The following is a 72,089-nucleotide window of genomic DNA, read 5'->3' as shown; positions in this document are numbered from 1 at the left end:
CAAAAAAATGTTCTGCAAAATGGAAGCACTCATATGAAATTCTCAGTTAAACTGCAGACCTTCTTGGGTATGCACTGCTTCTTCCTTTCCTTCCTTCTTCCCATTTTTGTTTTGCCATTTGATTTTAGATTCGTCTTGTCGATTTTTTCATTCGATGAGTTTCGACTTTATTTTATTTATCAATTTTGGTGTTTAGGTTTTGGTAATGTTGCATGCACTGAATCTAAACTTGATTGGATGTTGTTATTGCAGTTTACTCCTCTTCTTCTCCGTTGTCCCTATTTGTAGCTTTGTATTTCAATTTTAGGAATTTACAGGTACTTGCAGAACAAAGGAAAGGAAAGAAATTGAAAAGATGCGATGCAGGGAACATTGAGCCTAATTCTAAAAATCTAACCATTATCAGGTACATCGAACTTAATTTTGATTTTTTTTTCTCGAAAACACTTTTAAGTGGAAGGATTAGCTATTAGAGTTGCCCTATTTTCACAACCCTTCCTCCTATGTGGAAAGTCCAGTATATCTCCCTCTTTAGTTGATTTAATTTTCCAGTTGTATATGCAGTTGGATTATAATGTTGAATACTAACATATGTATATGTAGATAAACATAAACTATAATGTGCTTATATGACAAGGGAGACTTTCTTTTAACATGAAGAATTCTGTGTAAGATAAGTTATTTATTTTTCATAGAGTGCAAGTTTAGGTATATAATTAGCAAACAATCTCCATTTTTAACATATATCTTATTCATTTATCTGAAAGCTCTGCCTTCATTGTACTACGACTTTGCTTCTTAAAGCACCTAATTGAGAGAACAAAACAGACAAGCCTCAAGAGTTGTACATGTTCATGAATAAAAGTAATAAACTTAAGTTTATTTCTTTTACATGTGATTCACTCACTGTATTACTTCAAAAATAATGAATAGTTGGTGGATTTATATAATGTCTCTTTACTTACTGTTTGTCTACTATAGATTGGAAGACCATAGGGTGAGATTATATTCATTTTGTCCCTATATAAGATGACATAGTTATGTCGATTATTGTCTCTAACTCCTTGGAGAAGAGATTTTCCATTTTGTATAGGATAGTCAAGGGATGGGATGGGGGCATTGTAATCCAGCAAATTAAAACACAATGGGATGGATAGGTGAGGATTTAGAGGTAGCTGGTGTAGGATAGTCCAGGGATGGGATGGGGGATTGGATGCAATGGCGAATTTGAAATTTTCACTAAGGTTGTTCAGTAATTTCTTTTAAAAAAAAATAGTGCTAGGCATTTGCACTTAAACATCTAGGTGAATTTTGAATTCATTAATGATATGAGTTGTTCTGCTTGTGCTGGATCTGTAGAAAAGGCAATTATGGGATTAAAGAAATTGTTGTTGATGTTTTGAATAACAAAGCTCAAGTTATTTTTTACCCCACTTTTGTCAATGTGAATGATCTGGTTCTTCATTTTTGGGATTTTTAGTTGCAGAATGAACGTAAAAAATTGATCTTTATGGAAGTTTTAGTGGATTCTGGTAATGATTTAGGCTTATTATGTAGAAATTCTACAAGGGGTTATCCAGGTTTAAGATTTTTTTTGTTTGTTTTGATAATTGTGGTGTTTGAGCTAGCCTGCATGGACCTCGACTAATTTTATGGGTACTTGCTACCTCTCACGAGCATAGGCATCAGATAACTATATCCCCCCGAGGCTGTGAATCGAGGTTTAAGATTCTTGAAAAATAGAGTTTGAGTTATCTTCTGCCTTAGCTTTGTTAGTGTGAGTTCATTCTTTTGTGCTTATTTCAACAACATAACATCAACATACCCAGTGTAATCCCATAAGTGGGGTTTGAGGAGGTAGAGTGTACGTAGACCCTTACCCCCACATCGTGGAGGTAGAGAGATTGTTTCCAAAAGACAAAACTTATTTCTGCAAAAGAGTACAAATTTGTTTCTTTTTTCAAGTTTTTCTGGATTTTGCTGATCATATGAACTAATTACGTACAGTTCGAAGCTTTCCTTTATATTTTATTTATGATTTTTATAGAAGTAAGCCACATTGAATATGTTATGTATGTTCTAAGCATCTTGGTTATTTATATAGAAGTGAGTTATATAAATTAAAATTTTTATCGAGATATACTAAAAAATCAATTGATTCCCTATTAACGGTCAACTCAACAGGGAGTGGAGAAGCAAAGGTGCATCATATATGTGTCGAAGTTGCTCATGAAGAAGTTATAAGTTTTACATGCACCAAATTGATCTGAATATCCTTAATGCAATATGTAACTTTTGACTGCAGGGTGTTGAACTATCAGCACACAAGTAGGAACACAAAATAGCTATCCACCATCTTCTTGAAGTTGAACACTTGCTCAGGTATACGTTACTGTTTTTTCCCTGTTGGTTCAAGCAAAATTAAGAAATTATTTCAAAAGGTTAACTAGTTAATGAAACTAATTAATCTATAGTTATTTATCTTCTAGGAGTTTTCTATTGATGATCTGCAATATCACAATAATCAACATTAATTGACTTGTATAGTCCATCGTTCAGAATATTGTGTAGATATGACTAGGTTAATGTTTTAGAAAGTTAATTCTATAAAATATTGTGAATGTGTGTGGTTGCTACTTGCTTGAAAATTTGACGGATTCCTATTTGTTGGTTGTCTTTGACATTCTTTTTTTCTACCTCCCAAAATATTTACTAACTTGACTAAGCATTAGTATTATTGCAAGAGCTTATTAGCTTTTAACATGAGTGCGGATAGAGCGCGCAAAAAAGTGAGGACAGAATATTGTGAATGTGTGTGGTTGCTACTTGCTTGAAAATTTGACGGATTCCTATTTGTTGGTTGTCTTTGACATTCTTTTTTTCTACCTCCCAAAACACTTACTAACTTGACTAAGCATTAGTATTGTTGCAAGAGCTTATTAGCTTTTAACATGAGTGCGGATAGAGCAAAAAAGTGAGGACAAACTTAGTAGTTTGATTATTTTAGAGCATTTGAGCTATATGAGGTATTATGGACCTACTAAAAAAATATCATATTTGTGACAATGTGATGCTTTCTTCTCAGTTTCTATGCAGTAGTTGAGAAAATGTTACTCAAACCTCATTTTGCAGACCACAAGAGCCTTGATAATCTGTTCATATACAAGATCCAGGCAAAACCAGAGAGTTGAGAGAAAAAAACACACACAGAGAGATGAAGACGAAGAAGAATGAGGTGAGAATATTACAAGATGTGGAATCAAACAATTCTAATAGAGATTCCATCACTAACGCTCCTCATAAGGTACTATTCCTAATTATTGCATTAGGATTAGCTGTCGATACAGAATCATGTTACTCATAGAGGCTATGTTGCTCAGGCTCTCCAAAAATATTGTGGCACCTGTATCAGGACCTTTAAGAGTCCAAGCAACATAACATAGAGGTACCTTTGCACCCAACACTCAGTAGTTAGGAAAGTCGGGCCTGCCATTAATATTGGGCTTTCAACTTCTCAGGTGAATTATGCAGTCTCACTCGATAGTGGGGATCGATTGTTAGGAACCAGGAAGAATGAATTAGGAAAGATGATATGCTGAGCTAGACTATATCAACCTCCTTTTGGATTATTCTCTTCCAAAAAACTTGTTCTCCTAATTTAAAATTGGAAAAAAATCCAAAAAATAGAATTGTATGTGCCAAATTGATATGAATTGTTGCCTTACATGTACTTCAACAACGGGATAATATTGAAATGGTTTGTTTCTTACTGTGCTTAATTACCTTTTTGAACGATTCTGGAAATATCATGGTGCTTACAAGTTAGAATTGTTACTTTTGCACTCATTGATGAATTTAATATCGTGCGCGCTATGCAGTAGTGAAGTTGTTTCTCCTTTCTATTGGCAGGTCTTTAAAGGACTCTTGCATAAGTATGGTCCTGACAGAGTCATTGATATACCAATTCTTGAGGTTGTTTTCATTCATCATCAATGTGCTATAATCTTACTTAATTCCCTTCCATTTTTAGTCACCGGCATATAATCAATTTGCATCCTTTATTTTAATTCTCTTTTAGCCATCATGACACTTAGATTTTTTATTCTAGCAATATCTTGAAATCTTTTCAGGTGCTCTGCCATACATTACATTATAACTGGTGATGTAATCTCAGGCACACGAAAAGAGAGCAATTTGATTGTTGCACCCTTTAATGATACGTTTGATACTTTAGTTGTTCTCCTCAGCCGTACATCTAGCTGACTAAATTTGCTCACAGAGTGTTGATTGGAAAATTTTAAAGTAAAGTATGATATTTTTTCCCTCTACATATCAAGAGATTCTTTATTCAGCTATTTCACGGAACATAGTAGGCATGAACATAATAGGAGACCTACTGGCTTTGAATTTGTTATTGTATGCATAACTTAACTACTAAGGAGAAAAAGAGGATTATGGAAATTTCTTACTTCTCTGTTGAGGGTTTCAGCGTGCAGCTGGCCAAATAAATTTCGTACTGCTTAGCTTAAATGACTATGCTTGAGATTAAAGTTTTAATAAAACTATTATTTTTGCGAGACATGAACACTAAATATATAATGTAATGTAATTTAGATTTTCTTTCCTTATAGTTAAGATTGTTATTATGTTGTCTAATTGCAGGAAGTAACTTTCTTATTTTTGTGACTTTTGGTTACGGAAAAATATAAGTTTTTTTTTTTTGACGGAGATCATCCATCTTTGAAAGTCCAAAGGCCAAATGCGTAAACGTGTTGAACATGAGCAACATGTATAGTTGTCTATTTCATTGTCCCTTTTTTATTAGAAATAAAAATTGTATGTTGGATATTCAGAATATTTTATGTCAGTTTCAATTTTCTTGGTGTATGATTTAGATTAAAAAATGTCTTAACTTTTTGTCATCTCCTTGAAGGTAAATTTGATTTTGATTTATTGAAAATTCTACGTCAGGTGTAGTAACCTATATTGAAGGAGAGAAAAAGATTGAGTTTTGTCTTCTAAATATATTGCTTTCGTGTGTACATGTGACTTGTGTTTCTGGTTGTGTAGAACTCAATGCGCGACAACTACAAAAATAAGAAATTTTGAAGGTGGAAAACAATACACATCTTAAAGCTCTACCTATAGGCTACAACTTTCAAACTGGAGGAGGCACCAAAAAAAACTTGTGGTTGAGTTGGCAGGTATAACAGACGGTCAAAACAGTTCAATTTACGGATAACCTGAGTTGAAGATCGAGTATTAGATAAATAGCTTATTAATGATGTTATTTTGTTTTGGATCGGTATACTGTCTATGTGAAGGTGTTTCTTTGGTGTAAACTTAAGTTTTTGTTAATTCGACATACTTTTGTATCAATATAGGTACAAACATTTATAATTGTGTATCTTTATGCGTTTATTGTAAAAATATTGAGTCCGTGCTTGAGCACAGGCCATTGCCCCTCTAGTTTTTATTAATACTGCACTCTACCAAACGAGCGGTTAAAGTTTACAAATATTGGCACTACACGGCCAATTAAGTAAAGAGGTGAAATCAATATCCTATTTCTTAGAAACACAACCTCTTTTCTCCTGAAAATCAAGCATATTTGGCATTAAATATAATTACTCGTCATTATCAATTTAATATTAGAAAATATGTGCTTATTTTCAGAAAAAAATTTTATTCAAATTAGAATAATACGAATATCTCTTTCCTCCCTAATACGAATATCACATACGAATGCTTCAATTTATGTGATATACACAATGTTTTTCTACCATTTGAGTATGATATTATACATCATGTGTATAAAAATGGTGTATTGAAATATGTTCAGCTTATACAGATTATACGCACAAAATCAATTAAACAACGTCAAAATAATAATAAAAAAACTTCATACAACAAACCTATGTGTATAAATTTAGATTGCAGCATAACTTAACATATCAGTTTGTGTATATATTAGTGCAATAATTTACTTTTTTTGTCTCCAACCCAATTTCTATTATCCATTTTGAAGCTTGATTAATATAGATTTATGCCAGGTAAATTCATTTTAGGAGGTAAAACACTTTCTATAAAAAAATAACTTTATTATGTACGAAAACTCAAATTCAAAACTTTTGAATAAAGATGGAAGGTCACTTACGATATTTCTACAGCCTTCGATGATAAAGTATTTTAGATATTCATTAAGAATGCCAAAATTTATCAATTTAGTGTGAGTGCTTCCATGAAATGAATTGAAAGGCAACTATTAGTAATGTCTAAACGCAAAGCAGCCAAGTTCTTAGAATTAAAGACGACCTATATGCTTGATGGATATGTTTCACCTCAGCTTGTTTGTATATCTATAATATGCTTAGTGGATTTCAGACTCGTTTCACTTAGATTGTTTATATATTATAATATTTTCGAACATGTTTATTTAGAATTAGAAATTCATATGCTTGATAAATTCCCGTATGCTTGAAGGATCCATACTCATTCCACTAATCTTGATCAATACCCAAAACTCTTACAAACTCATTTTTGGTTTCATATAAACATGATATTTGCCAATCATATAAACTATGACATGGAAATGAAAAAAATAAAATGTCAGAAGTGGGATTTGAACCCACGCCCTCTTACGAAGACCAGAACTTGAGTCTGGCGCCTTAGACCACTCGGCCATCCTGACTTGATGATAACAATTTTCTACATTTTGAACAGGTTATATAAAAAAAAAAGGACCTTGCTTACGGCAATTTTCCCAAACTCTTGAGGAAATGTAAACAATTGGAATGAACAACTATGGAGAAGGTCCAAATCCAAATTAAATATATCAAAGTAGTTGCAAAATTGATTCATTACAATTTATAAGTTTGTGGAACTTTAAAGAAAGGGATCTTAAAAGCAAATTGAAATAGCACACACATCATCGTTAACATCACTTTTCTTATCATTGAGATATTCGTTAGCTATTTTTAATATTGAATCATCAAAATTGAACTTTAAAAATCAAATCGAATATCAAATGTCCACCCTTTTTAATGAATTGTTTACCATATATATGATGAGTAACATTAACGAGTGATTTGGATGTATTGATTGACTTACACCAAAAAGCTCATGATGTTAGAGTTTGAGAATGAGTATCTAACCTCTATATGTAATTTCTCTAAAAGTTAACACGTAAAATATAAGAAAAACTACGTTCTTAAAATATCTTACTCTTCAATACATAATTATTGAATTACATACAACTTATCTACTTTTAATTATCGATTATCGAATTAGTAATATCAAACTTTAATCAGATTTAGTATCTACTTTTCATAGTCACATGTATATTTATACATTACTCACTAATAAAAGGGAATAGCAGTATAGCACACACGTCATCGTCAACATCGTTTTTTCTATCATTGAGATATTCGTTTGCTATTTTTAATATTGAACTTTAAAAATCGGATCGAATATCAAATGTCCACCCCTTTTAATGAATTGTTTACTATATGTATGATGAGTAACATTAACAAGTGATTTGGATGTCTTGATTGACCTACGCCCAAAAACTCATTATTTTAAAGTTTGAGAATGAGTAGATGATATGTAATTTCTCTAAAAGTTAACGTGTTAAATATTTTTTTAAAAAAAACTATTTTCTCAAAATATCTTACTCTTCAATACATAATTATCAAATTACATGCAGCGTATCTATTTTTAATTATCGATTATCGAATTACTGCTATCAAACTTAGAAAATCTTGAAGCAAATATCCCCAACGTCCACACACCTAGTTGGGAATACCGAACATCGCCTAATTACCATTCTTGTAATTACCATGTAAAAGCAGGGTAATTTAGTAAAAGGGGGAGAAATATGACCGTTGGGAAGATCGTCCCTCTATATTTACTTCCGCCTGTTCTTCAACTCCAAACCTCTGACGAAAAACACCAAAATAATTTTGAGAAATCATCAACATACTGAGAAGAAAGCTTGATAATCTTGTGTGCAAATTCTCTGAAGAGACTGTAAATTTCTCTATTTTGTGAGTTTTTTCTGTTCTTCTGTTATCTATCATCTTTTCGCTGAGATTTAATCGCTGAGAAAAATTAGTAGTAATTATTTTCGTCTAACTGCTATGGAACTATGTTCAATTCTCGAATCTTGTACATTTGTCAATTGGGGTTTCTTCAATTTTAGGGTTTAAGTTGAAAATAGTTTTTAATCTCAATTTTTTGTTCTTCATATGGAGTTATTCTAGGGTTTTTCTTTGATAGATTAAAGGGAATTGTTGCGATCTGATCTTGATAGAAACCCTAGGTACTTAAGTAAGATCATAACCATAACCCAGCAACTCTAGCAGTGATATTTTCCCCTTTACAAACAAGAATGTTAAAAAAAAGGCATCTTTTGTACTGCAATGTTAGCAAAAATTGAATAACAGACAATGTCTCGGAATCATTTAGTTAAGTAGGATTAAGTCTGCGTAAACTTGCCCTCCCCAAATACTGCTTCTGTATTTGGGTTGTTGTTGGAGTTATGTTTGGTTATAGTTTTTGCCAATAATATTTGGTTGTTTGGAAGTGTAAAAAGAGACAACAGGATTTTGGTTGTTTGAAGTTGTATTTGGAATTTTAGATGGCAAATGGAAAAAAGTGGATAAAATGTTATGGCCAAACGACTCCCTGTTTGGCGTTATATTTGGGCATCTTTTTTTACCTCTTTCCGGGATTGATAGTTATGTTTCTTGCTATTACTGCAAAGCAAATGGTTCTTACATGGTTGCAGTGAATATAGAGTTTATTCACATTGCTTCTTATAAAGTCATGTTGTTTAAGCTTTGGTTTTTGTATATAATGTTCATTTCTTTGTTGCTAAACTAGATGACCTGGTATGTTAGGCAAAAGACTATGTCTTCAGTAATGTAGTAACTGTCTATATTTAGTTGCCGTCTTTGAAGATGGCAGCATTGATAGGTGGTATCACATTACAGAGAATCTTTCTTTTTCCATATGCCCTTTATTGGGCAGAATTTGATCTGATTATCTTGAAAAGCTATTACTAGCTTTTTTGATCTTTGCTAAATCTGTTTCGTGCTACCACTGCAGATGTTATTCTAAGTGATTGAATAGAGAATATAAATCTATACGCACTGAATTGAAATGTAACATAAAATTCTTTGATGCTTACATCACTCAATTGTTTGTTGTTGTTGCTTGTACTTTCTGTATGTGATCAATCATGTCTTGCTCTCATTTCATATTATAACCTCATTTACATGGTGCAGGATCTTCTTCAAATTCTGTTGGGACACAAAGACATGGCTATGCTTCAGGATCAGAATATCAATATACATTTTGATGGTACAAACCTCATTACATCAACCTTAGAGTATAATGCTATGATATACTTCAGTTGGTTCACTAAAATTTATTTTTCACAGGTGCTTCTTTGTTTGGAAAGAATGATACTTCCAAAGCCCTGAAGAAAGGAGGAGGACTTGGTGGAAGAAAAGCACTTAATGACATCTCTAACTCAGCAAAGCCTTCTTCTCTGCAGGCATCAAAGAAAAACTCTGCGAGTGTTATTTCCATCGGGAAAGAACTTAATGCCACCAAAAACAAATTTATTGCTGGGACAAAAGATAACCTTGCTAAAGTACCTGACAAGGGTGGTAGGAAAGCTCTCACTGATCTTACAAACTCGAGCAAGCCATCAGCAAAGCAGGGGTCCAAGAAGGGACTTGATAAGAAATTGAGTGCTGCTGCAGCAGCAAATATTCCAACTTCTATAGCTGAAGAACAATTTCTGCATGATCATAAGAAGTGCATCAAAGCACAGAGGAAGGTGATCGACATGGACTTTTTTCTGAAGGAAGTTGGACTAGAGAATGGTAATAAAAAAGTTGCAATTGAGCAAACTATGTCTTTTTGTTGTTTTATGAAGCAGTTGATAATCTGATTTCATATGACAGATATCCCTGTGCAGCAACTAGCATCTCCACGCGTGTCTAAACTCTCAATGAAGTCAATGGTGAGTACGATTTCGGCTACTTCTTTAATAATTTGTTTGATCCCCATAGCTTTTATCAGTTATTTTTTCATGGTCCTAGTTATCTTAAATCATGTAGTCTTATGATTCTGTGAAATTAGAGTTCCTTCTGAACCTTTTTTCTGTTGGTTTATTTGTGAATCAGTCTTTGACGTACCAGCTAGAGACCCCTGTGAAGAAGCACTTTGAGGTAGAGGAGATGCCAGAACTGCTGATGTGTGATCAGGTTCCTAAATGTGAAAAAAAGGGAACTTCTGGAGACTCTTCACCTTCTCTGGGATCTCCAATATCACCAAAGCTATCATATATGAGCTGGAAAGATGTCAGCGATCCATGTTTCACCTTGACTGGAACACCCGATCGACAAAAGTATTGATGATGTATTCTTTGAGATGCATGATCCCCAAGCACCCTAATTCATTTCTGGTGGTCATCAATTAGTTGGCTAAATGACTGTTGAACTTGCTTAGTTCTTTCTGGCTTTGCGGCAAAAAGGCAGACTAGCTCCTTCCGTCTCACATGATTTTACATTTTCGTCATATTAACTGATGTTTTGGATTCTGTTCCTCCTATTGTAAAACTTAATTTCCTGTTTCAGATGTTTATGAATTGCTGGAGTAGTCATTTACACCTTCTCTTGTTTTGACTTTTTTGCCTTTGTTTCTTTATTACTACTATGCTCGTTGTCTACAAGGTTGTATAAAATATTGCACCAAGAGGAGTAACTTTGATCTAAATTTTGTAATGTTGACATTTTTTTTATCTTCAATTGATTTGTTAAGCATGTTGTCAAGCTGAAGCATGTTTAATTCTCATGTTTTAAGGAAGCTTCAAATCAATGTTCTGATCCTGGTATTGGTTATTTTAGTTGTGGGAAATATTGGTAAAAAGTCTGCAGGGAGCATTGTACTATATGTATATGAATTTGTTTGGAAACAGAGCTCTTTTATCGCGAAATTAGATCTGCTATTAATGTTGACTTATTTGTCAATCGTGCCTGGAAAACAGATACTATGTTTACATATGGATCGTTACATTCCATTTAGGATTAAGGATACATGTAATCAGACCTATTTTTACATATCTATCTCAAGCATTGACAGAACCGGAAGCACCTTTCAACGAGAGGGTATTCTTTCGACTCTTTTTCTGAATTCGGCAATCACTACCCCAACATCTTTCAATGACACAATGATTGTATGTGCTAAAAATTCAGTGTAGTTTGTTTTTTCTCATTCATAGTGCTCGATTAATCTACTAATAAGCTATCACTTTATTGTCTAAATGAGAGTAAGAAAGAAAGTTTCGAGCTCATATTGTTTATAAATTGAAAATGAATAAGTTGTTTGTAATTTTATCGGACTGACTCGTTATAAAACTTTTCTTTCTTCACTTTCCTCCTTGTCACAATTCTATCAGTCTCTCCCAAATCTACATGATTTATTCTATTTTGTAATATTGCCGTGCAAATTAATTATGATCTAACCGAATGGAGTTATGAATAACGTTACGTCCTTCATATCGCTTAAATTAAAACTAGCCATTGGAAGTATAATATATGTATGACCATATATAATTCATGTTTACAGATTAAGAAAATTAAATAATGAATTTGACCGACTATTTGAGTAAATATTCCAATAAAAAGAATCAGTCTAATAACATATGGGATTATATTAGTTACACTACTTGCAGTGAACCCTGGTCTAGTTGTTACCAGGCTAATGTGCAGGGAGATTTAATTTCGACCAACCTTTGAGTTTATGCCTAAATTCCATATTATTATTAATAATATATGTCTACGTGGTGTGTTTGAGAGAATTAATTCTAGGGTTGCAATATGATTACGAATATTCTTAAATTTTATGAAATGAACAAGATAGTTTTAGTCCAAAAACTCTTATTATTACGTAATAAATTTAAACTAAATAAATAAATAAATATTTTTCTTTTTAAACATATTCTTTATTTTAAATAAGGAAATAGGAAATTGTCCTTTTTTTCTTTCTTTAAACACTGTTGGCATCTTTTGACTTTTGATGCCAAACAGGTGGGACCCATGATTGATGTCATTCTCACCGTGTAACTAAAACAATAGAAAAAGATGTCAGATGCTATGTGATCTGTCCGATGCCAAAAAAAAAAAACTACTTTTATAATCAGAGGCGAATCCAGAAGAAGCAGATACTAGTAGATGTTCATTCAAATTTCTGCAAAAAAAATAAGTACATTTTATGTATAAAGTATTTCTTTTTTAATGTATATATAAAAATTTGGGGTTGTTTGATAGAGTATATTAGCAAAATTAATGTATTTATTATTTTATACTTTTTTTGATATTGTGTATGTATTAGTTATACAATCTATTGTGTATTGAGGATGTATTATCAATATCATGGTTTTCTAGGTATTAGTAATGCAAAAAGATTTAATGCATGCATTGTCATTTTACAGACACAATTACCCCTCAAAATCACTTTTATATCTTTTTCACCATAATTGTGTAGGATATAAATAACTTTTTTGTACAATGCATGTTATTTTTAATACACCAAATCAAATAATGCATAAAAAATAATTTATATATAACTCATACAAGCATGACTAATACACTCTATAAATCATTAATTTTGTACTACCAAACGACTAAGTGATTTCAAAATTCATTATATATACAAGTAAGATTTAGGGGTCGTTTGGTAGGAGGTATTAGGAGAAATAATTCATGTATTATGTATGGTATTATTTAGTACTACTATGTTTGGTAGAATTTTTGGGCCTAAGTATAACTAATCCATGGATTAGTTATACACCCTACATGGTATTATATGAGGTATTACTAATACCTTCCATTTGGTGGTATTAGTAATACATTGAATTTAATATCATGAGATTATTTATGTAAAGACAAAAATATCCCTCAAATCATTTTAATCATTTTATTTATTTTCTTGATTTTATGTTTTATATTTGTACTAGAAATTTATTTAAATAAATTAGCTAACAAATTTTATTATTTAGAGAGAGTTGTTTGTTAATAAATAAATGCAATACATATCAATACAATATTTAAAATATGAGTTCTTTAACATTTACTAATTGAAAAGGCAAATATATCACCACATGACGTTTGTGATCTTGATTCAATATATTATTTGTTGATTTATATGTGATTTCTAATTATTTGTATTTTGAACCATTTATAAATTGCATACATAATAAAACTATAGCTCGTAATTTTTATTGTAAATGTAGATGATTTATTCGATTTTACTATTATTTACCGTCTTTTCGATTTTAAAGTAGATGGTCTATCTATTCTAAATGGAAAATTAACTTTTTTTAAGTGATTAATTTATTAAGATAATAATTGTTTACCCTCAAATAATTTAAGCGAGAAAATAGCAAACATGACAACAAAATTGTTTCTCCTAGCTAGAAGGTTATAAAAAATAATATTGTCCCGACAATTATCTACCTTGATCGATTACCTAAAATAGAAAATCTCATAATAATGCAAGAGTATAATTGGAAATAAGCTTTTTGTAGAGTTTTAATCTAAACACAGAATGATGTCAAAAGTAATGAACCAAACACTTGATAAAAAATATATCCTATATTACTAATTCCTCCATTACTAATCCCTCCATTTTTTTCCCCTAATAAACGACCCCTTACAAACATATAATACAATCCTTTTTTTTGGACCGTGCGCGCAAAGAACATGTGGAGTGGCGGGAAGTGGGAAAAAATGTTTGAAATTTGAATCAAACAAAATTTTCACCTTTATCATGGCGGGTTGTAGGTATACTGATTTTTATATTTTTCTATTTTGAAGAAATTCTACTGATTGGTATTCAATTGAAAAACTAAATAACTAGATGTAATATTTGTAGAAATCTCACGTAAAGTATTGAGAAATTAAGGATTGTATTGATGAATAAAATTGTTAAGTACATACTATGGGAGAGAATTATAGAGTCCTAAGTTAACTATACTTAGAGTCCTACTACAATATTTATTACTACTATAATAATAAAATAATTATAAATAATATAATCCTAGTTGGAATATAATTTTAGTCGTAATCTAATCTTAGTCGACTCAACTAGTACAATAAGTAGCAGCTTAGTCGACATAAGTAGTTTAATCCTAGTGTGACTCTAATTCTAAAGCAGTGTTGTAAACTCGTGTGTTGTAAACACGTCAATCAACTTCTTTGGAACTGTTCCTTTGACATGTCCAATCATCAGTTTTTTTCATCTTCAGCGATAGTCACAAAATATGTAGAATCGGTTTTGGTGGGAGGAACACTTTTCCTTTTTTAAAAATAAAATAAAATTTAAAGGTCTCAAATTTAAATTTTAAATAAAAAAACTTTTTGTTAGAGAACAAAGAACATTTTCCTCTTAAATTGGGCTTACACTGTAAATTTAAATTAACCAGAAATTTGAGGATAAAAGGTATAAATTTTAGGAATCACATAGTTTTAATATGAAATTACAATCTATCCCTATTTATTTTGTAATTATATTAATCCCTGAAAAAGTAAAATAAATCAGATACACAATATGTAGCTCGGATACATTATAAAATAAATCGAATATAATATGTAGCTTGGATACATTAAAGACTAGCTCGGATATATTATAAAATAATTTAGAACTAGGAGAGAAATAAGAGATTTTAGAGGTTTTTAGAACTAAAATGGAAAATTATAAATAAGGAAAACATAAGACGTGTATTTCAGTAATTTTTCCTAAAAGGTAGTATGCCAAAAATTATACCCTTCAAACAACTTTATTATGTTTTAAAAAGATTTCTTTTGTTTTCAATTGATTAATAATTCCTACATAACAATATTTACGTTGCAATTTTTGTATTGTAATATTTGAATTATAGTTTCAACATTACTAATCTTGCATTACTTGTTATTAATTTGTAGTATAATGCAATTTTGACATTATTGATTTCTACATAACTTGCTTTCAAACCAATTGACCCCAATAGTAAATTTTCAGTTCCTACATCCACTTGTCAACTCAGAAAATGCAGTATTGTCCGTTTAGATCAACTTACTATTAGATGTTTTTGACTTTTAAATATATATTTTTTTAGTCTTTGAGCCTTGAGGTGTATGGAAAGATTAAAAAATGTTTTTAAACCCTCACATTTAGGTTAATAATTTTTTAAAAAATAAATCAAAAGTTAAAAGTATGTATCTTCTAGCTTTTGACTTATAAGTCAATCCAAACATAATCAATCATACTCATATAAGTGATATATACATGATTCCAAACTCAAGAACTGATGGCATATACCGGGTAAAAAAGATACCATTTTCTACTCTAGTTTATGCTACAAACTTTTTCTCTTAAAATAAAATAAAATAAAAAAGATTGATGTTTTAAATTTCAATATGATAAGTTTCACATATTTCATTTTATCTTTAATGCTAATTTTTTTTATAATTATATAAACATTAAGATGTATTTAATCACAAATTTTAAATTTTTTACATAATTTTCAATTTAAATATAAAACCAATTCAAACATATCGTTATACACTGAAATCAACATCGACAAAACGAGGATAGAAATGGTCTTGGCCAAGTTCATGAGAAGTTAACAACATCATCCATTCACAGCCACACATGTCCAATCTCTATTTTCTACCTCAACTATTTAATGCGCAAAACAAAGTTCTCATAACAACAAAGACTAGGTCAAAAATTCAAGAATCACATAGATATTATCTTCAATAAGAAGAAAGATTTTCACCTCTAAAAATATAATATATAAAAAGGAAAATATAATCCAATCAAAGTTGGAGTATTTTTCAGACCCTTATCTCTTATTTTTATATATAAGTGATTTTAAGGGCCAAAAGCTCGTTTCATGGGTTATTTGTCATTGAAGATCATCTTACCATTCGTAATGTACTATATTAATGACAGTTCTAAGTGAAAAATAAATAAATTAAACAACATCGCAAAATTAAACCTAGAAATTCTTGAAATATTTTCATCCTTATATTATATTTGAAAAGGAAAAATGTAAGTTGAAATGTTACATTCAGGGGCGGCTCTAAGGCTTGGCCAGTGAGGTCATTGCCTTATGCCCCAAAATCTGAAGGCCCCAAATTTATTTAAATTATTATTATTAATTTTATTATATATTATATATTTTATATAAATAAATTNATTACTATTTATAATTTTGCATTATTTTTTATGTCCACGTGGGCAAATATATATATGTTTAAAATACGGTATTAAATAGTCTAAGGAGGTAATAGGTCCTCATGAAAGTTTAGTATCGCAACAGCAAATCCGATCAAAGTTGGAGTATTTTTCAGACCCTTATCTAATATTTTTATATATAAGTGATTTTAAGGGCCAAAAGCTCATTTCATGGGTTATTTGTCATTGAAGATCATCTTACCATTCGTAATGTACTATATTAATGACAGTTCTAATTGAAAAATAAATAAATTAAACAACATCGCAAAACTAAACCTAGAAATTCTTGAAATATTTTCATCCTTATATTATATTTGAAAAGGAAATATGTAAGTTGAAATGTTACATTCAGGGGCGGCTCTAAGGCTTGGCCAGTGAGGGCATTGCCTTATGCCCCAAAATTTGAAGGCCCCAAATTTATTTAAATTATTGTTATTAATTTTATTATATATTATATATTTTATATAAATAAATTTGTTATTGTATATTTTTTATTATTACTTGCTTGAGAGTATTTTATACTAATAAGTTTATGAATTCTCATAATCTTTTCACTCATTATTTGATATATTTATTTTAACTTTCAATTTTAAATTTTAATCTTTTTATATAGGAACTAATTTATATATATCGATAGCATAATGAATTTGTTTTCAATCTTTTCTTAAACTGTGTGAAGACAAAAGCATTCATGCACAAGTTTCCTTTTCGTTTTAATTTAATACTCCTACCGTCCAATAATACTTGTCCACTATACTATTTTGGGATGTCTAACAATATTTGTCCACTTTATAAAATCAATGGACAATTTTACACTTAGTTCTTAATTTACCCTTATCATTAATTATAGTTATTTCCCTATTATATTTTTCAAGACATTGTATTTATTATATTCAAAGGGTAATATAGAAAAATTACCCTTTTATTTATAGTTTTTAAGGGGGGTGCCAAGTCAATAGTTGGTTAGAGGGAGTATATTATATGAAAATTTTATAATTTATTTTCAATATTCACTGATGAATGCTACTTAATGGAATGAATTATGCCATTTAAATTGATCAGACATTTGATAAGAAGGTGTATATATTTTTGATACTATCCATGCTCAAAACTTCAACTATTAAGTTATGCATGTTCTTTTCTTTTTCTTCTTTGTGATGATAGCCAAATTAAAATTTCAATTTGAGTTTTGAATCTTAACATCGATAATTCACCACTTTATTTTTTGTACTCTTCTTCCTAATATATAGATTTTTTTGTGTGTGAAACTTGTTATTTTTTTTTCTTAATGATTAATCTGTTGCGTATGTTAGTGTATAAATTTTGATAAAATAAATTTAAGGGCCTCTTAATTTGATTTTGCCTTAGGTCACGAGATTTGTTGAACTGCCCATGGTTACATTATATATAATGTAATTATCAACAACTCTCATCTCACTTGAGAATTAAGTATAATTGATTTCGATCATTTACACAAAACTATTATGATCAAGTAATATAATATGGTTAACGCGTGTTAGTTTGAATAAATATATAATGATGATAATTATGAGTGTTGAATTTAAATCTTGGTCACGCAATTGATACCTTAGACTTGCACCAGCGGTATAAGACACTCCTATGCTCCTTATAAGTGCACTATTAATTATATCATAGTTTTTATCAGTTTTCCAAAATAGATATACATATATATACATGATTTTTCTGAAGTTAATGAGTGCATGTGGACCTAACTTTGAATGTAGGTCCGCCTCTATAAATGATAGCTTGTACTAATAAAATGTGATATTTTCATAAATCGTTGAGTATATTGTTGACAATAAAATTCACGTCGAGAAAATATAATCAAGAACGGAAAAGTATCGCAACAGTCGTATTTGTTGATTTAAAGTACGAGTGTTACAATCTCTACGATTCCTCTGATTCGTCTTTTCAGATATAATTCAAGGGCTCTTAAGCTTGATCTTGGATTCAAGGGCTTTAAAACTTGTTCTTGAATCTTCGATGAACTTGAACTTGAACGAACTTGAATGCTTGAGCTCTTAAACTTGTAGCTTATAGAGAAATTTATGGCATTTGTACCACGAGTTTTTCTCTAGCTTCTTATTTAAAATTTTCTTCTATCCCTTTTCTAAATTATGAGGACCCTATTTATAGTTTTTAGAATAGATGAGTTGTGATTGGTACAAGATTCCCTTCGGCCAATCAGATTTAAGTGATATGACATATGAGCTTTATGGAGAATGCTTGTCGTTTATGATATATGTCATGATTCTATTGACTTCTTGTTTGACTTGACATGCAACGTCATTTGCTACTTTGGCATCAAAATAGGCATCTAGGATGAAATGAAATTGAGCTTAGTAAAATAGGCTTATCTATTGTAACTCAAATCAATTAATTTGGACTTTAATTAAATCCATATTTATTGGACTTAAATAATTAATCCAATTATATTAATTCATAATATTTATTTGAATTAATATATTCATGACTTTAATATATATAATCCGAATCATTTTATAAATTTTAAATAAATATATATATATTGTATATTAATTTATTCATTTATGTTTCGATCATCAATAAATGAAATTGTTGAACAATTTTTTTGAACTTAATTACGAGTGAGTATGATAATTAAAATTTATTTTTAGAATAGTGGACAAATACAAGTAAAAAAAGAAGAAGTAAGGGGCCGTTTGGTGTGAGGGATAATACCAAATAGTCCCGGGATTAAATTATAGTACCGCTTAGTTTGTTGTTTGGTTGGCAAATTCGGGATAACTTATCCCGGAATTAATAATTAGTACCGGGATAAGTTATCCCTCTCTTTGGGTGGTATAGTAATCCCGGGATAATTTATCCCGGGATAAAATAGGTAAATGACAAAACTGTCTCTTTCAACCCTTTTGTTATATCACTTTTTACATTAATGAAGGGCATTTTTGTAAACAAACAAATTGTTCTTAAAATTTATTATTTTGAATACAACAAACCAAACACTCAATAAAAAATAATCCCAACACAACTTATCCCATCATAACTAATCCCAACATAACTTATCCCAACATAACTTATCCCATCATAACTCATTTTCAAACCAAACGACCCCTTAGTATACTTAAGATAAATGAACTGTCTTTAACTTTTAGAATNAATTATCTAGCTATACTCAATTGCAAATGACTACAAACAAAATTGTTAATTTGCGCAGATCAAGGTTTAACTGTAATTTATCTGGGTTTGAAGGGCAAAAACGTCAGAGAATGCCGCTCCAGCACTGCTGAGTGCTGACGGTAATTTTCAAAAAACAAAATAATAAAATAGGGTTTGGGCTTTTAGGTTTTGAAGCCAGATAGGGTATCAAAGGTAAATTAAGCACGCAGACAAGGGCAATTTGGTCACAAAGACAACCTTAAATACGTGGCGTTTCACTCCTTTCAACTTGTGTCATATCCTTCCCCAGGCTTGTGAGGAAGAGAAGAAGAATTACAACAAAACGTCGACTATCGCAAGGCTAGTTTCCGGCGAGTGATTTTCGTCGCCGATCGAGTTTTCCGGCTGAGATTTGTTTTGTTTTCTTCATTCACATAATTAAACCAATATATCAAGAAGAAGAAGGATCTGCCATTGTTTCTGTTAGCGAGACCTGAAGATTAGTTGTTTCTGCGAAAATCGCATTCTTTCTGAAGAGGATCGTCAAGTTTTGAGTAGAAGAAGTTGTCGCGGAATCTTTACTTGTCGGCGGGTTTAATTTTTGTTGGTTAGGAAGAAAATTAACAGGTATTGAAAACTCTAGCTAATGCTTTTCTGCGATTTTTTGTTCATTGTTTTTCACTAATCATCGGAGGAGAATATACAATGTTTGGGACTACCAGATATGTGGTTTTAGAAGACAAATCTAGGGTTATTTCCTTCCTTTTCAAGCTGTCAATGGCTTCAAGATTCATGATCACCCCGGATTTGCCTTTGTTTTGTCTACTCTATAATGATTCTCCAGTGCCGCGACAATTGAAGTTGCGATTTGATCAAAATTCCTTTCAATTTGGATTTAAAAATCCATAGTTTTATCTTTGATGATTCTTTTCTGGCCTCGTGTATATCAATCAATAGCTGAAGCAATTGAAGTTGCGATTCAGGATCAGGCCGAAAGTGCCTTTGTTTTGTCTACTGTATAATGATTCTCTGGTGCCGAGGCAATTAAAGTTGCGATTTGATCAAAATCCCATCCAATTTGGATTTTAATATCCATAGCCTTATCTTTGATAATTGTTTTCTGGCCTCATGTATATCAATCAATAGCTGAAGACTTAAGTGCTTTCTGGTGGCATATGATCTGTGGTTGGAGGTCAGAAATAGCTCATAAAACAAGAGGTTGAGGAGTCAACTAAACATCTCAGTGGAGGGATTGAATACCCAGATACCTAAGCCAATCATCAGATTGTTCCCGGGACCCCATTCCTGGAAAGACTCGACTTCAAAACCTTAGGTGATGCTTCTGCCTATCTTTTAGATTCATTTGTAATGTCTTGTGTTTTCAATGTCGTGATCTCTTTTAGATTTATATGTTCAAATTATGATTCTTGATTAGATTCATATGCTAGAGATCATATTCTGCCCACTGAGCCACCTCGGAGGAAGGGTGGTCCCCGGGAAATTATTTGGTGAATAAAGATTAATTGGCTATTATGAGTATCTATATATCATTTTGCATTTCCTTAACACCGCTGAGAAAAAAACTGCACATCCTTCACCAAATTCCTGGCTCTGCCATGTGGCAATTCTGGGTCTACTTCATTGCTATATATTTAACTCTTTGTGTGCTCTACTTATGCTAGCTGTTTCATCCAAGGTAATTTGTTAAATATATAGGATCTCTACTTAATCTCTCTTTTTTCTCTGCTTTCACCTTTTTTCCCATCTTACATGCACAAATGGCGCAAAATTGGAGTCTGTACCTTCACCGTGACATTGCCCCCCTTCCCCCCTCTGCGACATTGCCCCTCTTCCCCCCTTTTCCCCCCTATTATTTGCTTCATGTTTTAAAGTCCTTGTTTGTTTTGTTTGACGTGCTAATAGTTTAATACAGAATGACTATTAGACTTTTTCTAAAAGTCTAATGGCCTCCCTAATAGTTCGTCCATGCCTCTAGCTCATTAAAGTTTAGGGCTGGGATGAGTAAGCATTATTATTAGGGCTCGTTGCTAGAAAATACTAGAATGCTATTACAATCGAAAGATAGTATTTGAGTAGATACACGGATATTTATGCAATATGACAGCTGATTCTGAAACTGTTTTTGGTTAATAAGCATTTAACTATGTTAATAATCTTTCTCTGGCTCCTTCCCAAATATTGATATTTATGTTCTCTTTTGCGGCCTTGTCCAATTAATATGTGTAATGAGATACACTTCTGATTTTGAGTTTGTATGAAGCAATGTGGCTATGGTAAAACCTAGTTAAAAAGTATTCCTGTAAACCTAGTTAAAAAGTATTCCTATAATTTGTGTCTAGTTTACTCATGAAAATACTGCAATTGCGGAGTCTCAAATAACTTAACGATGCTAAGTGGAATATTTTAATTGTGCAGACTTGCTTGTGTACATGTCCTGATAATTTAAAATCGACATTTGAGTTGTTCAATTAATAGAAACAAGCCTATTGAGACGTTACACAAGACTTTTGGAGGGAGTTTGTAAGTTGATTGGATCCATATCTGGCAACATGCTTAGTACTGTAAGTCCGAAAGTTGCAAAGTCTATAAATCCTGAGCTGAGTTGGAAGTCTGTGACAAAGGGAAGACGGTCTAGGAGGACAGTTGCTAGACGCCTCAATGAGGGTGTGAAGGTGATGAACAAGAGTCCCAAGAGAGTTGGAGATTTTTCAGGCTCAGATTCTGACAAGGTACCTTGTGATTCTTTTGTAATGATTTTATCAATACAATTTTTAGTGTGTCTAATTGTTGCATCTATTAAATATTTAGCAGATTCATGGAGCTGGCTGTTGGTCTTCTGATAAAGCTGAACATGTTCCAATTAAGAAAAGAAGGAATTTGCTTCAAACTTCATTGGCGCAATCTCGAAATCCATCTATTGACTGTGAAGATTCACTATCACCACAATCTCTTCTAGCAACTCCTATGCCATCAGAAGACTCCGAGCAAATTTCGATCTATAGCCATTCATCTGATAATTGGAGTTCAGACCCACGTTCTAGTGGACGTGCGTTGAGATTTGACAGAAAGGCAGCCCGTAAGGTTGGTCTTAGTGATAGATTGGTAGATGCTAAAAGTTCTAAGGTTGCTACTGGGAAACTTTATAATTCAGAAGACTTCTTGGGAATTGCGCTTTTAGCTGATGCTGCTTGCACTAATGACAAGGATGGTGACCTTGATAATGCAAAGGAAGCACATGCTATGGTTGCATGTGCAACACCAGGGGGATTTGCTGGGTCTACTCCTCATCCGAAGGACATATCGGCCCTGAAGGAGTTGACGGATCCTGGTAGAGGAGATATGATGCATGGAAGCAACATGGAGGCCTCCACTATTAATGAATCGGCTGTTGCTCTTAAAGGTTTTGCTGACTTTAAAGAACCTTCAGTTGTAAGTAGACCAGTGTCACCAAAGGTCGACAGAATACACTGGGATCTCAACACCTTAATGGAAACATGGGTGCAACCTCCCAAGGATTCCTCTATGGAAAATGCCTTTGCCAATGGCTTAGATGATGGAGCACAGAAAGAGAAACTCAAAATAGAAATTTGTGATAAAAAGGGGGATTTTGAATACTATAAACCCATTTCTGGGCATCCTGATCAAAATGGAACAGTTTATGAGTTTGCTGAAGTATGCAAGCTTGAATCAGTCTCAGTTAATGATAGAATCTCTGGTGAGTTTGGAAACATTGTTAGCCATTCTACCAAAGCCTTGGACTCTTTATCGGCGCAAAGAGAATTATTTGATGAACTTGTCACTGGAGATGCATCATTAGCTGATTCTTCTTTAGTTAAATCACATAATGCTTCATGCATGCTTGTTTCAAATGGATTAATAACGAATGCTTCTGATGGCCTAGTTTTGACACAGATTAGAGATTCTTCTGTAAAGGCTACAGGATTTAATAAAGCTGCTTTATCTGAGGTCCCATACCCAGCAAAGCCTGGTTGTGAGAATGCCTCTAAATACATTGACTGTAGTGATCCTATAACCAGTGAAGTATCTGATACTAGTATTTTGAATGTCATGGATGTTGAAAGTTCTGATAGTAATCCTACAGAAAAATATTTCTGCCATCATTCATCCAAGTGTGAAGATTTGTCTGCATCGAAGGCCTCAATAGTTGAGGGCCAGTCTGTTACCGTTGAACCCATGGAGCAACATGACAACATTTTAGCTATTGATTCTCAAATGCAGTTAGAAGGGAATGAAGTAATTTCTAAGTTCAGTGATAACTTAACATTTAATCAAGTGGAAAACTGCACAACTTCTGGGAAGGACTCCTCAAGAAGCTGTAATGAGGAGTTGCAGATTGATGATACTAGTCTATTTGCAAGGAGTGCTTCGGCTTTTGAAGATAGCCATAATTCTGATATATCTCATGAAGATCATAGTCAACTGATTAGTCGAGAGCATGTGACTAGAATTGAGGTTGGCTATGATTCTCCATTTGAGGATGGAGAATTAAGGGGATCAATTATGTATTCTTTGGAGGACAATGAAATTAAGGATGGTGAAGATGAATGTGTTAATTATGCATCAGATGGTAGAGTTGACTTGGATTTTGATACCAGTGATTACCCATCCTCTGAAATGGTTGAAGCAGGTTCTGATGGTTCACAAAGTACAGAAAAAAGAATCTCGTCAACTAGCGGACCTAGAGTGGATTTTATGAAGGGTGGATCTGAAAAAAGCTTTATGAAGAGGCAATTCAACAGGGAGGACAATAGCATTGGTGATAGTGATGGAAAGAAAGGGTTGGGTCCTGGATCTGGACCTACAACTCTAAGGTTCAGTGATAAGATTGGAGGAAAAGTAGATGCTTTTAGAAAAGGACATACATCTGATCGCATGGCAGCATATGAATTCAGAGGGTCATACACGGAGGAAATTAGTTCAAAGACAAACAGAGGGAAGCTACAGTCACGTATTGAAGGACCGCTATATTTGGGTGTGGCAGATGGGAATAGCGCTGCACGAAAGTACCAAAACAGGTGGGTTCTGTTTCCGAGACTAATGTCCTTTACAGTGTCTTTCCTTCAAGTCTTACATAAAAGTCTTGCTTTCTTATAAATTACCTGATAATTTTAGTACAAATGCATGTGAGTATTTGTTTTTCTGACTATGATGCCTCTTAAGATGGTTCTTTCCTTTGAGTCTTGCTTTCTTATAATTTACTTGATGATTCTTGTAGGCCCCATAACCTTATTGGTTGTTACAATAAGCCTGTAAGAGAAGTTAGTCCAGATAAATTCGTTGGTAGATATCGATCTGGTTATAATTCACAAGACAAAGGGGCAACGAATGGCCAGTGGAATAGCTCGACTTCAAGAAATTGCTACCCAAATGCTTATCGTGACCCTGAGAGTGATAACTACTCAAGGCACTGCAATTTTGAAAATTATGCTGACGAGTTTGGTGGGTTAAACTCTCGAGATCATCAGCAATCAATAATTTTTCCCTCAAAAGGTGCGCGCAGGCCACCTGTGAGGAGGAGATCATCTGTTGAAAAGGATGACTATTATGATGTCCATAGGAGGATGGTACCAATGAGAGGCTACCGGAGCCGCAATGGTGCTGAAAGTGTCTCTGAGACGGTTGCAAGAGGTGTAAGGGAAGAAAGGTATGAGTTTATATCTGGTGATGGTGATTTATCTTCTCTACACATGCCTCAGTATATACCCAGAGGAGAAAGAACTGGTTCTCCAGCTTCAAGTAGAGTAGCTCGTATTTCACTGCCGAGGAGGAGATCTCGTTCAACATCTAGAACACCTTCTCCCCATTCGTGGCATACACAGGGAGAACGAAACCTCAACAGCAGAAGAAGGCATAGTAGATCTCCAGATATAAGGTCTGATGCCAGAATGAAGCGAACGAGAATGCCCTTCCTGAAACATGGTTTTACAGCCAATTATGGTGAAGATTTCTCATCTCCAACAAGAGGCCACTGCCCCCCTGAACGAAGTTCTAGATGGATAGATGAGAGAAGTTTTGCAGATGACAATTCAAAGAATAAGTGGTCTCGTAAAAATAATTAGGTCCCCATTGGAGCACCTGGTCAAGTGAAGTTAGATGAAATATTGGGGTCATGTAACTTTTGGTCTTTTGCGCACCGTTATCATTCTTAGTAAGCATTTACTTGTAAAAATTGAAAAATACAAAATAGAGTCATGTTTAGCTTACAAGTTACGCTTCCATTTTCAAAGAGGAGAACTTTTCTACTGATTGTAGAAGGGCCCATAAAAATGTTCAACATATGTGCTTAATGTCATTTACATTATGTTTGAGTACATTTTGATAATCTCAACTGTGACTTCTTTCTTAATTCTACTTTCTTCTATCCTTTATAGTATTCATTCATTCTCTGTTGTTGTTCTGTTCTATATGCTTCTCAGATTGTTAGCTGTCTTATTGATGTTTGACTGCGAGCAAGAATCACAGCCTTACCTTAGTCTATGCGTACTTTTTATTTGAGTTTGATATTTTCTTTATTTGTTCTTTTTCTGATGTTTTAGGAGTTCACGTACACTTTATACATATTGATTAGTGTCGTTTGTATACTGCTAAAGTTTCTGCGACAATGTTTTGCTTTCATCTTCTTGTTTTTGGTTTCACTAAATTGTATATTTTCTGAGCTTTTTGTGTCTTTATCATATATGCCAAATTTGTTAGTAGTATATTATTTTCTGTCTATTAGTTTTAGTAGAGGCTTTCTAATTCAAATTTCTGTTGGCAGAAAAATTATGTATACAACAAAGACTCGAACAACATTACTGTTAAATGATTGTGATTCTGTCTTGTAACTCATATGGCAACTTTTTTTTAGTGTCAAGAAGATGATGAAGTGGTGAATATTGTTGTGCCTTTTTTGGGCTTCTGCATTTTATCCTTTACATTTAAAAATTTGCAGCAAAGGAGATTGAATTAAGTTACTTAAACAATATATTCATCAAAAAACAAGCTTGCTAAAAGGATTCTTACAATGTGAAACACAACTTTGCAAGCAATGTGATTAATCTAGGTAATTTTTTTTGGTGGTATCATGCATGAAACGCTCTAGAATGAAATGTTTGAATCAAGTTTTCACTTCACCATAGATTGTAGAAAGTATTGCCTTACAATTTATGTTAGCAAATTATATTTTCTTCTTGTTATAAATCCATTGAACTAACTGGATTGTCTATTGAGTTTATTCATGAACTTATATTTATATTCATGTATGTGTATTCCCTAGGTGATATGAACCTTTTGGAATAACAATATATCTACTAATTTGACATTCAATATGGCAACATTTAGATTGATTTCTCAACCTATAAATAGAGATATCATTTGCTATTGTAAGATGCACTTGAATAGAAGAAAAGTCTTTTCCTTCATCTACTTATCTTGGTATAACAAACATTCGAATTATTTACATACTTGCAAGTTGCATGCTAGTCCAAACAGGAGAAATACAAATCTTATTTTTTGTCAGTTTTAGATGTCAGTTAAATTATCATGACGATAGATTAAAAATTGAATATTATGCAATAAACAAAACTTAGATCACAAATATCATGGTCACATAGATCAAATCCAAGCTTGTAACTTTATTATAGCTATTTAAATAGGTTCTTCGATTTTTACGTAGGATATGACAAAACAAATATATTAAAAATTAAAATGAATTGAAATTGCTTTAATTGTTAAGAATAAAATCACATGAAATCATTCTCAAATCACATCGAAAAACGTCAACATTCATCAATCTTAGTAATTAACACAACGACTTTAAGTTTAATTACTAAATTGAAATTATAAATCCAATATGAAATTGGAGATCCTCTTGAACAAGACTTTCTTTTCCTTTAATTTCTATCTTCTTTGATATTTGGTTGAAATTTTTAATTTTAACATTTAGATATCTTGTTCCTCACACAGGTTTTGTATATCAATTTTTTTTTCTAAAATTAAGCTTAACAAATAATTATATCTATTGACTAATATGCCCCTGATTCCACTTCCCCAGAATTTTTGCCCTATTTTACACACAGGCGCTCTCTGAGAGGCAACAAATTGGAGCATAGCCAAAAATGGAAGAAGAATGAGGCGACAGAGAATTTGGGATTTTCTGTAAAAGGGTGGTTGCCCATCTTTGCTTAAGCCAGTGATTTCTCCATTAATGGAACAAAAAGGCCAACAACCCTTTTAAATGAACAAGAAAAACAAACATTATTAATATTTAATTCTTCCAAACACACGCTAATTATACTCTTCTTCCTCTTTTTCCTTCTCCTCTCTTTGTGCTGCTGAATGCTGATGTTGTAATGGGGCTATGATGATTGATTGCTTCCTTTCTGGGCTATGTTCAATCGCGGCATTGCGAAAAACCCGACCCGTATCTTGGCAGGGCGACCCAGTTAAGGCATTGAGTAGCAAACTGGTGTCTGCAGCCATGGCGGCGTCGCTTTTCTCTTTTGCTTTGTTAAGAAATACAGCAAATCTGAGCCCTTAATAANGAATGAGGCGACAGAGAATTTGGGATTTTCTGTAAAAGGGTGGTTGCCCATCTTTGCTTAAGCCAGTGATTTCTCCATTAATGGAACAAAAAGGCCAACAACCCTTTTAAATGAACAAGAAAAACAAACATTATTAATATTTAATTCTTCCAAACACACGCTAATTATACTCTTTTTCCTTCTCCTCTCTTTGTGCTGCTGAATGTTGATGTTGTAATGGGGCTATGATGATTGATTGCTTCCTTTCTGGGCTGTGTTCAATCGCGGCATTGCGAAAAACCCGACCCGTATCTTGGCAGGGCGACCCGGTTAAAGCTTTGAGCAGCAAACTGGTGTCTGCAGCCATGGCGGCGTCGCTTTTCTCTTTTGCTTTGTTAAGAAATACAGCAAAATCTGAGCCCTTAATAACCCATTTCGTGGTCTTGAATGTTGAGTCCATTCTCGGGTCGGAAAACCCATTACGGGTTTAAGATGAAGAATGAGGCATCGGAGAAATTGGGATTTTCTGTGAAGGGTGGTTGCCCATCTCTGCTTTGCAAGTGATTTCGACCAAAAAAAATCAATAGCCCTTTCAAATAAACAAAAAAAATAAAATAAAAATTGGATGAACTTCATCCGAACACATTACACACCCCTATACTTGTCTTGATCTTCCTCTCTCTCTGTGTTGCTTCTGATGATGATGTTGTTGTTGTTAAGGGGCTGTGATGATGGCTTGCTTCCCTTCTGGGCGAGAAAAACCCGACCCGTATCTTGGCAGGGCGACGTGGTCAAGGTTTTGAATAGCAAACTGGTGTCTGCAGCCATGTCGGCGTCGCTCCTCTTTGACTTTATTCAAATACAACAAATCTGAGCCCTCAATAACCCGTTTCATGTCTTGGATGTATCTGCGTTGAAATTTCAGCTTTGATCTCTTTCATTTTATTCAAATACAGCAAATATGATCCCTCAATAACCCGTTTCATGTCTTGGATGGATTTGCATTGAAATTTCAGCTCTGAAGAATGAGGCATTGGAGAAACAGGTGATTCGAAGGTGAAAAAACCAAAGAATTTCCCCAAACACGAAAAAGGTTAGCCCAGAAAGAAAGAAATGAGGCAAAATAGAGAGTTTGGGTTTTCCTTTACAGCTTGTTTGGATGGTTGTTGTCTATTACTTGTATTGTATTGCTTTGAGTTGTTACTTAACCGTTTTGGTATGATACGATATTTCTTTATTCTTTTTCGTTCTCATTTTGTCTTTGCTTATAATTTAATATCTTATTTTATTCTTTACCATACCTATTTATACTAGTTGTAAACTTGTAACCTGTATCCTACTTTTTTCTTAGGCTTGTCCTTTAAACTATTAATGTGTGACATTATGTAACGACAAAAAATGATACAATCTATCCAAACATTGTGTTCATTAAAACAATATGATACAACACAATCCTATACAATGCCATACATTATGAATAAATATATAACAACGATCCAAACAGAGTGTTGAAGGGTGAATGCCCCTTGTTCTGCCACAAAGTGGAAAATGGATTTAACTGTTGTGGAGATGACCCATGAAGAGGCAGTTATGATGATTATATTTGGGATAACCAATTTGGGCATGGAGATGACCCGTTCTCATCTTGGCGTGGCAACCCGGTATGGTATGTGATTGAGACTTCCCTCCCATGCAACTGGCGTTTGCAGCCATGTTCTGGCTGGCTTCTCTTTTGCCTTATCATAAAACTCATTTGGGCACCTTTTGCTTGAAAAGAGAGAAGAGAAAAATAATATTTTTCTGTGATATAATTTTAGTATATGTTGAACCTGCCATTTTCTGATACAATAATGTATCACCATATGTGTTCGGTATTAACTGAACATAGCCTAGAAAGAAAGAAGAATGAGGAATCAGAGAGATTGGGATTTCCTGTAAAGGGCGGTTGCCCCTCTCTGCTATGCCCATGATTTCTCCATTGATAACCAAAAAGACCAACAGCCCTATAAACAAAAAAAAAAAATACTTTGTGCTGCTGCTGCTTATCTTGTAAAGAGGCTGTGAAGAGTTATGGGCTACGTTTAATCTCGACATTGAGAAATATCCGACCTGTATATTGGCTGCGCAACCCAGTATGTCTTTATGTAGCTAACTGTTGTCTGCAACCATGTTATGGTCACCTTCTCTTTTGCTGTGGTACAAAAAAAGAAAATCTGAGCCTAATGATCAGTTTCATGGTCTTCAATAGTGAGTTCATTATTGAAGGTGAAAAAATCCACGGAGTTTACCCAAAATACGGAAGGTTACCCAGAAAGAAAGAAATGAGGCAAAACGGAGAGTATTGAGACTTTCTTTAAAGGGTGGTTGCTCCTATCCGTTTTGCCATTGATTTTCCTCCATTATCAAACAACCAACAGCCCTTTGTTTCATGAGAAAAGGAGAAAGAGAATATACAAAATAGATTTAACTTATATACACATCTTTTTTTTTTTGTGTGTGTTTACTGTGTTGATGGAAGGTACATAAAGAGGCAGTGATGATGATGTTTCTATATCTGGGCTAACCAATTTGGGCATGGAGATGACCCATCCCGTATCTTGGCGTGGCAACACGGTATGGCCTGTGATTGAGACTTCTCTCCCAAGAAAACGGTGTTTGCAGCCATGGCGTGGCTGGCTTCTCTTTTGCCTTATCATAAAATACATCTGAGCCCCATTTGCTTGAAAAGAGGGAAAAAAAAGAGAAACTTTTCCATGATTTAATTTGATGTTGGACCTGTAATTTTCTGCTACAAGTTATAAATCATCTTACAGTCCCAATGTGTCACCATATTTGTTCACTATCACCTGATCATTGCCTTGAAAGGATGAAGAATGAGGATCATAGAGATTGGGATTTTCCTTAAAGGGTGGTTGCCCCTCTGCTATGCCAGTGATTTCCATTGATATCCAAAAAATCAACTGCCCTTTGAAATAAACAAGATAGGAAAAAAACAAAATTGTCATCCAAACATACCCTTTTGGAATAGTTACAATCATTGCATTGAGATTATTGGACCCCACTTATGGGATACACTGGGTATGTTGTTTGAGTATATTATTCACAGTTTGCTTGGATGGTTGTTACATATCGTTACAAAGTGTTTCTGTGCCCTTCAAATCTTTTTCTTTTCTTTTTTTAATGCTTTCGCGGAGCATTGTATGTTGCCGGTGGGAGTGGTAGAAGCGATGGTGGTGAGTATAATCAGTCTGCTTAAAAGAGGCGAGACAATGATTTTGATCAAATTTTAATTCCCTTCTGAGCTGATTAATCGGGCATTTGAGGTTATCTGATCCTTACAGATTTTCTGGTGGTTTTTGCAGCCATGGTGTTGCTGGGACTCTCTTTTTGAAAGTTGATATTACTGTTTGTTTTGTTCTCTCTCTTTGATTTGGCTCGTAGCTGTTCTCTTCTGATCCCAATGATGTGTGAAAACGGCTTATTATGTCAAGATTGGTTTTTTATTTGAGTCGAATGTATGACAGAAAATGAGTCTTGTCCATAAAGATTGGGTAAGGTCTAAGTACATCCTAACCTTCGACTACACCAAGTATGTTATTGTTGAATGGATGATGAAAATAGCTTTTACTAACAATTGTAAGCAGTCTTAATGATGTCTTTCTGTGATATTTTAGTCTTTGCTTACTTTTACTTTGAGTTTGAGATTTTCTTTATTTGTTCTATTTTTGATGTTTTTGGAGTTCGCTTACACTTTATACATATTGAATAGTATCGATAACACTAAATTGTATACTACTAATTTTTCTACTGCAATGTTTTGCTATTATCATCTTGTTTTTGGTTTCACTAAATTGTATATATTCTGAGCTTTTAGTGTCTTTAATATATGCCAAATTTGTTATATTAGTTTTTGTCTATTAGTTTTAGCAGAGGCTTTCTACTGTTCGGCTGCAACTGCTTTCAAATAAACTAGTGTCTAACTCACTTTCTGTTGGCAGGGTAGAATGCTAGAGCCTAATGGAGTGTTCTCAATTAGGCTCGTCCGCTTATTGTACGTATTGATTTCACTCTCTTCCTCTTAGTACACATTGATTTTAAATATGAAAATTCATTGTCAGTATCCCTCGAACGTTTGTTGTTTTTCTATATGGATTATTTTTGTTCTTTAGGCTTTTTAAAATTGTGGACTTTCATTTGTGTCCCGATGACTACTGGCTATCTAAAAAGTTAAGTTTGTCATAAGCCATGAAAAACGTTTTCCTGCCTCATATTGTTTGCCAAACTTTAGAAAAGATAAATGAAGAGAAATATGTATACAAGAAAGACCGGAAGAGAAGACAAAATTACTGTTAAATGATTGTGATTCTGTCTTGTAACTCATATGACAATTTTTTTTAGTCAACAGTATTAGTGTGTCAAGATGATGATGAGGAGATGTATATTATTATGTCTTCCTTTTGCTTCTGGATTTTCTCCTCTACGCTTAAATTTTGCATCAACAGAGATTGAATTAAGTTACTTAAATTGTATATTCATTGAAAACACAAGCTTGCAAAAAGGATTCTTACAATGTGAAGCACAATTTTGCAAGCAATGTATCTTGTTTTCTTTGATATTTGCTTGAAATTTTTAATTTTAACATTGACATATCTTGTTCTTCACACAGGTTTTGTATATAAATTTTATTAGTAGTAATTTAGCGTTTCTAAAATTAAGCTTAACAAATAATCAAGGATAATCAACTCAATTTAATTTACTTACGAAAAAGGCAAATAGTTTATCTATTGACCAATATGCCCTGATTTCCCTTCCCCAGAATTTTTGCCCTATTTTACACACATGTACTCTCTGAGAAGCAACAAATTCGAGCATAGCCAAGAATGGAAGAAGAATGAGGTGACAGAGAATTTGGGATTTTCTGTAAACGGCGGTTGCCCATTTCCACTTTGCCAGTGATTTCTCCATTGAACAAAAAACCAACAACCCTTTTAAATGAACCAGAAAAACAAACATTATTAATTCATCCAAACACGCACTACTACTCTTCTTCCTCTTCGACTTCTCTTTCTCCGCTCTTTGTGCTGCTTAATGTTGTAATGGGGCTATGATGATTGATTGCTTCCTTTCTGGGCTATGTTCAATCACGGCAATGAGAAAACCCCGACACGTATCTTGGCAGGGTGACCTGGTTAAGGCTTTGAATTGCAAACTGGTGTCTGCAGCCATGGCGGCGTCGCTTTTCTCTTTTGCTTTGTTAAGAAATACAGCAAAATCTGAGCCCTTAATATCCCATTTCGTGGTCTTGAATGGTGAGTCCATTCTCGGGTCGGAAAACCCATTACGGGTTTGAGACGAAGAATGAGGCATTGGAGAAATTGGGATTTTCTGTGAAGGGTGGTTGCCCATCTCTGTTTTGCCAGTGATTTTGCCATTGATAACCAAAAAAAACCAACAGCCCTTTAAAATAAACAAAATAAATAAATAAAAAATTGGATGAACTTCGTCCAAACACACCCCTATACTCTTGTTGTTGTTGATGATGATGATGTTGTAAAGGGGCTGTGATGATTGCTTGCTTCCTTTTTGGGCTTTGTTCAATCACGGCATTGAGAAAATTCGACCCGTATCTTGGCAGGGTGACCTGGTTAATGCTTTGAATAGCAAATGAGTGTCTGCAGCCATGGCGTTGTCGCTCTTCTCTATCGCTTAATTCAAATACAGCAGATCTGAGCCCTCAATAATTTGTTTCAGGGTTTTGGATGGCGAGTTTTCTCTGGTTGGAAAACCTATTATGGGTTTGTGTTGAAATTTCAGCTCTGAAGAATGAGGCATACAACAAACGGGAAATTCGAAGATGAAAAAAACAAATAATTTCCCCAAACATGGAAAAGGTTAGCCTAGAAAGAAAGAAATGAGCCAAAGTAGAGAGTTAGGGTATTGTTTGGATGCTTGTTTCCTTATTGTTTTTGTTTAGTTTATCTTGTTTTATTCTTTACCATACCTATTTAAAGTAGTGTTTATCCCCAAATTTGATGCCCTTTTCTATATCTTGATAGTCCAAAAATTCCGAGGCAATGAAGATTATCTTAAAAAAGACTGAAAAACATTTGAGTTAATTCCAAAGCCTGGCTTGGCAAAGACAACTTGGAAGGTCTGTGAAGGAGGATGAGAAATTATAAGTTTCTTGTAGATCCTTCTCACGAGGCAACCAATCTTTGCAGCCATGCCTGTTTTAGCTCTGCTCTTTGATTGAATAGGCGAAAATCTGAGCCTCCTACCTCAGTTTGACTTAACGTTTCATGATTTGATCACTGAAACAGTATCTGTTAGGGGCTTTCTTGAATTGATCTAAAAAATCAGTTATTGCTTTTCAATCTTAAAATTGATTTTATTTTTTCAAAAATGTTGTGGGATAATTTGGTTTTCATGAAAAGAGTGGCAAGCAATGGCATGGTCTCAAGTCTTGATGCCTTCATGTCCCCACTAACTTATTTCTGAAATTTGGTGACTGGTCCCAAGCAAGAGTCGATTATAGCAAACACAGGCGATGGTGAATTTTGATAGGAAAGTAAAACATTCATTTCTGAAATTTGATGACTGGTCCCAAACAAGAGTTGATGATAGCAAACACAGGTGACGGTGAATGTTGATAGGAAAGTAGAACTACTTTTAGCTTCAACTGACAAGTCTATTTAAAGTTTGGTCAGTAATAAACTTGGCATATTGGTCTTTTTTTTTTCATTATCACTTATCCTAATGTTAAGTAATAATTACTTCTATGCATCATGAGTATATCACTTACAAAGAATCCCTCAAATTGTCAATGCATGGTGAATTCTGTAGTGTTCTAGCGCTCTTTTGCAAGTCAGAATGTCCTTGAGTCTCACTGGACTTTTACTTGACATGCTCAATGCCTCTTGTTGCAAGGTCTTTAGCATCTTGAAGACAGTTACAGGTATTAGTACTCCCTGCTGTTATGATAAATTGTTAGTTGAAGGATGAAGCTTGATTCTAATATGCCTAAGTATTCAAATGCAGAACTTATGCCTTACAATTCCAAGAATTCTGGGAGGTCAATCTTTATCTTGCTCTTTCTTGCGGTGCCTTTTGAGATTCTTCACTAAAAAATCACTGGACATTTAGTTGGAACAGGTGTGAAATAGGGAGGGAGGGGTATTGAGAAGTAGTAGTATTTTAATTTTGTTGTATGAAAATATTTGATGTTTAGACATCTCTTTTTGCATTGTTCTGTAGCATATGATATTTGGAACATGTTATCTCTATTTTTGGAATAGGCCAGGTCAAGCCTAACAGCATCAAGGAAGCATATGAAAGCTGGTGTTCCTAGGAAATTGAAAAATCCATCAAAAAGGTTTGGGAAATGGTACCTGCTGCTATATTTTGGGGCATCTGGAATGAACGGAACTGTAGATGTTTTGATGAGATTTTAACACCTACACATCAAGCAAAATGCTTTAGTGATTGAATAGTTATGTTGTGTATATGAGCAGGCATTATCTCCCTCTCATGTAATTTTTGCTTGCATCTTCTGGATGCCATTAATGAATTACCCTTCATCAAAAAAGTAGTGCAAGGTCAAAGCGAAAATCCCCAAAAAACATTCTTCTTTGTTGATCTGAGTTGCTCATCCTGATGCTGTAGTTGTTTTGTTGATCTTCTTGGCGCATGGACAAAAAACAAATTGCTTCATTATACTTAATAAATGGGGCTTAAGACATTGTTTCATGATGTTTAACCATTTTCTTAATCTTGTCCAAATCTTGCAGACTCTACCGGAGATAAAGAGAAGGAACACTTTCATACCATGGTGTGCCGTGGCTGTAAAAAGTAAACTCTATGCATGAAGTTGTCATTTGCATAATGATATGCATAGTGCATGGAGAACTTATTAAAAATGGTTTGTGATTTCTACTTCACCTCTATTTTTATGTCTTATCTTCATTTTAACTTACTATTTTCTGAAATTCTATGCTTGTTAATGAGCAATTGTTTGTAATCATCAATTTATATGTGAAACTCTAGGTTGTCCTATGGCTGTGTGTTAAAGAAATGAAACTTGGCACTCAATGAGTATAAAGTGAAATATTATTGTTGCACTTTGGTTATATTTTGAGAATTAGTACTGTTGGTTATATTGAGGATTACTATAAACTGGCATGTCAATGTGGTACTGTGAACATTGCTATAGCTTGTTCATTTGTCTTTTTCTCGATACATTCACTGCTGCCATTGACATTTATCAAATTAGGTGTCCATGTTACATATCTATTGCTTGAACCCCAGATTTTTTTTAAAAAAAAGAAAACTTATTTGTTCAACCATCTTTGTTAGCTGTTATTTCTATTTCAACTTGTGGTTTGACTCAATACCAAGAAAAAGGAGCATTATTGGTTCCTTATTTGTTGGAACAAATGACTCACAGATTAACGTGAACAAAGTTAGGAAGAATAGGAAGTGGACATATGCTTGTTTGCAATGTATGTTCAACCTAAAATCTTATATATATGTTAAGAGACTAAGTTAATTTTAACATCTGGATTACAGTTTCATTGATAATTTTAGGATAAAGCTTCATACTATATGATATTTTTGTTTTAAAAAGGGCCACTAAAAGCAAAATCAAAAATATATGCAGTAGACATCAAAGAGGTAGTAACAGCTTAAACTAAGTAATTTGAAACTAAAACCAATATTGTTCTTGAAAAGTATATTATAAAATTTTCTAATTTAAAAGTAATAACATCTTTGTTGTCTATATGCACTTTCTTTTTTAAGGAGGAGGAGATTTAACAGCTTGTTTGGGTTGCTGCTACCATAGTTTTTTTTTCTTTTATGCTTCGCCGGAGTGGTCAATGCTGCCAGTAGGGATGGTGGAAGTGGCGGTGGTTAGTAGGATTGACAGCTTTAAAGAGGTGATGATGATTTTGTCGATGCTATTTCGATACCTTGTCAAGTTTCACTTGTCTATTTTAGTGGATGCTTTTAAGAATATAGCTGTAGAAGTATATACCGGATTGCTGCACCAGATAATCTTATTTAAAGAATTTCAAGGCATTGAAGTACCACCTAGCTACCACTTATGCTAAGATCCAGAGGAGAACTATCTTTGGATTACACTCTAGCCCTTTTCCCAGACACTTGATCTCTTATGTTGTTGATGAAGCATTGAAGATGAAAATCCTTAGTGAAATGTCTCTTTTTTTTCTTCTTTTCAAATTAGTGCAGAGATAAGGATAGTTCAATGAAAGATAAGATGACCAAGTTGATGAATAGTTGAAAGATTCAGCAAAAAAAGGTAAAACCAGATGCTTCTGTTTGGTAGGATTCAGATGAAGATCAACTGCAGCACATCAAAGTATCAACTCTTTCATGTGAGATAGAGAATTGGTTTATGCAAGTCATGTCTTTAAACATTTAGTGCATCGTTCGATGTGGAATACTCCTATATTTTAGATTAAGCTGATGTATTTTATTGATTTCCTAAAGAGTGGCAGGGCTCCTTGAGTAAATGTACAAAGAGTAGAGTAAGATTTTTTCTGGTACAAAAGTGGCAGTGCTGAGCCCACGGAGTAACAACTTCAATGCCGTTGGTGTTTCTACAATTACTCGTATATATCTAGGAAATGACTTTTAGGCATGAAATCGACATGTATGCTGATTGAAGAATTAATGCAGCAGCTTCATTTAAGATTCAACGAAGTCCCATAGGTATACCAAACATCTTTTGTTGATTTGATTGATAGTTTGTATATATTAATTTTTGATTATCTCATTTTGTTAAAAATGTCGTGTAAGAGTCACAAGTAAAGTTAAAGATACGATATTGTGCGTACTTCTTTCACTTTGTAGACATTTTTATTGTTTAACAAGTGATGAACCAAGGAAGCATGCATAAAGATGCATCCTACTATTTTACAGTAGTGTAAAACTGAGTGGAAACAAATTATTAACAAGGCATGTAAGGATTGGGTTTACTAAGATTATGTAATAAGACAAATTTTGATCAACAAGAAAAGAAATATCTAATACCTTGTAGCTTGCTACTTAAGATCTCTCTGGAATATTACCTCCTTCCTGCTTCACTTAAGTGTGTTATGGGATCGAAGCCTGAATGGTGGAGTTGTAGCTGAATATGAGAGAGGATGCGAAAGAAAGATCAGATCACTTGGTGTCAAAAACACGCCTAAACTATAATTATTTTTTATCTTCATACCTAAACGATTGGGAGTGTGAGAAACACACTTAAACTATCACTCATTAATATGAAAAACATACTTCAATTTTTTTTTCCATTCAAGCTTGAAAAACCCTAAAGAAAATTTTGTTGAATGCGATTTAGGGAGTCTTAAGATTTCCCAAGATTGCTATCGGCTAAATGCATGATTGGAGTAAGATAAAAAAAATTGTATGATATATGTGTGTGACAAAAGTCTTCGTATACACTTTCATTACTAATTAATCATACAAGTAGTAATTTATGTATATTATCACCTTAGTATGACTTAATAATGATAAATTAATATTATCTAATGTAACACTGATTACACGGATAAAATTTTGACATTGAAGTAGCTCCATTAGTTTACTTTTAATATTATATATTTTTTTAAAAATCTGAAGTCAGATTTAGTTGATTGAGCAAATGAAGAAGAAAAACCTTTCACTGTCCTCTTCTAATTAAAATTAGGTAATCCTAATAATTATTGCTGACTAGTTTTGTTTTTTTATTATATTACCTTATAAAAAACTATTGACTTTTTTTGTCGCATAAGATACATCAACCCTCAGGAAAGCCACATTTTGCATAATAAACATTATGCTACAAGGAATTTGGTTGATAACCACACATTCTATATATATTCCAAAAAATATCAACACTGAGGGTGACATTATTAGTATAATTTCCCCTCATTGGGGGCCAGCTTATTGACATTCTTTTTAATACTATTGTTTTGTACACAATAACAATAATAGCAATAGCTATACCCTCGATCCAACTTGATAAAATAAGTTTACTTTTGCTAAGAGAATTTATTTTACACTGATGAGAGTTATGGTGGAGTGGTAAATACTTTTTCATTCTTAATTAGAGTTGTCTTCCCGAGTCCTGGGTATGGAATCGCCTTTGTTAATGAGCGTTTTAGCCCCAATACGAGATTTAGTTGGGCTTCGTACCGAAAACCGAATTGAAAAAACAAAAAAATTGATTTTACATGGTAACCGCCCAAATCTTTTCTTTTCATCACTGTTTGTGGACATTGTTTCATTAAAACAAGCTCAATACGTATATTTTAATTGTATCAAAGGATTGTAGTGTTGACATTGTAATTTGTTAATCAATTGCCTTTTATTTTCTACTTATATATAGTTCCTTCTTTTTTTTTAATGATTATTGTTTTTTTCCTCGTCCAATTTTTTCTTTTAATGCAAAATTTAACTACAACAACCATTTTTCATGTGATAAAATCCATCAACAACAACTTCTTCTCCTAATTAAAAGTAGTATTTGACTTTTATGAAATCCCAATCCCATATAAGTGAATGTTTTCACTTTTCAACCTTACATACAATAACAGTCGGGAAAATGGATCTTTGTAAAAGTATTTAAAAATTGATGTGAAGTGTAATATCATGCTAATAACGTCCAAATTCACTTTTCAAATGAGAAAGTATATACATAATCATATGTAATATAATTGTATTAATATTTTCATTTTCTATCTCTAACTCTAACTATTAGATGGGAGTAAGGGCCTCAAATATTTTCATTAATTAATTATTGTTTATAAACCTCGATTTTCTTATCTCGAGATCAAATCAAAATAAATGGGTGAGTTCTAGCGTAGCTATTCGCTTTGAAAATATTAAAAAAACAAGAACAATTAGCGAAACAATAAACCCACTTCATTTGAAATAAAAATCATTCAATATACACAAACAAAACAAGAGATTTAATCCAAAATTTTAAACATAGAATATTACCATAAACAAGATTTAGGTATCGAATAAAATAGTAGTACATAGTTATATATATTTAATACGCAACAAGAGAATGAAAAAATGAGTAAAAGTTAAGAAATTCCTCAACATTGTCTTCAAATCTCGACTCCCAAGTGTGGGTGCAAGAACCCTAACTCAACCAAAGATGAAAGATATTTTCTCCGAAATCATAGTTTCACAGATTCCCAGTTTTCCTAGAAAGATATTTTTTCCGAAATCATAGTTTTACATATTCCTATTTTTCCTATCAAAATAACCAGATTTTTTAATTTGCACGTACATCTGGCCAGTCTTTGTGCTTCTAGCTACTGTATGTTCTCATTTTCCTCAATTTGGCTTCTTTATGACTTACTTTTCATTTGGTTTCTTCACGATCATTTTTATTTAAATCACATAAACCCCTAAAATAGAAGTAACCCATAGAAAATGGACTCTTTTCTCAATCAAACATAACAAAAATCTAAGTATAAAGAAAAGATAAGTTGGTAAATAATTAATTTATCACATATTCACTACAACAAAAATAACTTTTAGCGGCAATAAGTATAGATAGTAATAAAGAGTGTTAAAGTCTTTACCGGCATTAGTTAAGTGTCATTAGAATCAATGTCGCTAAAGGCTTTAAGGACATACACAAATTAAGAATGTTAATTACCGCTAAAAATACATATTTAGCGGCAATTAAGTTATTGCCGCTAATGATATTTTTAATGTAGTGTATAGTAGTTCATATATGAGATTCTTATGACATTATGTGACTATTCATTATGTAAATTACTCTTTTAGAGAAAATTTGATAATTTGTGTAAGGTAAATTAGTCTGAGAGATTTTGCTAGTTATGAATCATATTTCATGATTTTAAAAAAAGTATATTCAAAAATGAATATTATTCCAAATAATCTTTGCAACAATTATAATCAAACATGATTCCATCTTCAACTTCAATTTTAAAAAAAATATATAAAGAAAAAAGACATTTCAAATCTATGACCAAACGTCGGGTCGTTTGGTAGAGTGTGTAAAAATAATATTCAATAAAGTGTATTAGTAATACTTGAATTAGTAATGCTTGTATTAGCTTAGTTATGCTTGCATTAGTTATGCATAGATTATTTCTTATGCATTGTTTGGTTTGGTGTATTAAAAATAGTATGCATTGTATAAAAATATTTATTTATAAAAATATCCTCCACAATTATGGTGGAAAAGATGTAAAAGTACTTTTGAAGGGTAATTGAATCTTTATCCATGCTAATGCATACATTAAATCCCTTTGTATTAGTAATACCTAAAAATCTATATTATTAATAATACAGTCTTCAATACACATAGAGTTTATAACTAATACTTGCATTAGTTATACATAGAATGAAAAAGTGTATTAAACAAGGGACTACTAATACATAGAGCTAATACATGCACTATTTTTACTAGTACACTTTACCAAACGACATAATTTCTCTAATAGTTTAAGTTTTTTACGAGACGATATGCATAATTTAAACCTACACTTCTTCTGCTCATTCTTAATTAAATGTTTTTTTTTTTTGAGAAATAAATGCGCCCACGATGCCTAATTAACCAAGCATAAAAACTTTTATTCAGATTGCCACTCCTTGAACGTAGTACTAAACTTGTGTACTGCATTTGTTAGTCAACTGTACTTGCAGTTTTAGTAGTACCATCTCAATTCTTGGAATTTTTCATTGGATATCTTTAATTAAATTATCCATTCGTCTTTAAAATATCAATGCATCCTTCCTATTTGCTATGCGTGTGGTCAACTAGTTAATTATCCTCCAATTATTTCAACCTAGGGATAGTACTTAGTAGTTTAATTTGTACAAGAAAATCATTTTAATTATGTAACTGTTACGTAATTTTGTTACATAAAATTGACTCAAACTCGATTTTTGCATCTAACTAATGAATGTAGACATGTCTTTTTCATCGTTGTATTTGTCAATAATCATGATTAATTAAGTAATAGATGTTTGTACTTTGACTTTTAAATGCCAAGGTAAAATTGTCTAACATAAGATTTTTTTACACTATTCAAGTCACTTAAAAGCATATGTATACATAAATTTCTTGAGATTTGTAATATTGAAAATAAAAAAATCACGACAAATAAAAATGACATGATAATATAAAATTTTCTTAGGCTAGCCATATATATAACTGAAGCTCTTTCTTCGTTTTTTAAAAAAAATTATGCTAACATTTTGCTACTCAGCAACAGCAAGGATAAGAATTACAAAGCCATAGCAAAACTATCACAATTTGCTATCTAATTGAAACTCAGAGCAGAACAAAACAAACACGTTGTTGAATATTTTCCCTTATCCCTAAAGAAGCTCTAACATTACAAGTGTATGACATTCCAGTTGCCTTCAAAGATGCTTAGATTTCTCTCCAATCATACTATATGATCAATACATTCTGCATAAATCTCCTAGTGAATTCACAATGAACAATTAAATAAATGATCTGCTGGTATTTCTCTAGCATTGATTATCCTTGTTACAATCCAAGAAGCGTGTTGACGGATAGCAACACCAAAGAGAGAGTGGTTCTTGATATAGAAGCTATGGATTCATCTGATCCACAATTTATCTTGTTGATGTGCTACATTTTTTTACAATGAAAATTTTGTTTCACAAATGAATATTGATTAGATTCAACTTTTCTGCAGATTTAGGGACACCTGTTTTATCCCAAAGCTACTAAGGCTCTTTTTGTGATACTGTTAGACGATACAGACCAAACATAACTTCTACGTGATAGACCAGTACTCTAATTGAACATCAAAGAGCACAGATTGGACAAGTTAGAAGATCTTTTCTTGTCATAAGGAACACAATAGCAACCACAATGTATGTAGTCATTAATAGTTTATATACTTTCTTTTGTATGGTCAGTTATCCTCGGTCTCTAGCCATGGTAGATATGTATCACCTCAAAACTGGGCTTAGCGTATGCTGAGAGCCAAGAGAGAGATGATTTCAACTTAAACCCTCTTTTAACTTGTCAAAAGTGGTAAAGTGGCTCTTCCTTTTAGTTGAAAGGCATATATATATATATATATAAAACACAAGTTTACTAGTACTGCTATTCACCCTAAAAAAAAACTTAATTAAAAAACTAAGGAAAAAATACAATTTGAGAAAGTCCACGCAAGGGAATTAGCTAAAATCAATCATAATAGGTAAAACAAAAAGCATGAAGCATGATGTTCCTCTTCAACACACTCTTCTATATATACACATAACATCTCTTCTATTGTGATAGTTAATTTCAACAAAAAAAGATCATACAGTTTTTGCGAAGATGGGGAGCAAGACTATTTTGAATGGTTTTGTGTTGTTGGTGTTTGTTGGATGGCTTTTCATATGGGTAATGTTACCTACACCTACTTACAAAAATTCATGGACTCCTCATCTACTAATCAACCTCGACTCTACATATTTCAGGGAACAAGGTAATTATATACTTACTTCTTCCTCTTTGATCAATTTCCATGAATCCGAATTCTGACCTAACCCTAATAAACTTTGCACTAATTGTCTCAATTTACAGGGATAAATCTTCTTTTATTTACATTTCCCATAATGTTGATAGCTGCTGTGAGCTGTGTCTATCTTCATCTTTATAGCAAGTCAACTTCTGATCACAGGTAACATAATTATTAATGATCATCTTCGATATATCTCTTTTAACTAACATATAATTATATTGTTCTACTGCAGTAGTACTAATAAAGGGCGAGAATATTTTGCTTCATGGAGACGGCCACGGCTCGTAATGGAATCTCTTGGAATTGTAAACGCCGTTGAACTTATTTTCGCTGCTATGTTTACCCTTCTTCTTATTTGGTCTTTAGCCAACTACATCTATATCAGCTATGGTAATCTTCATATGCACAATCCCGCCGAAAAAGTGTAAGTCATCGATCGATGATCGACTCATTAATTTTCGTATGATCACTCAACTACTAGTTAGTTACTGGTATAAATATTTTTGGGTCAACAATTTTCAGGTGGATGGCGAAGTTTAGAAGTGTAGCATTGAGGCTTGGGTACATTGGGAATGTTTGCTATGCGTTTTTGTTTTTCCCAGTGACTCGATTGTCGTCAATTTTGCCGCTGGTGGGGCTAACTTCGGAATCAAGCATCAAATATCACATATGGCTAGGCCATATATCTATGGCCCTTGCAGTTCTTCATAGTGTTGGATTTGTCATATACTATGCTGTCTCTAATCAAATGATAGAGGTAATTTTTTTAGGGTTAATTTTGTTTCATCTGAATTCATTATTTTTTACTCAAATTCATGTATAAAGAGAACTTAAAACACATACATAAAATAAGATCACTCAAGACCCTGAATTTTTTCATGGGTCAACCAAGTGATTTTTTTTTGAAGGGGTTTTAACGCTACACAACTTTCCAATAACTCACCACAACAAAAAATAATCTAGCCAAAACAATCGAGGTATAATTTGTGTGTATATATTATACATAATTTTGCAGATGATAGAATGGAGCAGTTCGTACGTATCGAACGTAGCTGGAGAAATAGCGACTTTGGTTGCAATAGCAATGTGGATTACAAGTTTGTACAAGATAAGGAGAAAGATGTTTGATCTATTCTTCTACACACATCAACTATATACTCTCTACATCATCTTCTACCTTTTGCATGTTGGAGTTGCCTACACATGCATGATCCTACCTGGGATTTTTCTCTTCCTTATTGATCGATACTTAAGATTTTTACAGTCTAAAAGAAGTGCTAGATTAATTTCTGCACGACTTTTACCTTGTAGCACTTTTGAACTCACCTTTTCCAAGAATCCAGGTAAATTTTATACTCCAATATTCCTCCTCTATTAATTTATAGATTGGTCTTACTTTCTTTTTTTTTTAGTCTGATAAAAAAAAATATCACTTTCTATATTTAACAATTTTGTAATTTTAGTATCACACATAACATGTTTAAAACCTCAAAACTATATTCAAAGAACATAATTTTGATATATTATATACAATTTTTAATTTAAGATCATAAAATTTTTTAAAATATTTTACTTTCTTAAAATTCATGCTTAATTAAATAAACTAACACTGTCACGTAAAACAAAAAAAAGGAGGAGCACGTATATTCTTATAATTACCCAAGCATGTTAATTTTTCAAGATGAAGATTGTCTCTTTCATCAACATACATGATACATGTGAATCTATTTCCTTTTTAGCTCGATGATACAGGAATGATTCTTTTCTAAATTTGAAATAATTTAACTTAAAACTTTTTCATAATTAGTATAATTAATGAGAAGGTTTTATACACCAAATGCTATAGCATAATAAGTAGGTGTTTGGCCCTAGAATTATGAAACTCAAATTTGTGTTTATGAATCAACAAAACCTCAATTTCAAACTTCAAATTCTTCAAGAAGTCGGATTTGAAATACCAAGTTGTGTTTCCATTTTTTTTTTAAATGAGAAACTTGACCCGATAAGTTTTATATTTTGCAAAAAAAAAAAGATAACCATTTAAATTTAACAAAAAAAATCCAGCGTTCGACATGAAAGATTGTTCATATCATATGAGGGGTTTTTTCTTTAAAAAAAAAACCCGCTAATTACTATATATTGTTAATTTATTGAACCAGTGTATTTTTTATAATAGCATTTACTGATAAAAAATAACATTGAAATACTCAATTTATTAATAAAACGTATTTAAACATTCTGATACCTTATTTATCAACTATATTTTACTCAAATTTATGATTTGAAATCATATCCAAACTGACCTTATTATCACTCCATTATTATTGAACTTTATTCCCAATTAATTAAATATGTTCACGCACATTGAAATTAGCAGTAGTAGTACACTAGTACTAATAGTAGTACTACATATGCTAGTTAAGGATGTACATACGTACTTATATATTTTTTCACATTATTACAGCATTAACGTACAACCCTACAAGCATCTTGTTTGTGAACGTGCCAAGTGTATCCAAGTTGCAATGGCATCCATTTACTATTGTTTCAAGCAGTAATTTGGAGACAGATAAACTAAGTGTTGTAATTAAATGCATGGGAAGTTGGAGTCAAAAATTAGAAAAACAGCTTTCTTCTTCTCCAGATCGTCTTCAAATATCAACAGAGGGACCCTATGGGCCTTCATCATCTCATTTCTTAAGGTAACTAATTAATACTTCAGTGTCTCAATTTATGTGATATTTTTTATTTTTCGAGACAAAGAATCTATTATTTTTTAGAAACTATTTAAAAAGTACTATAATTAGTTTCAATAATTATTAAATATGAAAAATTGCTGTTGATTTATATTCAAAAATGTTTTTTTGATAACATAGTCTTTAAGCTACTAGAACGAGTTAAATTACATTTGTAGTGTAAAATAGTACTATGTGTATAGTAATTTTCATTGATTTAACAAAAGCAATGTGACATATATATTTCAGTCGAGAATGCTTGGTGATGGTTAGTGGAGGAAGTGGAATTACTCCCATGATTTCAATATTTCGAGAGCTCATTTACAGAAGTACACTTCAACCAAACACCAAAGTACCAAAAGTCATCCTAATTACATCCTTCAAGAACACAACTGATCTCACAATGCTTGATCTCTTGCTTCCAATCTTCACAACTCCTTCCGATATCTCCAATTTAGATTTCCAAATCGAAGCCTATATCACTAGAGAAAACGAACCACAACAACATGATCATAGCAACCTGGAATTAACTGCCAAGTCTAAACAACAACTAATAGTGTTCAAACAAAATCCGAAAGACTCTCCTATTTCAGCAGCACTGGGGAAAAGCAGCTGGCTCTGGCTTGGCGCGATAATTACTTCGTCATTCTTCATGTTTCTCCTTTTGTTAGGCCTCGTTACGCGTTACTCCATATATCCAATTGAACGCGATGGGAAATTGTATCATTACAGCGCGAAAATTATTTGGGATATGTTTTTGGCTTGTGCTTCGATATTTATTGGCACTAGCGTTATTTTTATGTGGCAAAAAAGGGAGAATGAAATTGAAGGGAAACAAATTCAGAATGTGGAAATTCCTACTAATCCTACAAATTCACCTGTTGGTAATTTATGTGGTACGGAAAGGGAGCTGGAAAGCCTTCCTCATCAGTCAATTGTGCAAGCTACAAAGGTGCATTATGGTGCTAGACCTGATCTAAAAAGTAAGTTTACTAGCTAATTATTGATACTTCTGCTCATACATATATGTGAATAATTTTATTTATTTATATATGATAATTAGTATAATTAAGAGTTTACTCTATCGATATTAATGTGGTTTAACCTGTTATAGAAGATTACTTGTTTTATACTTCTTAAATTACTGGTAATTCTATTGATTATGAACAATTATAATATGTAATAATTAGTTTTGCAAGTGTTCACTTAAAATTGAACTACACTCACCATCTTCTTGAAATATTTATAAGTACAAGAGGAACTTATTAAATTCTATATGCACAATATAGTTTTTTGACGAAAGACTGGCACACACATTATATTTATAGTCTTGAAATATTTGTAATAAGAGGAACTTATATTATTTGAATTGAATGCAGGAATACTTTTTGGTTGCAAAGCATCAGACGTTGGAGTTGTAGTTTGTGGGCCAAAGAGCATGAGACATGAGGTTGCCAATATATGTGCTTCTGGCTTGGCACAAAACCTACATTTTGAGTCTATCAGCTTTAATTGGTGATGCTCTCTATCTGCTTGCTTCTACCACAAAAAATAAGGACGTATGTATTGTCTATTACTATAGTTTTTTTCTGTTTTCTTTGAATTTTGGATTATTTGGTTGTGTGCAAGTTTCTGAAATATGGTTTAAAAAGTTGTGTTGTACAGTATATATAATCTGTCAAAATTAAAGTTGTATAAATGAACATGTTTGCTTGAAAGGTTTATCTTGTAATTGAATTTGAATATAATTAAGTGTAATTACTATTTATACAGTTTGATATATTTAAATCTTATGTATATTATCTTTTATAATAGTGCACTCATCCTTTCGAAAACCTGGATCCGCCTTTATTTTACTGCCTCGCCTTCACTTTGTTCTTCCACCACTTGCAGTTTCTTTTCCTTCACCACCATTAAAAATAAATTTCGTTTATAATAGATTAACTTAAAACTTACTACTACAGATGTAACATATTAAGGGGGAAAAAATAAAATAATAAACAATGTTCTTCCATTTCTTGGGCCTAGTGCCACAATGACTTCTAAGAAGAACAAGAAGTACACTAATTATTTGAAGACTTTAGACGTAAGAATGTGCAAAAGTGGCATGAATTGCTGCCCCAATTGGATAAACCTAACAAGGGTATTTTTGAACTATTTAGGTAATAACAGAAATATTTTTGTATTGGTAGTAGAAGGAAGGATAAAATTGAGAGTTTTTCAGAATTTAATTTAATTTTCCCATGTACCAAAAAAGTTACAAACCTTTTGAAGAATAAATTGAATCTAGGAAGAACTATGGTTCCCAAATCAATATGTCAAAAATGTTGATTTTGTAAAGAAACAATAGTTGAATCGACTATTTCACTTCCGTCTATGCTTGTACCTATGATTATATTAAAAAATTCTTATTTTTTTTTGCATTCAATACATAAGCATAAACTATTATCTTAATATAGTCTAAACAAATACTAATGTTTTCCTTCATACCAAACAAATCCTTTAACCATTGAACTATGGTCCAAGTTTGAGTTTGAAATTCAAGTGTGTAACGTGAATAGGTAGATTTGTAAAAATAACGAGTCACTTGTCATGTTACTGCCAGGAAAACAAAGTTGATACGTATCTTTTCTTTTGGTAATTAAAACAAAGTTGATATCATTTTGTCATTGTCATAATACAAAGATCCAAAGATGGAAAACTAGATGAGTAACTAGAAAACTTCAACTGAGCTTGATATCTGACATCAACCATTTGAGAGTTTGTCAGCCACATTTTTGTCTCTTTGAAGTATGGCTCTAATTAGTGGCCAGAATCACTATTACAAATGAAACACTGTAGAGTAACTTTTTTTTTTTTTCATTCTAGAGTAACATTTGTCTTTAGCAGGACGAAAAATGTTTTCCCAGAAAGAATCATTTTCTGGTGTTCGGTAAGATGACAGTTTTTTTCCAAGGAAAATGACTTCATTCACTTATTGGTGGAAGTCATTTTCCTTACAACTATCTTAACTTTTTTTACTTCATATTACTTGCTCCAAGTAATACTTGCACATTTTTATTGATCTCTAAGACTCGATAGTTTCATCAAAACAATCTCTAATTTACAAATATTATTACGTATCTTTAATATATACGTTTTATAATCCAAGATGTTTTTTGTTTAAAAAATAAGAAAGGAATATTTTCCATGAAAATGACTTCCATTATACCAAATACAACCTAAATGTCTGTAATTATACTTTTTCACTGAAAATCTTTTAAGGAAATGTTCTATAGAACTTTTTTTTTTGTAACCAAGAAATCCCTGAAAGTCAATGGCGCACAATTCAAAACACGGTGGATGATGGGACCTCCCCTTTGCCCTTCTCCACTTAAATACTAGGCTTTCTATGCAACAGGTTGCAAACACATAGAGTGTGTTTAACCCAACATCACCAGTTGCATTCTTACCACTACAGAAAAGCCCTTGGGGGCTGATAATACTATAAAACTTCTGAAAGCAAAGGGTATTTTAACCACCATCAGCATAAGCTGAGCACTCGTAAAAACTAAATAAAATTGGCTAAATTGAACCCCTATATTCAATATGAACTCACTGTGGAAGTATGATATATTCCTCTTCCAGCACCTTAGTGAAAGAGAGTTAGTTGTTCTGCTGTTGTAGTTGCTTTTCAATATTTTTTCATTCTTTTATTTTTGGGTGGAAGAGGATGTACCATGCAGAACAAATGAACCTGATAACCTGTGCAGCATCAATCCACAAACAAAATAGAATATAAGACCTGCATTTACAAAGAGAGTTTTAGTTCAAAATACTCCAAATAAGTTCAGCTGCAACATAATAAATGATAATAAGTCACACACTCTTTTTCCTGCATTGTCACCATGGAAAGGAAGATAAATTTCACGTGAACTTAAATAATTCATCTTGTTTAGTCATCTCCCAAAAAGAAAATCCCCTCTTGTTGTCCTTACCTTTTCATTCACTAATTTTCACTGATCCGAAGATTTTTATGGTCGTCCTAAAATCAAAGGCATCTTCCCCAGAAAATAAGCACTTACCCACACATCCTGTCCTCGGGAAGACTGAGGACAAGAGCTAATAGCAACCAAGTTTATATTTCAAAGCATGTTTCATATTTAGTTGCCTATTTGATTCAAAAAGTATTATCTACAAAGCCCATGTACATCTAGGTTGTGACTTTAAATTGGGCTGGAATAGACCAACGGGGGAGACGAGAGCTTCTCGCCTACCTCACTTTTGGACCATAGAGGTATAATGAGCAATTTTCCTAATAAATTATACCAACTAGTGGAAATTATAACATAGTCGTACGTGCTGGTGTGACTAAATATGATCATGTGCTATGAATGAGTCTTTTTGTAAGTCAGTAGAAAAAATATAAAATTCCAAGTTATTGAACACTGGAATGGAAATGGATAATACAATTCATAACCCCAGCTAGCTTAAGATTGATATACAGTTAGTTGTTAATTCATCAGAAACCAATAATACCAAGATGTAACTCACACCATCTACCAAAATTAAGAAAGTCAAGGAGGGGATGGAGACCGATCGACTTCGCCTTTAATTTGGGTCATAGATAAGAACTAAAACAACTCACCCTATGAAATTTTAAGGTGAAAATTAAATTCTCAAGACCTCGTGCCATCTATCATCTCTCCCGCCAATTGGCTGTACAAGTCTAGGAGAGGGGACGGACAGTTGGACGCTTAACTTGAGATTTGGGCCGCAAATGTAAACACAATAACTTTATCTGTTGAATTTTTTTCTAGAGAATTGAGTTCTCCCAAAACCATCTATTAAAAACTTAAAGAAATATTTTCTCCCCGGATGATTGCATCTTTTGACCAATAAAATCATTTTCTCAATTATAATATTTGAACTGTAACATCAATCATTCAGACCATATTTGATAGACACGAATGACTTGTCATGCTCTGCTAACTACTTAACACAATGATACACAACTTCTCCATCCACATAGACAATTTTCGCGTTTGTGTCTGTATCATAAACTCTAGGAAAGAATGATATAAATCAACATTCTACTCTAAATAGACCGTGATACTTGATTAATAAACACAAATCTAGAATCCTAGCAATAAATAAGCTAATATATAACCCCAACAGATTGGAATTCACATTATACACACACATGCTTATGTTTTACATGGAATTACTCCTAAATACATGTAGAAGTCAGACCGCAACGAACCGGTACCGGACCGGAATGGGACGGGTTGACCGGTACCAGGATGAACCGGACCGGAATTACCAGAACGAATACTCAGTTCCATCCCATCCCACTATATACCGGGATGGAACTGGAACGGACCGGAACGGATCGGAATAGAACGGGATGAGATAAACGGGACAATACATCTAGCTATTTCAAAAAATGATAAAAAATATTTAGTTATTTTGATTTTTTGAATTACGAAAATATGAATGTTTTTTTATTTTTCTAAGTTTAAATTAATAGTTTTGAAATTTAAAATGTAATTTTACTTAAGTTTATTTTAAAGATATATTTTTTAAATTTTTACTTATTAAGTTTGCAAGTTAGGTTTAATAAAGTTTTAAAAAAAAAATGTTTTTGAGCTTATGTTTTCAAGATTTGAATCTTTTGAAGTTTATAAGTTATTACTTATTAATATGTTATAACTTATAAGATATATTTATAACTTGTAATTTAAATAACTTAAGTTTGTAATTTTAAAAAATTAAATAAAAATAAGGATAAAACAATGACACAAATTAAAAAATATCAATCCAATTTATTTAAATTTGTATTACAAATTACAATTACAATTTACAACTATTAGTAGAGTGCATAATTTACGCAGCCACCTTCTAGAAAGGGTTCTGTTTCAACTAAGCCTCAAATGTAATATTAATAGTTGTATAGTCCCGTAAAGCCTTTCTCTAACTCAGCTATAGATTGACCGTAATCAATTACTGGTCTTGGTAAAGCTCGTTGACGATCTTGAAGTTCCATGCCATCGTCACTACCACATCCAATGGTTAAATCTATGAAAAGTTCATATTGACTATCTAACTTTGGAAATCCTTGATTTCTCCGCTCAGCATTTATCCAATCTGTAAACAGCACTGATATCTCCAAAATGTCTTCTGCTAACGAATATTTGTGGTCTCCAATTTGAAATCTTGTTGCGCTAAAAGTTGTCTCCGAATCTACTGATGATCCTTGAATTGCAAGCACATCCTTCACCATCCTACTAAGTTTTGGAAATTGAGTTCCGCGAGCCATCCACCAATTCAGTAGTTGTGGTATGCCTTTCTCGTTTGTAATATTATCTGAACCATGTTCAAGATATTTAACAAATTCATATTTATTAGAAGAGTCAAGATCAAGTTTATGTTTCACTCTACCATGGCACCTACTCGAGGCATACACATTTGAGAATTTTCAACATTATCTAAGGAACAATATTTATCATACATTTCTTTAGCAAATAATTTTATACTATTTTGACATGTTACCAAATCGGGTTCTTCTTCTGGTTTAATATCTAAATTTTGATAAATGCATTCAACTAAAACCTTTGCACCATATTCTTTATATTCAGGGTAGAAAAGAATTGCAGTTAAATAAGTTTGAGGGATATGAAAAAAATAAATCTTAAATTTTGTAATCACAACTTCAATAGCACTGGTAAATAATTCATTTGTTTTAAATTCAGAAAAGAGAGTTGAAATCTCACATTTGTATTAAAATTTTAGAAATAGTAGGATAATACATTCCAGAAAAAATTTTAGTAGCATCATAAAATGATTTCAAAAATATTCTAAATTCATTTACTTTATCCCAATCACTATCATTAAGTTTAAATTCAAGATAAGTATTATGACTATTAAATTGCATAGTATTATGTTCTCTCTATATATAAGCAACTTCAAGCATATTATAAAAGAAATTCCATCTAGTTTTAACATGCTTCGGAACTTTTCTAAACGAAAGTTTACATGCATTACAAAACACTTTAAATTGATTAATTCTACTACTACTATGCATATGAAAAATATAAAAACAAGCATTATCAACTTTATCACAACTATTTTCAAATAATTTCACACCGTCACTAACAACCAAATTTAATACATACGCAGCACATCTAACATGAAAAACATATTTACTAGTAGGACAAAATCTAAGTTCTAGCATATTAATAGCATTTAAATTAGCAGAAACATTGTCTAAAGTAATACTAATGACTTTGTCACAAAGATCGAAAAAATCTAAAATTTTCAATACAGTAATAGCAATATACATTCCAGTTTTTTTTCTGTTGACAAATTTTATAACCGATAATTCTTTTTTGTAAATTTCAATTATAATCAGTCCAATGCGCAATATCAGTTAAATAATCAAAATCATTAGGACTACGACCCATATCAGTGGTAATAGTAACTCTACAATCCATTATTTCAAATAGGCACGCAAATATTAACAATGTTTTTCTTGAAATTCAAAAATATCTCTTTTTACCATGCTTCTTGATAAAGGATTATAGGTATCACGAATATATGCAATAAAACCCGGATGTTCTCCAAAACTAAAAGGTAAACCACAAACAACAATCATTTTAACAAAATTTTCATGATCACGATCCTTATTATAGGTTCGATGTGTAAGAGGACCACTTGGGTTCGAAGTATTTAATTCACCTTGAATCATATTTGATCCTCTAGCTGATGCTCCAACACTAGAATCTTCACAAACACCAAAAGAAGATAAATATACAAACCACTCTTTACTATGATTTTTAATTAGATGTTTTATAATCCCCCTGTTGAACCTCCACTCCCACCAAATTTATATTTAAAATGTTGTATACAAAGATTACATATACTAAAAGTTTTTTCTTCATTCAAATAACGAAATTTCCACACATTTGATTTTAAAGTATGTTGTACCTTGTTCTTACCTCTAGTTGGAACAATAGGGGGACGACTAGTTCCAATCGAAGGATTGTCCTCCTGCGGTGGAACTTCAGTACTATTGAGGTCTGGACTAGTCGGTGTATCATCTAAATCTACTTCTTCATTTCTTGATAATTACCATAATGTTTTCCATAAACCTCTTCGAGAATTATAGGAATATCCGAATTAATTTTTATAGGACTGGGATGGGAAAACTAGTTTCATTCACATGCGTAAATTCATCCGTATTCATTCTAACAAGAGGAAATTTAGATTTAGAACAACTAAAACCTTTAAATTTTTTTATAAACATATTTTTTTCCTCCGTGTACAATACATTTTTTACCTCCACTTTTTATAGAAGACTCCACGATATAAAATTATAAAATACAAAATTTAACAAGAACAAACAAAATATAATAAGAACAACTTACAAATAATAAATACAAAAATAAATATAATATTAGAGAGTGGAATGAAGTTACCAAACGTTTGTGTAAAGAACAAACGATTATAATCGAAAATTGAAAAATTGATGTCGAAACTTGAAGTTTGAAGAAAATTCCTCCTCAAAATTCACCAACTGATTATTCAAATCTTTACAATCACAAAATAATATGATTGAAATTTGGAACTTGAATCTTGAAACTTTGAGAAAGATTGAGAATTGAGAGAAATTAATAATTGTTAATTTTTAAATACTGTAAATATGTAAATTGTAATTAAAAATATATAGAGAGGGAGTATATATAGTTTTTAGAAATTGTAATTATGTGTTGAAAAATATTATCGTTGCAATGGAATTGGAGACATTGAAATGGAGACGTTGCAATGGAAAATATTGTCGTTGGGGCAATCAACAATGAGGACTGGGGAAGGGGCAGGCCGACAGTGGCAGCAAGCATATTTTCAGCCTTTCAGAAAAGTTGCCGCCAGGGGTAGTGGGAAAGGCTTTTCAGCCTATTTTTATTTATTTATTTATGTATATATAAATTATACAATATAAATTAATTAATAAAATATAATTAATCGGATTACCGGATCGGAATCGGATCGGATTGGAACGAAACCGAAATTTATCGGGATCAACCGGATCGGAATTATCGGGATAAAATTTTGATTCTGTTCCGTCCCGAGTAGCGATTTATGGTGTCTCATTCCGTTCCGTAGACTNTTTGATTGGTTACTTTAATAAGTTTTGAGCTTCCGCATTATTGTTGTTGTTCATAGTTAAATTATTGATATGTGTTGGGGTTTGGATTCCTTGGTTCTCCCACTTAGGAGGTTAAGTGTGGGTGCCACTCACGACTCATTTTGGGTCGTGACACATGCTTCTTGATAAACCTTTAAAACTAGGATTATATGTATCACGAATATATGCAATAAAACCCAGATGTTCTCCAAAACTAAAAGGTAAACCACAAACAACAACCATTTTAGCAAAATTTTCATGATCACGATCCTTATTATAGGTTCGATGTGTAAGAGGACCACTTGGGTTCGAAGTATTTAATTCACCTTGAATCATATTTGATCCTCTAGCCGATGCTCCAACACTAGAATCTTCACAAACACCAAGAGAAGATAAATATGCAAACCACTCTTTACTATGATTTTTAATTAGATGTTTTTTAATCCGCCTGTTGAACCTCCACTCCCACCAAATTTATATTTAAAATATTGTTTACAAAGATTACATATACTAAAAGTTTTTTCTTCATTCAAATAACGAAATTTTCACACATTTGATTTTAAAGTACGTTGTACCTTGTTCTTACCTCTAGTTGGAACAATAGGGGGACGACTAGTTTCAACCGAAGGATTGTCCTCCTGAGTACAACCCGGTCCGATGCCCAGCCTTATTCACATCTGAACTCTCTCAATACTTGGGTAGACAAGTATCGTATAGAAAACTTATTTATCTATTCTCTAGGTCAAGAGAATCCCTATTTATAGAGATTTCTTCCCACTACAAAAAAGAGTAGAGAATAAAAAAAACCCATATTATTCTTCCTTTTTCCATAGAAATAGGATTCTGAGTTCTAATTAAATATGGGCACTATAGGGACCACATAATTAATTACCGAGGCTTCCTATTATGGAAATAATTTCAAATAATTAATTTGGATTATTCTAACCATAAGAAATTACAAATCATTCCTCTAGAAATTCGTAATTGCACTCTTCTATTTATATTTCGAAATTCCCCATTAAACACTTATGTAATTCCCAATGTTACGATTACATATACTAATCAATAAATTAAATTACCGACGAATTTAATTTAATGATTAATTTCATTTAGAGCACTACTTTAACTTATTTCATATGTTGAATTCATAAACCAACTCGCAAGGTTTGACACGATGAAAACTTATAAGTTTTTCAAAAAAACATATCAATCAGTCTCTATAACGAGACATGGATTTCATCAACTAACTTATTATTTCACCTATATATATATTATTATCATCCAATCTACTAGGCATATTGACCCATCTCAGATTCTCATCTTTTAATAAAGGCTTAAGTCATCCATATCCCCTTAAGGTTGTCCGCATAATTCGTTTAAGCACCTCAGCTAACCCTTGTACCTATTGAACACCTATGCCCCTTAAAATTGATACATATTTGACATTTTTTTGACAATCAATCAAAAATAAGAGAAGTGTGTACTACACTCGATGTGTCATGGCAACTTGATTAATTAAATGATGACATGTGACAATTGAATAAAAAAAAATTATTAAAAAACTGATATTCTAAAAAACCCACCCACCCCACCCCATATTTTCTTGTCCAGTGAAATTCCAACCGTACCATTCCCAATCTATTTTTCAACTGTAATTTTTTTTTTTCCATTTAGTTTGGTACGAGAAAGATGAATAGGGTTTATCACCATGGTTGAAAAAAATGGAGTTACCTAAAATATTTTTTTGAATTCCATAACTGATGCTTTCAGGAGTTGAATAACTCTTCGTTTCTTTTGAACTATCAATCTTAGTTAATTGATGTGATTCTTTATTGTTAGATTATATTGACATAAGTATATGCTGGAAATTAAACCTTATTGAAAAATATAAAATGTTGCCAGAAAACGATGGTGGTAAGGGGGGGAGAAGTGGCTAAAGAAAAGAGAGAGAAGAGAAGGGTGGATGGCAATAGAGGCGACGGCAGCGATGTCGTCGGAAATTAGTGGAGTTGGTAAAAATATTACAGCTAAAGAAGAAGAAAGAAGAAACAGAGAGCGGTGTATTGGATGAAGAAGACGACTTCCTTTTCTATTTTAAAAAATAAAATATTCTTTCCTTTTTTATTAATTTAGGTATATAAGTTAGAGGAAAAAAATATTATTTTGAACAGTTCTATGCGCTTAAAGAGAGTGAAACAGACGTTTTTGACATGTCAGCATTTTGTGTCTAATAGGAATAACTTTTCAACAAATAAGGTGTTCAATAGGAACAAAGGTGAGTTTAAGTATTTAAGTGAAATATGCGGACAACTTTACGAGACCGTATATGACTTAAGTCTTTAATAAATCAAAATGATAATTAATATGTATAGATCATAATAGATATATCAGGATTAAGAGTACAAGTACATTTAATAGTTTAGAAAATATGCTTTTGTCCGTCAGTCTAAAACAACTATCTCTACTCGGTCCCATTCAACACATACAAAATGCACTAGCACAAGAAGTTGGAACTATACCATTCCCATAATCAAGATAAATTATATATAATCTTGTACAACAATCATACCGATGACATGTCCAATTTTCATCCTAGATTGTGAATAAAAATCTTTATACTTATAAGAACCGATGATTTAATCCTCTGTATATAAGCTAAAGGCTTAAGTCATCTACAACCCCTTAAAGTTATTTGCATAATTCACTTAGACACATTAATTAAGACTTGTACACTTCTAGAAATTTGAATTGATATCATTTGAGCACTTTTTGCCTACATGACACTTTGAGTGTGATTCACCGCTGATTAGCACGTGAAAGCCTTTGATTAAACATTTTCCAATTAAAAAAATATCTTTCTTCTTCCTTGTGCTGGCCGCCATCACTTTCTCCGGCAGTCGCCATTGTCGCCGCCGCCATCATACGCTCTTCTTCTTTTTTCATTTTATTTCTCTAGCCACTTCACCTCCCTTATCATCATGATTATTTAGTCTTTTAGATTTGTTATTATCGCCGCCAACACATTCATTTCTTCCTTCTGATTTTGTTTTGACCAAGAAATAAAATTTATCATGAAATAGAGAACAAATTTCACATCCAATTCTATTGTTAAATTAAAAAATCAAGTCACTAGCAATTTTATCTTAATCAAGGTGAGAGTTGAGACCATACTTAAATGAAAGTCATACCCTTCTAACAACATTACCATAAAGCAGAGGGAAGTACTTTCCTAAGAATTAATGTTTACAGGATAAACTCTGTAAGCTACAAGCATTGCAACTTTGTTATTATGATCATATTTGTTACAACTATATAGGGTATTCAATAAGCTTAAAAAAAGGCTAGAGTTAGGAAATCATGCAGAAGCACAATCAGTCGTCGCACAGGTCAAATTCTGACAAATCCTGTGTCATGGTCGGTGGAGGTGGCAATTTTTTTGGTTTTGTTAATACTAGTCCACAAGAGACCCCTTGGGATGCACAGATTGGAAGTGTTAGTGCTGCTAAAATTTGCCCTATCATATTCAGCGTCTTGGGATGCACTGACTGAAAAAGCCTCTGACAGTTTTCTTTTCCTTGAAGATAGGAAAAAAGTGTCACAACTTCTAATATTTGGACATTCGTGGTCTGCTTTTGAAGAACCTGGGGATGTAATTATTGGAAGAGACTGCAATGAAATTAAGTTGTCTCATATGTTGTCGAGTCTCTACTTTTGATGAAAATGATACAGGTGAATAACAATAATGATTGATAGTGCAAAATCTATCAGTGACACTACAACTACCAGAGTAACTATGAATCTAGGATCTGATTTCTTTCTGATGTATACTGATGTAGGAGGACTAGAGAAACTCTAGTTACCAGGCTTAATATCAGGCAAGATTCCAGGAGGACAATTTAATCTAATCAGGAATTGGTTATCTGCTTATAAATTGAATGCTGATGGGAATTACCCCACAGAAATGATTATCTTCAACGTTCAGTTTATGCAGATGAAGATCACTTAATATTAGAATTGATCCACTGAACATGTTGTTCTGAAGGTCTAATCTTCTCAGACTAATCAGATTTTGGAATGAAAGAGGTAGAGTTCCACTGAAGTTATTGTGTTAAACATCCAGGATAGTTAAATTCACGTAAACACCAAATATGTTTGGCAGTTCTCCAGATAGAAGTTGTGACTCAAATTAAGGTGTTTGAGATATGTCATTGAAGTCAATGTATGAGTAAGGCTTCCAGCGAAGCTATTTTGTGCCAAATTTAAATCTACTAGTGTAGGAGGCAAGCTATCCTGTAAGTGTCCGTCAATGTTGTTTGAACTCAAGTCAAGTTTCTTCAGGTGTTCCTGATTTTGGAGGTCAATAATTTAATCTTTAAAATTACCCGATAAGTTTAATCCTGCAAGATTAATATCAACTACGTTCGATGTATGGCATGAAATTTCCAACCATATATTCTTTCAAGGTCTACTAGTGATAAAATTTCAGCTAAGTAGCCGGATAGGATTATTGAGAGCTTCAAACAAATCAAGCAGAACGATCAACTGATAGTCCTTTTGAGCAAGAGCAGAATCAATGAACACACTCCACAACAACATAAGTTGCACCATCACGAGTATATGATTAGCCGTCATACCGTTTTCGGTTAAGACTCTTTTGAGAGCCAGAGAACTGGAACGACAACAAGCAAAAAAGAGCAACGACTTCTTACACCAATTTAGACTCGAGTTGCAGAAAAATGAATAAAATCGAAAACAAGTAACCTTTTGTAAGCTATTACGAATCAGATGATATGAAGGCTCATTCATAGGGTTACAAACACGGAAGTCGAGTGATCTGATGTGTGGGTTGTGTTGTTTTTGTGAAGTTGAAGAGTAGTTTGATAGCTGAAGGAAGGAGTTGTAATAGGTTTTTTGTAAAGATGAAAGAGTTTGATAGGTGAAGGAATTCTAATAATTTTTTTTTTTAAAGATGAAAGAGTTTGATAGCTGAAGGAGTTCTAGTTCTTTTTTGTAAAGATGATACAATACTTGCTAATGAGTGGTTTAGTGTTTTTCTGTTTACTTATTTTTTTGTTGTTCCCCCTCGTGTATTGAAGGAAATTTTTGAATGTTAATGAAAAGTGAAGTTGTCAATATGGGCTAGCTTACCCCATCCGGGCTAACTCATACATGCTTTGAAATTTGAGGGATCAAACTGGGCTAGCCCATTTTTTGTGTGAGTCTAAAAATGATCGGCCTAGCCCACACTTATGCTACAGGCTTGCCAGTCCAGCCCTATTTTCTTAAAAGTATATTTTTTTATAATTTTTTAAACTAAATTATAATTTTAAAATATTATCATAAATATTGACAAGATAATATTACATGGTGTTAGTGTTGCTACTTGTTAATCAAATCCACAAATAAAATTATCTTTATAATATTTATTAAGTTTGATTTCAAGTAAAAGCATAAATAACTAAATAAATATGAAAAATCACCCCCCATATATGTTTAAGGGGCATTATTGCGGATTTTAAATTTACTTTTAAAATATTATTGCTTATAACATTTTAATTGCGGGTTATAACAAATCACTTTTTATATATAAATCAATTTAATTTCACTTTATTAAATAATTAGTCTTTAATAATTATATTTTTATTATTAGTTTTTAATATAAATAAAGAATAAATCATAATTATTTGTTACACATTTTTAGGATTTTACCTTGATCCTTGTTCTTTTTTTACTTATTTTTGTACTGTCTTCTATAATTATATTTTTATTATTAAGTGATATAAATAAAGAATCAATCATAATTATCTCTTACACATTTTTATGGATTTTACCTTGATTCTTGTTCTTTTTTTACTGTTACACGTCATAAGAAAACGTGTTCTTTTTTTATGCTACACGTCATAAGAAAATGTAGAGTTAATATCTCAAAAGGTCACTCAACTTTAGAAATTTATCTAGCAAAGTCGCTAAACTTTATTTTGTATCAATAAAAATCACTCAACTTAGGCCTTTATATCAATAAAATCACTCAATCAATTTCTTGTTAAAAACAATTCACACCACAAATAAATTACTCTTATTTTTTATATTATGTGCATGATTAAACTGCTAAACACATGACTCAAAATTACTATTTCATTATAAAATAATAAAAATTCAAAGTAAAAGATAAATTTATCAAACTTTGAACCTAAAATTCTCCAAACTAGAGTCATGATACATGGAACCTCACTTTTATTTTTATTTTAAAAATGTAAAAAGATATTCACACAAATACTAAATTGATTAAACCACCACAACAAGTGTGGTTACTATCAAATGAAGCAGTTAACAAATGAAATTGATAAATTATCGAAATTGATTAAACTACCAACGCAAGTTTGACAGCCGTCATTGCAATGAAGCAGTATTAATCTACCAAATGAAATTGATAAAATTATTTTTTATTATTTTATTTTATAATATATAATAAATTAGTAATTTTAAACCATTTATTTATTATTTTAATTGTGATCAGATATTTTTTTAAAAATTATTTTATTTTTTTAATGATAAATTTGGTCGAGTGATTTTATTGATATAAAATAAAATTTAGTGACTTTGCTAGATAAATTTTTAAAGTTGAGACTCTTTGAGATATTAACTCGAAAACGTATTATGCACATGTCATGTTCTTTATTTTATTTTATAAAGATTTTTGATGGAATCCTTCAAAGATAAAAGAAAAAAAAAGGAATTCTAAGTCGTTACAAAGTCATATAATGCACATGGAAAAATTCTGGTACACGACATTTCATAACATTCTTTTAAGATACATTTAAATTTATTATATTGACACATTTGCCACCAACTTTAGCACTTAATTTAGTTCGATGATTATTCTATTACTAAAAATCTAGCACATTTTTTTGCAACTATAATATTCTTGAATTAGGTAATTAGCTAATATAGGTGGTGGCTATTAGTGAAAACAGCCAACTACTTGCAATGAATCTGACTGGAAAGACTTGTTGCCAATACCGAATTTTGCCTTTATCAAGTTGATTAATGGAAAAATATTTGCAACCTAATACCAAACAACACTTGAATAAATTAGTTTAAGCATATAGCATAATACAGCCATTCCATCTTTATTAATTTTTTAAAATTCAAATAACCCCCATTCGATGGGTCCCTCTGAAATTTTTGTAAGAATTAGTATTTTTTTATTTTATTTTTCGGTATCGGATTTTTGTGGAGCCCGATTAATTCAAAGGCACTCGAGAAGTTTGAATTTGGGGGTAAAATATTGCCTATCAAAAGACGACTTCGTATTGAGATCTTATCATTCCACCGCCACTTTTGATGAATATTAAATCTAAACCTCCTTTCCACTTTAATATGGTAGATAATGAGCTTAAAAATGACTTATGGTGTTTTTAATGAAAATATGAAAAAACAAGTATGATAAGTGATCATTCCAAGTTTATTGTCTCATCCCTAGCTATTCAAGTCTCAACACTCCCCCACCCCAAACCATCAACCTCGTCTTGTTTCACTCCCACAATATTTTACTAGATTATATATAAATATTATTGAAGTAATATTTATTTATCTATTAAATATTTAAAAATACATATTTTTTATTAAAATATTTTATAGAAAAACCTTTTTCACGAATCTTCTTCGTAACGACTAGCAACCACACCCCAAGCGGAAAAAATGTCTTGAATTGAATTTGGTAGATATTATTACCAAAATTGCTCTATGAATCCAAGTAAAGTTTGATATTCTTCGCCCTTTGCTTTTCGTCACTTGCCAAAAAATTAGACCTCCTTCTTTAAATGCAAACAAAAAAAATCTTCTTTAAAATGAAAAACATTAAGATTAAATTAATATTTTTAGTGGCTAACTAAAAAGAAATAAGACGCATACATTATGAAAACAATATTTTATTTAGAAGAAGGGAGTAAGTAGCCGCTTGGCCATGAACTAGATTTGTTAAATTTGTAATAATAACATTATTTGAAAAAAGGGCAACTTTCACTCTTTTTTCATCTTCGTTCTTAAATGTTTTTGTATATGATTAATTCATCTGTTTTGTCATTCCCAAAAATAATTAGTTTTCTATATTTTATACTAACAATTAGACGTAAACTTTTCATTATGCAATTAATAAAATAATTTATAGTTATATAAATATTTATGATATATTTTAGTTCATAAATTTAAAAAATTAAACTCTATATCTATGTAAATATCTTCACGAGACGAAAAATTATTATTTTCTTTTAAATTTCGACTGAATCATATCTAAACTATATACTCGGTTTGAATTAAAGACCAAAAAAAGTTGGGGATAAAAAACGAACTTCTCACCAAACTTTTTGGCCTAAAATTAGTGATGAATTGCCAGCTAAATGAAAAACTTTTATCATTTTTTTATTAATAAATAATTCCAAGCTGTCGGTGTGAACAATGAGTACATCTCGTCCATCAATAAGGATTGTGATAGAGTAGTAGATACTCCTTCACTTTAAGTCTCTTGAGTACATAATCAACTTTGTTAGAAAACGTTTTACCTTTCAATCTGAGACTTCTCGGCACGAATCAAAATTTAGTTAGACTTTTCGACGCGAATTTGAATTTAATCGAATTCTAACGTGGATATCAAACTCCAAACGGAGAAGAAAAAATACACCTCGTCCTTCAATAATGACCATCTCTCATCTGTTATTGACTAATGGGCCCCACAATTCATCCAAACGGGCCCAGCCCGGACCCACCCCCCGTTTCACTGCCATATCCGTGTAGCGTGTATCCCACTTCCTCAATTTGTCCCTTTTGCCTCAGTCGGAAACAACCACAACGATAAAAACAAGTTAAAACAGTGTGGAGGAACTATATACTAAAAAATAATTTTAAAAAATTAAAGCATAAAGTTTATCCAATCGATAAAAGAAATTCGTCGACAAACTCTGCAGAAAAAAGAGAGAAAACGAAAAAGGGAATCGCTAAATCAAACGGTCCATGGTGATTATTATGATAACAACAACCACGTTGCTTTTTCATTGTTTGATTTGAATTCAAATTTTTTTCATTATTATTTGGGGGAGATTGTTGAGGCTTTTTTAGGGTTTTAAATTTGAAGAAGGATGACGGAGGTGGTCCTCCACATATATGATGTGACGAATAGTGGCTCCGATAAGACCAACAACACCATTGTTCAGATCAACAAGTTTTTCAAAGACGGTATCGGTCTTGGTGGAATCTTTCATAGTGCCGTTCAGGTTCACTTCTTCTTCTTTACGAATTTCAATTGCCTTTTCTCTGCTTGATTTTGTGTAATTTTCCCCTCTCAATTTGGAAATTTGGTGTTCTGTGTAGGATAATTGGATCTAGGGTTTAGTGTCGGTGGGAGTGGATTTTTGAATTTCTGTTTTAAGCTGTTGGATACTGAAATTTGTTTTGTTTTAGTGCGTTAAATCATATATTTTTTATGCCTGGGAATATTTCATATAAGGGGGGATCTGATTGAATGCGTTCATGGTATATTCTCAAACATATCCTTTTCTGTTTTTGGTCAATTAATATTTCTCTTGAACTTACTGGTTATGAGGATGTGTGAATTGACTCGATTTATGCTCTTTAACTAGTAAAATCAATTGCCTTGTGGCCTGTGGGCATCAACTTTCTTGTGTTTGTTTTTCTTTCTTTTCTTTTTTGCTTCTCCTTTGACACACAACTTTCGTTTAATAATCCTGAGGTTTTTGAGTTCATAGTAGATGTCAGCATTGCAACTTGTTACCATCTAAAATTACTGTAGAAGTTGAAAACAAGTTTGATGTGCATATGACATACTATTATCTCAAATTTTGTCTTTGAAATCTGTTAATACTTGCAAGCTGTTTAGTTCCAAGGGTGGCGTAGTGGTTGAGGCATGGGAGTAATAGCCGGGAGATCCCTAGGTTCTAATTCTAGCTATAACACATGGTGTGAGTCCATCAGTTCTAACCTTGGTGGGCAGGATAATCTAGGCTAGTAATCTAAACACAATAGTTTCCTTTTCACCATCAAGCATCTGCAAATATATATTCTTGGAAATCTTAGCTTTCTATTATTTCTGCTGTTAGCTAAAAAATTAATCATATCTATCGTCTTCTCAAAGATACAATATCTTTTGCCTTTCTGGCAACGGCATTTTTATTCTCAAAAAAAGGGTTGGTACAGTTTTTTGTTCTTTTTCAGTGTTGACTAGAAGAGAAAGAGTTCCTGCTTGAGCATTGGAACAAATTTCTCCAATTTTTCAAGCAATTTTTTTTTTTTATGAAGTAAGTAGATTCATTTGAAGGCATCAAGAAGATGCAAGCTTTACAAGGATAGATCAGTTAAGCTCACAAAAAAAGGATTTGTAGCCTCTTTCTAAACTATAGAGCTAACAAAATCCAAGAAGAGTTCTAAATTATTTACAGGGCTCTATTTGGACCAACCAAAAAGGCTAACTAGACATCTGTCTCGCAAAAGATTTCTAGAGGTTGAAATTCCATCAAAACATCTTTTGTTCCTCTCTGTCCATCATCAACATACTCTTGATGGCTTTGTCAACTTCCCGTGAACTCCAACTTTCAAGGGCATCCCTATCAGAGAAAGGCATGACCCCAGAAAGACCAAAAAAGCAACAAAACATATTCCAGAGGTCTGAGGCAGCTGGGCAGTGCAGTAGCAAGTGGTTGACATTTTTTGTGTGCTTGTGGCAGAAATAGCATCGGTTAACAAGCTGGAATTTCTTTTTGGAGAGATTATCCTATGTGAGGCATGAGTTATGCAGTGCAGTCCAACTGAAACAGATCACTTTGGTAGTATGCAGTGCAGTCCAGCAATGTTACGGTATTAATGTTGGCGATAATGTCTGAACTGTATGAGATGTTGTCCACCAGACACTTCCGTATTTGGGGCTATACATGTAATAATAAGCTTTATGATCCTTGTTGTTTACCCAAAATGAACTTAGTAACATTGTTGCTCTCGAGAACTCAATATCAAATCTCGTTTATCTAACTTTAGAGGTAGGAACCATTAAGTTAAGTTAGAAAGAAAAACAGCCAAGAGTGTAACCTAGTGGTCAATGTAGTGGGTTGAGAATCATGGAGTGTCAGGTTCATATCTTACACTAGATGATTTCTTCCCATCTTTCAAAGCTTTAGAGTGAAGTTACATGATACTTGTGTTGGTGGGAGGTAGCAGGTACTTGTGGAATTAGTCGATGTGTGTGCAATTCTGCCTCGGACACCATGGTTATAAAAATAAAATGAGATATACTGGTTATTCTGCGATGATATACTTGGACAGTATCTATTTGCAGAAGTGTTGCATGGTACCATCTTGTGCAGTGTCTATTTAAGCTCATCACTTCCTGTTTTCAGTAGCTCTTTAACTTTTAGCTGAACTTTGGTCGTTTGTTCATCAACTAGCTTCGTTTTGTCAAAATGTTGCTATGCTTATACTGTATATACCTCTGCTTTCTCTGTTTATCCTTTTAAGCTTGTGTTAATAAATGTTAGATTTGGTGTAAATTTGACATAGGTTTATGGAGATGATGAGTGGTCATTCGGGTTCTGTGAACAAGGTACTGGAGTTTTTAGCTGTCCTGCTGGGAAAAATCCAATGTATTCGTACCGTGAATGCATTGTACTTGGAAACACAAACCACTCTATTTTCAAAGTGAACGAGATATTGAGAGAGCTTAGTAGAGAGTGGCCTGGACACTCATATGATTTATTGTCAAAGAATTGCAATCACTTTTGTGATGAATTTTGTGAAAGACTTGGTGTTCAAAAGCTTCCTGGTAATCTTTTTCTCCCTCTCTCTGTTCTTCCCTTGCTTGTTAATTCCGTTTGTGCTTTAACCATTTTCATAGACAAACTCTTAGTTGTGAACTTGAATGTGGCGCAAATGTATGTCCACAACTTTAAGTGTCTGGAGAAATGCTCAAATTACTACGTATTTGCTATCTCATCTCTCTCAATCGGGTGATGTTTGTTCACTGGGTGAGATGTTTACTCCGGAGACAGTTCTTGGTTGCCAATGCTCATGAAAACCAACTTTAACTCGACCTTCGTTAACATTTTCTATGAATGTTATTTCTTTCTTTCCAAGTTTAGTTCCAACTTTACTAGTCTTGATTTCTATGAAATTATTGATTGATAGACATTCAGGCTTAGAAACAAGGTGCACAAACATGATGGGACCAATAACAAAGTCCCTCTTTAGATTTGCCAAGAATATTATTATGATCCATAGTTATAGATTAGGATGAATAACCTCAGAAAGTTTAATTTTGAAGTTGAACCCCTAATCTGTGCACTGTTAAGGTAGCAAATATTTCATTACCATAGTTGCCAAGCACTCAAGACGTGCTAGGTATTTGTCTGAGCTGCTATATATGTCGTCATTTTTTCCACATATTATATACATCAGTTAAATTTCACCATGATGCTAAATTACATAAACTTCTATCTTTTAAATCATGTGTTGATGATTTCTTTTCTCATTTTCAAAAAAAATCATGTGTTGATGATGCCTTCCCTTCAAAACATCTCTGTTTCCTCTCCCTTCTAAAATAATCCAAGAAACACATGCTCGAATGATTCTCCAGTTTTTCTTCAACTCTTTATTCCAGCATTGAAGTGTTAGGCTCATGATATCACAGGTTCGAACCCTGTTGCTTATTGAAACCCTAATATTTAAGTGGAGAAGGGTAGAGTGGCTGGCCCGTTATCCTCAATAGTTCTGAACTGTGCGTCACTGTCCCTCGGAATTTCTCGGTTTTCAAAAGAAGTATTTAATCACATGCTTGCCAAAAAGAAGTTTTTTGAGGGCATGATAAATTTTGCTTGTAGTGTAATTCACGCTACTAAGAACCTTTTATTTAATCTGAAGTAGTCTGTAAAATATGGTTCTCCAAATGTAGGTGCTTTTGGGCGTTATTTTGTGGGAAGGGTGGGGTCTTAGATGTAAGCGTCTACTGAAGTCCTGCCTTGCGTTCTGATTGTTGCTTGTATTGAGGTTCCCATCATGTGCACTAGAGTAACAGCTCCAGACAAATTGAGATATTATTTTGCCTTAACAATACAAATGATTATGCATGCAATGTATTTCATGCAGTGACGTCAGACCGAGTATTTAATTTTTGTTGCCTCTTCATCTGCTAGTGAGCAGTCCTAAAGTGTCCACGTTATCTAGGCTTACATTAAAAAGTTAGATGTCCACATTAAGTGTTCTCCTGAAGGACATGAGTGTAACAACCATCTGTAATCAGGAAACTTGTAATAGAACTTGTCTCTTGGAGTATACATGTGCTAAGTATACACCGCAATTTGATTGTTGATTTGTGGATCGTTTTGCGATTGTTATACTGTTTGAATATATCACCTCCAGACAGTGTTGTGAAAGGTGATCACCTCTTCATCGCCTATTAGTTCTGTGGCACATCCATCTTCAGAAGGCAACACCATGGTAACAATGGCGAGAAAGGTGTCACCTTTTGTATTTCTTCAACAAAAAAAAAAGGCGACCAATTTAGGGTTTTAAAAGTTAAAAGGTAATTTTAAGGTTTTCTTTCCAAATTTGCATAGTTGCACTCTTAGACTGTTACAACGACTCCAACCAGTCGTCTCGACTAGACTTCTCCAGTGACCAGATTTCTTTGGTGACCAGCCAGACTTTTCCGGCAACTCCAAAGTCTAAACCGATATGTATTTCTTCGTTTCTTCTACTAATAACTTCTTCTTCTTTTATTCTTCAGATTTCTTCTTCTAATATCTTCGTCTGGTTCTTTTTCCTTCTTCAGACGTCAGAGTTACTTCTACCTCTGTTTTGACTTCTTTTTTTTCTTATTCAAGTTCTAGACTTTTAGGGGTTGTTTGGTGTAAGGGATAGTACCAAATAGTCCCGGGATTAAATTATAGTACCGCTTATTTTATTGTTTGGTTGGCAAGTTCGGGATAACTTATCCCGGGATTAATAATTAGTACCGGGATAAGTTATCCCTTTCCTTGGGTGGTATAGTAATCCCGGGATAACTTATCCCGGGATAAAGTAGGTAAATGACAAAAATGTCTCTTTCAACCTTTTTGTTATATCACTTTTTACCTTAATGAAGGGCATTTTTGTAAATAAATAAATTGTTCTTACAATTTATTATTTTGAATACAACAAACCAAACACTCAATAAAAAATAATCCCAACACAACTTATTCCATCATAACTAATCCCAACATAACTTATCCCAACATAACTTATCCCATCGTAACTCATTTTCAAACCAAACGACCCCTTAGTATCTACTATCTATTTTCAGTTTTTGAATTGAAATGTTTGCTAATATGTTATTGCTATTTAGATTTTGATTATTTATATATGCAATTAAATATTTTAATTTTTTGGTATGAATTGGTGCCTCTTCAGAAGGCAAGTGCCTCTCCGCTCGCCTCGCCTTGTGGCGAGGCAGACCTTTGTCGCCTTTCGCCATCCAAAACACTGCCTCCAGAAAGATAGAAGCATGAAACCAAACTGTCCACTGATATTTGAGTGCTATAAGCATGCTGGTTGAAGCAACGTCTTTAATCATGAGGTTAACTACCCATGTTTCTTATGGGATCTTTGTAACATTTCTTGATTGTTGGAGTTTATTGGTGTTAGATGTTCACTGCAATATGATTGGTAATTGGGACAAGTTATATTTTTGATTGCTATACTGTTTGGATATGTCACCTCAAGAAATAGATACCTGCCAAATGGAAACACAATGGTCAAAAACTGCCACTAGTGCTAGAGTGCTAGTCAAGTGCTCTGATTCAAGCAACCTCTTTAACAAACATATATACATTGTGCAGCGTAAATTTTCTGGATTTTTAATCTTCTGTCTGAAACTCGCCAGCATAGACCATATTCTTATAGCTTCTGTAACAGGCTGGGTTAACAGGTTTGCTCATGCTGGTGATGCTGCCGTTGAGATAGCAGGAACTACTGCTTTTAGGGTGAGATTCTTCTACTTTTGGATGTGCATTTCTTTATCTCTAATGTAATATGTGTAGTTACTAATCCCCTAGTTCCCAGTGCCGCGTGCCTGCTAGTCAGGCGAAACAAAGTTCTCTTCTGCTTCTATTTCTCTTTATGTGTACCAATTGTTTGGCCCTTTTTCTGAAATGAAAATTTCTCTCAAATAGTTAATTTTATGTAAGACCAATCTATTCGATGACTGAGATCTTGATTGGATATATTTTTCAACTTATTTTCCACATTCAACTATTAACTCGATCAAAGTCTTTAAAAATATGAATTGAGTAGCTTAACAGATTATTTATGTTTGTTTGATTAATAAGCACCTTGATGTAAGTTTGTTTGCTTGTTAACTTTGCTTGCTAGCTTAGCACAACTTTTGCTTCAACTTGGCTTCTTTATCTCTTTGTAGCTGAGGCAAGCTAAAACAGAGATCGTTACAGCTAGTAAAGTGGCATATAGGTTCTTCGCAGGAGTTGCTTCTAACAATTCAGCTTCCCCCGACTCTCCTGGCAACTCTGGTCGGGGAACTCCTAGGTTTCAAGCAAATTGGTTTAAAAACTTTATCACCACTGGTGCGAAACCATCTGGTTCAGATAGTGAAGAGGTGCTAGGACAGCAGCAGCAGCAGCATGGAACAGAGACCCCTTTGAGGCAGAACTAGCGGCAGGAAAGCTAAAAGACATGAGGAATATGGTTTCCCACACCGATTCCCGTTATTGTCAAGAAAATGCCAAGCTTATTGCTCCTGATTTGTTGTGGAATATGTAAATCATTTTGTTTTTCTGGTGCTGCTTAAATATTGCAATTTGTTATGGGATTATGTAAATTGCTCTGGTCTTTTGGTTATGCTGATTAGTGCTAGAGAACACTGCATGCACAAAACTAACGATTTTCTTAGTATCTTAGCTGTTCTTTTTTTCAATGTCTTTTACATAGCAGATATGTGATTTCTCTATGGCGACTTTTCTTCCTTCAATTTCATCCACTTGGCAGATGTGATGTTGGGTTAAATTGTTTCTCTATAAGCCTAGTGATGAAATATGGAAGAGTGGTAAGTATTCGATGCTAGCCTTCATCCACAAAACGAAAGACCCACGTGAATTTGCATAACAGGCATGTCTAGTCTCTCTCTGAGCAAAGTTGAAAAAGAAATCAAGTTATCGGCTGTCACAAAAATTTGATATTTAAGTACATCCTGCGTAGTGTCGTTTTCATGACAGAAAGTAGCCCATTCGTCCTCCTCCAGTTTCTAACTTTCAGATACTTTGTTTTCTTCTCCTCAATCAAAATTTTTCCCATTTATCAAGAAAAAATAAGCAGAGCAGCCTGTTGAGTTAACTTCAACATTTTCAAGCAAGGATTTCGAGACCATAATAGTAAGAAAATAAATAATATCACCAGTACATTTACTTAATATAAATACCAGCAGTAGGTTTTTTAAAACACAAGTAAGAGCAAAAGCTTACATAACATAACACAAACGAGGTGGTGAGTTTCACATTCAAATATATACAGAGGATTATTCAAACCCATAAAGGAAAAAGAAAAATAGCAGTTCAGCACCAGTAACTGGATTACAAACCCCAAGACTCCCAATTAATTCACTCCCTCAACA

The 72,089-nt window shown here is 32.8% G+C and overlaps 5 protein-coding genes, 2 long non-coding RNA genes and 1 other non-coding gene across 13 annotated transcripts in view; 6 read left to right on the top strand and 2 right to left on the bottom strand.

Moving 5' to 3' along the window:
* Positions 1–4,786, top strand: part of LOC125859970 (uncharacterized) — a 4,790-nt gene extending 4 nt beyond the window's left edge. Inside the window, exons 1-5 of one of the 3 annotated variants that reach the window (XR_007445800.1) lie at positions 1–67; positions 318–406; positions 2,306–2,382; positions 3,519–3,972; positions 4,663–4,786. The exon at positions 1–67 is cut by the window's left edge and continues 4 nt beyond it. This is a non-coding gene — a long non-coding RNA (uncharacterized LOC125859970). Of the gene's footprint in view, positions 68–307; positions 407–2,305; positions 2,383–3,518; positions 4,494–4,662 lie in introns of those variants that run through there. The other 2 variants (XR_007445799.1, XR_007445801.1) reach the window with 2 other exon arrangements.
* A 1,821-nt stretch (positions 4,787–6,607) lies between these two features.
* Positions 6,608–6,691, bottom strand: TRNAL-CAA (transfer RNA leucine (anticodon CAA)). The gene has a single exon. It is a non-coding gene; the product is annotated as a tRNA-Leu (tRNA).
* A 1,243-nt stretch (positions 6,692–7,934) lies between these two features.
* On the top strand, positions 7,935–10,731 carry LOC125860811 (uncharacterized). Of its 2 annotated transcripts, none has more exons than XM_049540833.1 (5): positions 7,935–8,045; positions 9,288–9,363; positions 9,444–9,893; positions 9,975–10,033; positions 10,197–10,731. In XM_049540833.1, exons 2-5 carry the CDS (start codon positions 9,321–9,323, stop codon positions 10,425–10,427), a joined length of 783 nt encoding a protein of 260 aa, XP_049396790.1. In that variant the 5' UTR covers positions 7,935–8,045; positions 9,288–9,320; the 3' UTR covers positions 10,428–10,731. The 2 variants fall into 2 exon arrangements, with proteins under 2 accessions (XP_049396790.1, XP_049396792.1); XM_049540835.1 differs by having other exon boundaries at positions 8,030–8,046; positions 9,282–9,363; positions 10,197–10,730.
* A 9,017-nt stretch (positions 10,732–19,748) lies between these two features.
* LOC125858275 (uncharacterized) lies at positions 19,749–25,803 on the top strand. Of its 3 annotated transcripts, none has more exons than XM_049537996.1 (4): positions 19,749–20,079; positions 21,889–22,202; positions 22,282–24,509; positions 24,710–25,803. In XM_049537996.1, exons 2-4 carry the CDS (start codon positions 22,023–22,025, stop codon positions 25,551–25,553), a joined length of 3,252 nt encoding a protein of 1,083 aa, XP_049393953.1. In that variant the 5' UTR covers positions 19,749–20,079; positions 21,889–22,022; the 3' UTR covers positions 25,554–25,803. The 3 variants fall into 3 exon arrangements, with proteins under 3 accessions (XP_049393953.1, XP_049393955.1, XP_049393954.1); XM_049537998.1 differs by having other exon boundaries at positions 22,285–24,509; positions 24,710–25,801; XM_049537997.1 differs by having other exon boundaries at positions 19,749–20,785; positions 22,285–24,509; positions 24,710–25,801.
* A 6,137-nt stretch (positions 25,804–31,940) lies between these two features.
* On the top strand, positions 31,941–37,813 carry LOC125860871 (uncharacterized). The gene is made up of 6 exons (XR_007445886.1): positions 31,941–33,916; positions 33,970–34,950; positions 35,034–35,147; positions 35,250–36,928; positions 37,242–37,413; positions 37,505–37,813. It is a non-coding gene; the product is annotated as an uncharacterized LOC125860871 (long non-coding RNA).
* A 5,481-nt stretch (positions 37,814–43,294) lies between these two features.
* Positions 43,295–47,804, top strand: LOC125860854 (ferric reduction oxidase 4-like). Its single transcript, XM_049540887.1, has 8 exons — positions 43,295–43,498; positions 43,597–43,693; positions 43,767–43,958; positions 44,057–44,291; positions 44,550–44,877; positions 45,999–46,236; positions 46,519–47,252; positions 47,649–47,804. Exons 1-8 carry the CDS (start codon positions 43,348–43,350, stop codon positions 47,786–47,788), a joined length of 2,115 nt encoding a protein of 704 aa, XP_049396844.1. The 5' UTR covers positions 43,295–43,347; the 3' UTR covers positions 47,789–47,804.
* Positions 47,805–64,301: 16,497 nt separating this feature from the next.
* Positions 64,302–71,334, top strand: LOC125860220 (uncharacterized). Its single transcript, XM_049540142.1, has 4 exons — positions 64,302–64,701; positions 66,995–67,256; positions 70,382–70,449; positions 70,884–71,334. The coding sequence occupies exons 1-4, from the start codon at positions 64,567–64,569 to the stop codon at positions 71,133–71,135; spliced, it is 717 nt and encodes a 238-aa protein (XP_049396099.1). The 5' UTR covers positions 64,302–64,566; the 3' UTR covers positions 71,136–71,334.
* Positions 71,335–71,851: 517 nt separating this feature from the next.
* LOC125858457 (uncharacterized) overlaps positions 71,852–72,089 on the bottom strand; it is a 2,432-nt gene continuing 2,194 nt past the window's right edge. Inside the window, exon 2 of the mRNA XM_049538242.1 lies at positions 71,852–72,089. This exon is cut by the window's right edge and continues 1,059 nt beyond it. The gene's annotated coding sequence lies outside the window, so the exon portion shown is untranslated.

The sequence above is a fragment of the Solanum stenotomum genome, chromosome 3 (assembly GCF_019186545.1).
Source record: "Solanum stenotomum isolate F172 chromosome 3, ASM1918654v1, whole genome shotgun sequence".
In the NCBI taxonomy this organism is placed as follows: domain Eukaryota; kingdom Viridiplantae; phylum Streptophyta; class Magnoliopsida; order Solanales; family Solanaceae; genus Solanum; species Solanum stenotomum.
This window is presented reverse-complemented; position numbering and strand designations above follow the sequence as displayed.

Excerpts from the sequence above, each read along its gene's own strand:
- LOC125860811 (XM_049540833.1), top strand. The coding sequence starts at position 9,321 with ATGGCTATGCTTCAGGATCAGAATATCAATATACATTTTGATG. Across the intron at positions 9,364-9,443 it reads TATCAATATACATTTTGATG|GTGCTTCTTTGTTTGGAAAG; the intron begins GTACAAACCTCA and ends TATTTTTCACAG. Across the intron at positions 9,894-9,974 it reads GGAAGTTGGACTAGAGAATG|ATATCCCTGTGCAGCAACTA; the intron begins GTAATAAAAAAG and ends TTCATATGACAG.
- LOC125860220 (XM_049540142.1), top strand. The coding sequence starts at position 64,567 with ATGACGGAGGTGGTCCTCCACATATATGATGTGACGAATAGTGGCTCC. Across the intron at positions 67,257-70,381 it reads TGGTGTTCAAAAGCTTCCTG|GCTGGGTTAACAGGTTTGCT; the intron begins GTAATCTTTTTC and ends CTTCTGTAACAG. Across the intron at positions 70,450-70,883 it reads CAGGAACTACTGCTTTTAGG|CTGAGGCAAGCTAAAACAGA; the intron begins GTGAGATTCTTC and ends ATCTCTTTGTAG.
- LOC125858275 (XM_049537996.1), top strand. The coding sequence starts at position 22,023 with ATGCTTAGTACTGTAAGTCCGAAAGTTGCAAAGTCTATAAATCCTGAG. Across the intron at positions 22,203-22,281 it reads CAGGCTCAGATTCTGACAAG|CAGATTCATGGAGCTGGCTG; the intron begins GTACCTTGTGAT and ends TTAAATATTTAG. Across the intron at positions 24,510-24,709 it reads GCACGAAAGTACCAAAACAG|GCCCCATAACCTTATTGGTT; the intron begins GTGGGTTCTGTT and ends TGATTCTTGTAG.
- LOC125860854 (XM_049540887.1), top strand. The coding sequence starts at position 43,348 with ATGGGGAGCAAGACTATTTTGAATGGTTTTGTGTTGTTGGTGTTTGTT. Across the intron at positions 43,959-44,056 it reads CACAATCCCGCCGAAAAAGT|GTGGATGGCGAAGTTTAGAA; the intron begins GTAAGTCATCGA and ends AACAATTTTCAG. Across the intron at positions 44,292-44,549 it reads TCTCTAATCAAATGATAGAG|ATGATAGAATGGAGCAGTTC; the intron begins GTAATTTTTTTA and ends ATAATTTTGCAG.